We start from the raw sequence: 72,089 nt of genomic DNA, 5'->3' as shown, positions 1-72,089 counted from the left end.
AATCTCGTTCCCTCACTTACTGCTCAATTTATGCCTTACAGTTGATTTATAACTTATCGGGTTAGTTGGATCGGGTCCGAAAGGATTTCATAGTGAAATGAGACACTTAGTCTCATAATTAAAAACTTAAGTTGGAAAAGTTGACAGGATATTCACTTATGTGTAAACGACCTAGGAATTGAATTCTGATGATTCCAATAGTCCCGTATGATTATTTTGGACTTAGGAGCATGTCCAAAAAATTATTTGGAGGTCCGTAGTAGAATTAGGCTTGAAATGGCAAAAGTTAAATTTTTAGAAAGTTTGACAGGGGGTTGACTTTTTGATATCGGTGTCGGAATCCAATTCCAAAAATTTGAATAGGTCCGTTATATTATTTATGACTTGTGTGCAAAATGTAAGGTCAATCGGACTTGATTCGATAGGTTTCGGCATCGAATGTAGAAGTTGGAAATTTCATAATAGACTAAAGTTTCAAGTGAGTTCGCACAAGACATAACTTCAAATGAGCATAACTCTCATGATACGAAGTTTTATATGATGTATTAACAATCACATGAAATATCTTTGAGTCTAGTTTCTAAATATTCAAACCGTTCGTCATTTGGACATTCCTACAAGAAGTTATGACCAAATTACCAAAGACTGGAAAAAATGGGATTCTGCGGCAATTCTGCGACTATTATGCGATCGCAGAAGTGGTTATGCGACCGCAAACTGGTCGCAGAATGGACCAGAATAGTCCAGTTCTGGGCACCGATTTTAGCGACCATTTTTCGACCCGCATACCCATTCTACGGTTCGTTATGCGACCGCAGACCTGCTTTCAGAGGGTTAAATTTTCTATTTTCATAACCCGACCCCATTTTAATAAATAGTCTTTGGGACTCATTTTGGAGCAAAAATCTGATATTTTTAGAGAGAAGGGAGAGTGTTATAGGCAGAGGAAGAAGCTCAAGTTATTTGTTCTTCAAGATCTTGTTCAAGCTTTGAAATCCAACAAGGAAATATCACTAGATCTTCACCCAAGAGGTAAGGTTCTAACCCCTAGTCTTCAATTTCGAGTTTGGGTAAAGATGGGTGATTAAGAGTATGATTCTTGGGTATAATAGTATTATTTATACATATCAATAAGGTTTATGGAAAGATTGTTGAGTTCAAATGGGTAAAGATTGGGTTGAAAATGGTAAAAATCTTCAATGATTTTAATTGAAGATTTGAGGGTCGAGTTTATGTCGGAATTTGGTGAAATTTATATGGTTGGACTTGTGGTTGGATGTACGTTCAGATTTTATAACTTTTGTCGGGTTCCGAGACATGAGCCCCATGGGTGATTTTTAAGTGTAATTTCGGATTTTGTGGAAAATTAGTATTTTGATATGGAATAAATTTCTATAATTTGGGTTGACTGAACAAAATTAATTGTGACTAGATTCGAGCGGTTCGAAAGTTGTTACGTGCATAATGGAATTTTTGAAGCATTGTTTAGCTTGCTCGACATTGGATTCGGCTTGTTCGAGGTAAGTAACCCTTCTAATCTTGGAGCTGAGGGTATGAACCCTGAATATACGTATTATGTAAATTGTTTGGAGGTGACGCACATGCTAGGTGACGGGCGTGTGCGCGTGCACCATAAAAATTATGACGTAATTGTTTCGTGAAATTTTGTAGTCAAATAATCTTGGTATTTTCCATGCAGTTTTATGTGTTAAAGAAATTGAGCTGAGAATCATATTTAAAATCATGGTGAGGCTATGTGCCAGTATTATTGGGACCCACAAAGGTCATATTGTTGTGAATTATTTGTTTTAAATTGAAAATTCATAGTCAGTCATATTCATTTCATTGCATATCATATCTCAGTCTCTGTTGTTATTTATTGATACATCATATCATCATTTTCGGGCTATTTTTATGACATTGTGAGCCCCAGAGACCGGAGAGATTGATGACTGAGTGAGACCGAGGGCCTGATTGTAAGGATAATTATGGGATCAGACTACACACCGCAGCAGGCCATATTGGATTTACTATAGCACGTGAGTTATCCATGCGGATACATATATTGATACTATAGCACGTGAGTTGTCGGTGCAGCACGTGAGTTGTCCATGCAGATTATAGCCCTTGGGCTGAAGGAGCCCCTCCGGAGTCTGTACACACCCCTAGTGAGCGCAGGTACCTACTGAGTGTGAGTGCCGAGTGCCGAGCGATTGGGAGGACTGAGTGACTGTGAGGACTGAGTGACTGGGAGGACTGAATGAAATGATACTCTGAGAGTATGCATATAGTTTTATCACTGAGTTGCATCGCATTGACATGCACATTTGACATACAGGCATAGAGATGCATTTTCCTCATGCTGTACGGTATCAAGTCATCCATGACTTATCACACATATTGGCATAGTGATGCATTTTTCGCTGGCTATCTGGAAAGGAAATAAAACATCTTACTTATTGTTGAAAGGATTTTTGGAAAAAATCACAGTTTTCAGACTTACTCATATTTTGGTGATTTAGTGAAAAGAATTGAGTTTTACTATTATACTTGAAAAGAAAATATTTATTTTTTCGGAACTCTGAACAAACTGAGCATTTTATTATTGAGTTATTCTTTGTGTTGCCTCAATTTTATTGTTATGAGATTTTTTTTTGGATATTGGTGTGGACCCGACCTTTGTGTTAGCTCGTCACTACTTTCAACCTAAGGTTAGATTTGTTACTTATTGAGTACATGGAGTCGGTTGTACGCATACTACACTTCTGCACCTTATGTGCAGATGTTTTTTTGATGTTAATGCTGCTGTATATGGCTGGAGGTGGATCTAAAGATGTACATGTATTCCAGTCATTGCTGCCTCTTATTCATGGTAGCTTTAGAATTTTAATCTGTTTATGTATATTTCAAACAGATGATGTATTTTTATTTCATACGAGCTTTGTAAATTCTAATCTTAGAAGCTCATGATTTGTACTACCAGTCCTTGGGGAGTGTATTAGAGTCAGTTATATATTAATGAAATTGGATACTTTTTAATTAGCTTACCTGACGGGTTGGGTTAGGTACCATCACGACTAGGTGGATTTTGGGTCGTGACAATTAGTTATAGAGTAAATATTCAATTTTTTTCCAGAACTATACGAAATGATCTAATCTTATCCTCCTTTAATAGATCAGGTCAAATAAGCCCTTGCAAGTAGCAATAGTTCGGGTCATATGAGCCCTTACCATTAGGAAAAAGGCTCACACATGCCCTTATTCACCGATGAAGCATTAGTTATAGAGTAAATATTCAAAATTTTCCTAGAACTATACGAAATGATCTAATCTTATCCTCCTTTAATAGATCGGGTCAGATAAGCCCTTGCGAGTAGCAATAGTTCGGGTCATATGAGCCCTTACCATTAGGAAAATGGCTCACACATGCCCTTATTCACCGATGAAGTATTAGTTATAGGAAAAATATTCAAATTCACCCTTGAACTATGCGAAATAATCAAATTTTATCCTCCATTAATAATTCGGGTCATATGAGGCTTGCCATTGTTCAGGTCATATGAGCCCTTTCCAATGAAAGGGGGCTCACACATGCCCTTATTCATCAATGAAGCATTAGTTATGGGGAAAATATTTATCAAAAGAGTTCACCCTTACTTTTATTCATGACGAAATAGTAGTTTCAACGGATATATATTTGAAGTTAGACCTTGAATCATTTTGGATTATTTTTTTCGTTATCATTTCTAACTTAAGCTTAAACTACCTATCCTTAATTTAAATCATCTATATTACTTTCTAAATATGAGATTAGTGGATATAATACTTTGCAAGAATTTTTCAGGGTGCTGCAACGTGTATTTTATAACATTTATATTTTTGGAAACTTAGAACAAAAGTCCACATTCATCACATCTGGGTAAATTAGAGGGACCAAATTTGCAAAATTAAAAAAAATGCAACTAAAAAAAGACAATAAAAGTTTTGTACTTTTTGTGATATTTTCACGTTCAGATATCTTAACTCATGAAAAACACAACCCTCGAATGCCTCTTATACGCTATAAAGTAATTGAGTTCTTCTTTCAGATAGAAATTCTTTCCTTACGGGTTATTATATATACTATTTTTTTTTACTTATAAGACACATGATGTGGATATAATTTCACAGTTTTGTACATTATGTGTCTTGCATTTTACATACTTTAATGATAAATTATACTTTATTTGCACATAATGGAGTCTATTTTATGTGTAGGTGAATTGGAGATGAAAGTAAAGCAAAAGGGATATTTAAACGTTGAAAGTGTGCTCGAGAACAGTGAAAAAGAGCAACCTGGCGAGGCCAGCCAAAGGCCAGCTTAACCAGGCTTTAGCCTAGCGAGGCCATCCAAAAGTCAGGCTGAACCAGGCGTTAGGCTGGCAACGCCAGGCCTGGGGGCAGGTCCAATCCGAGTTTTGAAGGCTTATTTCGTCTCCTGGTTTGACTAGCACTTGACTTACACGTTTAGGTCTTTTTCTACACATATAAATAGACCTAAAAATGCCACTTTGGGGGAAGAGACAAAGATTGGATAGGGAAACCGAGATTGGACAGAGAGACCGACATTAGACCGGGGATTCGACCTAAGGAGGAAAGAACACATTAGGAGCAAGGTGGAGAATTCTTCTACGAGTTTTTCACTTCCTTTTTCTTATTTTCATTATTGGTTATGAATTATAGTATTGTAGTTATGCATACTATTATGAATAGCTAATTTGTTATCTAGGGTTTTGATGGAACCTATTGGAGGATGATTTTCTTGTTATGTCAATATAGATTTGCCATGGTATTTTCTCTATTTGTTCAACTATATTATTCTTGTGGTTGATTGAAGGACTCTCAATTAGCTGTGCCTATTTAGTATATATTACTCGGGAGAGAGTGCACATTTAGGTAGTTGTTGAACAACATCACTCCTAAACGTATATGAGGGATCAATACGGAAGGTTTAAAAGTGGGATTAGGGATAACAAAACCTTGGTGCGATCTGAGTGAGCTATACTTAATGCCAGCTAGCGTAATTCAGGAGAATATGTCTAGTAAATTGTGGTAATTACTCAGGAGAGAGTTACGACAGTTAGAGTGCTCATGATCGGTAGAGAAGACTTAGGCAAATTTATAGGAAACGTAGCGGAAAGGATTTCGACAATTGGGAAAATCATAACTCTAGACCTCCTTAGTCTTGTCTAGAATTTCATCCATGTTAGTTGATAATTTTACTGCTTTATAATATTTGCTAGTTAATTAGTAGAAATAAAAATTAAATCTTTATAACTAGAAAATTATTTGAACTTGTGTTTCTTTGTAATATTGAACAGTTGTAGCTAAGCCTTAGTTCTCTGTGGGATTCGACTCCGGACTTGTAAATCGGATTATATTTGCAACGACCGCTTAGTCCTTTTTATAAAATATAGTTGGGCGTGATCAACACACAATGAAATAAGTATATACTATCAAACCTCTCTATAACATCCTAGTTTATTCTAATATTTTTTGGTTAGTATAGTGAAGTGTTGTTATAGAGAATATATATTATAATATAATATTAAAAATGATTCTAAAGAAAACTTGACGGTTATAATGAATTGTTGATATAGATCGAGGATAATTGTTATAAAAAGATCTAACTGTATATATCTTTTGTGTAGTACAATATTGGAGAAAGAAAGATATATAGAAAGGAAATTGTTTTTTAAAAGACAGTAATAGTAGCAATTTTCAAGGGAGGAACAGAATTTTGTGATGACTGAATGAAAATGATATAGTATTATTTTCTCTCTTTTAATTTTCTTATAGTTTATTTTAACAAACCAAACAAGAACACAAAATTTTCCTTTCTTACCTTCCTGCCTTTTGCTAGTCATAAACAAATTAAAAGATAAATATTTGAATGCTTATTTGATGGAGAAAGAAACTTACTTTTCTGGATAATTACCTTCTAAGTTTTTTTTCCTTTTTGATTACTTCTGAATTTAGCTCAAAATTAAGTTCCATGCACGTGGCATTATTTTACAGAATACAGTAATCTTAAAGGATTTTTGATTAAGTTTTAGTTTCTTGCAAATACCTACTACTATCAAATGTGAGAACTACAATTTCTTCCCTTACTTTGTAAGGAAAGGTTTTCTGGAGGTAACCCCAGTTACCTACTAATAACAGCTTGTTTCTTTGGTCAAACAACAAACAAACAAATAACATACCCAGTATAGTTTCACAAGTGACGTCTGAGGAGGGTAGTGTATACGCACACCTTACCCCTACCTGGAGAGATAGAGAGGTTGTTTCCGATAGACCCTCGGCAACTTGTTTCTTTGGTCATGATGTCCAAAAGATACTGTAAAAATTAGGTCGCTTCCGGTGTTTACATCAAATCAAATAATTTAGTCTTAACAGTTTAAAGGTAACTTGAAAATATTTATTACTTAACTATGCCTAAGTGATAAATGATCATATGAAAGAACATGGTTGGAGCTGTACTCAAAAATTACGGATTCGGATGAACCTGTAACTTTTGCTTAACCCCTACATTTGTATTAGAAAGTTTACTAAATATGTATAAATATCTAACTGCGAACCCAGTAACTATGCCGAGCTATGGGGTTTGGCCACAAGTTCAGAACCCATAAACTTCAAATCTTATATCTTATTTTACAAATCAAGAAACTTAAACTATTCAAAGATCAAAAGGAAAGAAACCAAATAAAAAAGAAAGAAAGAAAAATTACCATGGGGCATAGAACTCAACAACAATCATCTATTACATGTTCTTCTTGTCCTTGATTTGTAGCATTAAAAATATAAAGGAATTTTTAGAAATCACTATTGTTTAGTGGCTATTAACTTCCTATAACTACCATATACATAAACCAGATAGGCGCCATTATAAATCCCTATAACTACCATATACATAAACCAGATAGGCGCCATTATAAATCCCTATAACTACCATATACAAAATCCCAATTTTAAAATGATAAATCTCATTTTCTGTCGCGACCCAAAATCCTAACATGTCGTGATGGCGCCTATCTCTATACTAGACAAGCCGACAACCTCAATATACCGCAATTTCTTTTAAGTTTGAAAACAGAATACTTGAATTTCATAGAAAATCTCACAAATTACTGACATAAAAATATATTTCTAAAATTCGGTGTTACTGAGTACATGTGCATCTAAATGATAACAAAGTCTGACTGATAAAAATACTGTCTGAAAATATAGAACAGTACAATAACTGAAAGGAAGAGAGTACTCAAGGTCAGCGGACGCCAAGCTGCTACCTTGATAGTCTCCAACTGATAACACTCTAAAATCTAACAGTCGCCGTATCCGGAAGCACCTGGATCTGCACACGAGGTGCATGGTGTAGTATGAGTACAACCAACTCACCAAGTAACAATACTAAATAAAGAACTGAAAGTAGTGACGAGCTTCACAGTTAAGTTCAATTACAGTAATTTTCAACATAAGAAAGTAGACATGTTTGCAAGTTCAACAATTAACATATCAAGTTCGACTGAAACGGGAGATAATATCTCTCAGAAATTCCCAAAACAGTGACATATGACAATTGAAGTACAACAATAATGAAATCAATGCATCCTCTCAGAGCAACAATCACTCAGTCCTCCCATTCGCTCAACACTAGGCACTCGCACTCAGTAGGTACCTGCGCTCACTAGGGGTGTGTACAGACTCCGAAGGGGCTCCTTCATCCCAAGCGCTATAATCTGCACGGAGAACTCACGTGCTGCACGAACAACTCATGTGCTATAGTATCAATATCTGGATCCGCACGGACAACTCACATGATGCACGAAAAACTCACGTGCTATAGTATAATATCTAGATCCACACAGACAACTCACGTTCTGCACGGATAACTCACGTGTTGTACGGATAACTCACGTGCTATAGTATAATATCTCACAATCAGACCCTCGCTCTCACTCAGTCATAGATCTCTCTAGTCTTTCGAGCTCTCAGTAGTCATGAAATTCATCCCCTACAGAAATGATATAATGTATCAACAAGGGACAATAGAGATTGAGATAAAATAAATAAGTAAAATGTGACTGAGTACAAAATAATAATTTAACAGATAATTCAATATGTACACGACCTCTGTGGGTCCCTACAGTGCCAACACATAATCTAAACATGATTTGTGGTTAAATTTCTCTACTACATGGAGAATATACAGATAGCAATAGATTATTCAACTACACAGTTCCATGGAATTTGACCAAGTCACAATTCCTACGGTGCACGCCCACATGCCCGTTACCTAGCATGTGCGTCACCTCAAAACCGATCACATAACACAAAATCTGGGATTTCATACCCTTAGAGCCAAATTTAGAACTGTTACTTACCTCAAACCGTATATTTCTTTATTCTGCTATGTTTTTGCCTCGCGAATCGGCCTCCAAACGCCTCGAATCTAGTCACAAATAATTTGATTCAGTCAATACAAATTATAGGAATTTAATTCCATATGAAAATACTAATTTTCCAACAAAATTTGAAATTGCACTAAAAATTTGCTCGTGGGGCCCATGTCTCGGAACCCGACAAAAGTTACAAAATATGAACGCCCATTCAACCATGAGTCCAACCATACCAAAATTACTAAATTACGACATCAACTCGACCTCCAAATCGTAAATTCTTATTTTGAAACTCCTAGGCACAATTCCTCTAATTTCATCACAAAAACACGCAATCTAGTCGAAATACTCAATGATAATCCAATATTATTGACTAACAATGATCATAAGTGACTTATCTCAAGTTTTTCTATGAATTCTCTCTGAAAATTCGCCTCAACCCGTGTTTGGAATGTCCAAAAATGAGAAAATCTCGGATCCCTCTGTTTTTGTACACTACCCAGAGGTTCTCCACCTGCGGAATTTTTAACCGCTTCTGCGCAACTGCTTCTGCGGTTTTTCTCCCGCTTCTGCGCAAATTCTCGCTTTTGTGGACAAGAGTCCGCTTCTGCGGTCTTGCCCAACTCTCTCTGCCTCCGCTTCTGCGAACCTTGGTGTCGCTTCTGCGGACTCGCTTCTGCGGACCTCATGCTTCTGCGATGCCTATCCCGCTTCTGCGAGCTCGCACATGCGAGCCAAATTCCGCAGGTGCGATTGCACCAGACGGCAGAAATTTTGAGATTTCTTCTAAGTCTGAATTTGATCCGTTAACCATCCGAAACTTACCCGAGACCCTTGGGACCTCAACCAAATAAATCAACAAGTCCTAAAACATCATACAAACTTATTCGGAACCTCAAATCACATCAAACAACGCTAAAACCACGAATCATACCCCAATTCAAGCTTAATGAAACTAAGAATTTTCAACTTATACATTCAATGCCAAAACCTATCAAATCAAGTCCGATTGACCTCAAATTTAGCACACAAGTCATAAATGACATGACAAACCTATTCCAATTTCCAGAATCAGATTCCAACCCCAATATCAAAAAGTTAACTCCCCCGTCAAACTTCCAAACTTAAATTTCTATTTTAGTCATTTCAAACCTAATGTAACTACGGACTTCCAAATAATTTTTCGGACACACTCCTAAGTCCAAAATCATTATACATAGCTATTGGAATCATCAAAATTCTATTCCGGGGTCGTTTACACATAAGTCAACATCTGATCAACCTTTTTAACTTAAGTTTTTATCTTGGAGACTAAGTGTCTCAATTCATTTCAAAACCTCATCGGACCCGAACCAATTACCCGACAAGTCATATAACAACTGTAAAGCATAAATTGAGCAGTAAATGGGGGAACGAGGCTGTAATACTTAAAACGACCAGCCGGGTCGTTACATTTTCCCCCTCTTAAGCAAACGTTCATCCTCGAATGGGTTTAGAATCATACCTGGAGTCTCAAATAGGTGTGGATACTTGCTCCTCATATCCCTCTTAGTATCCCAAGTAGATTCTCCGACTGGCTGGCCTCTCCACTGTACCTTCACTGAAGCTATATTTTTTGACCTCAACTTTCGAACCTGCTGGTCTAAAATGGCCACCGGCTCCACATCACAAGTCAAATTACCATCCAACTGCACTGTGCTGAAATCCAAGACATGAGACGGATCTCCGACATACTTCCGGAGCATAGATATATGAAACACTAGATGAACACCAGATAGATTAGGTGGCAATGTAAGTTCATAAGCCACCTCTCCAATCTTCTTAAGTATTTCAAAAGGCCCAATATACCTAAGACTCAACTTTTCTTTCTTCCCAAACCTCATAACACCCTTCATAGACGAAACTCGGAGTAGTACCTTCTCCCCTACCATGTAAGCAACATTGCGAACCTTCCGGTTGGCATAACTCTTCTGTCTAGACTGCGCCGTGCGAAGTCGTTCCTGAATCAATTTAACCTTTTTCGAAGCATCCTGAACTAAATCAGTACCCAATAGTCTGGCCTCACCCGGCTCAAACCAACCCACCGGGGACTGACACTGTCTCCCATATAAAGCCTTATACGGAGCCATTTGAATGCCCGACCGTTAGCTGTTATTGTAAGCAAACTCTGTAAGTGGAAGAAACCTATCCCAAGAACCCCCAAAATCTATAACACAAGCGTGTATCATATCTTCCAATATCTGAATAGTGCGCTTGGACTGTCCGTCCGTCTGAGGGTGAAATATTGTACTCAACTGAACCTGTGTACCTAATTCTCGTTGTACTGCTCTCCAAAACTGTGATGTAAGTTGTGTGCCCCGATCCGAAATGATGAATGCTGGCACACCGTGTAGATGAACAATCTCGCGGATATAAATCTCAGCCAATCGCTCCGAAGAATAAGTAGTACCAACTGGAATAAAATGCGCGTACTAGGTCAACCGATATACAATCACCCAAACAGTATCAAACTTCCTCAAAGTCCGTGGGAGCCCAACTACGAAGTCCATGGTAATACGCACCCACTTGCACTCCGGAATTTCAAGTCTCTTAAGCAATCCGCCCGGTCTCTGATACTCGTACTTCACCTGTTGACAATTTAAATACCGAGCTACAAACCCAACTATATCTTTCTTCATTTTTCTCCACCAATAGTGCTGCCTCAAGTTCTGGTACATTTTAGCGGCACCCGAATGAATGGAATACCGCAAATTATGGGCTTTTTCAAGAATCAATTCATGCAGCCCATCTATATTTGGCACACAAATACGACACTACATACTCAATACCCCATCATCCCCAATAGTAACATCTCTGGCATCACCGTGTTGAACTGTGTCCTTAAGGACAAGCAAATGGGAATCATCATATTGGCGCTCTCTGATGCGATCATATAAAGAAGACCGAGAAACCACACAAGCTAGAACCTGACTGGGCTCCAAAATATCTAATCTCACGAACTGATTGGCTAAGGTCTGAACATCAACTGAAAAGGCCTTTCACCAATAGGAATGAATGCAAGACTACCCATACTCACCGCCTTTCTACTCAAGGAATTGGCCACCATATTGGCCTTCCGGGGATGATATAGAATAGTGATATCATAGTCCTTTAGTAGCTCCAACCATCGCTGCTGCCTCAAATTTAGATCCTTCTATTTGAACAAGTGCTGGAGACTCCAATGATATGTAAACACCTCACAAGACACACCGTAGAGATAATGCCTCCAAATCTTCAATGTATGAACAATAGCTGCCAACTCCAAATCATGAACAGGGTAGTTCTTTTCATATAGCTTCAACTGACGTGAAGCATAAATAATCACTCTACCCTCATGCATTAAGAAACACCCAATATCAATCCAAGAAGCATCACAATACACTGTATAAGAGCCTGAAGCTGAAGGCAAAACTAGAACTGGAGCTGTGGTCAAGGCAGTCTTGAGCTTTTGAAAGTTCTCTTCACATTCATCCGACCACCTGAACGGAGCACCCTTCTGTGTCAATTTAGTCAAAGGCGATACAATAGACGAGAAACCTTCCACAAAACGATGATAATAACCGGTCAAGGCGAGAAAACTCCGAATTTCAATAGCTGAAGATGACCTGAGCCAACTCTGAACTGCCTCTATTTTCTTCGGATCCACCTTAATTCCTTCACTGGACACTATGTGCCCCAAGAATGCCACCGAACTAAGCCAGAACTCACACTTAGAGAATTTGGCATAAAGTCTCTCCTCTCTTAGCCTCTGTAATACAATACCCAAGTGTTGTGCATGCTCTTTCTGGCTACGTAAGTACACCAGGATATCATCAATAAATACTACGACAAATGAATTAAGATACGGCTGGAATACGCTATTCATCAAGTGCATAAATGCTGCTGGGCCGTTGGTCAGCCCAAAAGACATCACGAGAAATTCATAGCGACCATAACGAGTCCTGAATGTCGTCTTTATAATATCCGCATCCCGAATTTTCAACTAGTGATACCTAGATCTCAAATCAATTTTGGAGAATACCCTCGCTCCCTGAAGCTTGTCAAATAAATCATCAATACGCGGCAAAGGATACTTGTTCTTGATTGTAACTTTTTTCAACTGCTTGTAGTCGATGCACATCTGCATAGTACCATCTTTATTTTACACAAACAAAACCGGTGCACCCCAAGGTGACACACTAGGCCTAATAAACTCCTTATCAAGAAGTTCCTGAAGTTGCTCTTTTAATTCTTTCAATTCAGTTGGTGCCATACGATACGAAGGAATAGAAGTGGGCTGAGTGCCCGGCACCAAGTCAATACCGAAATCAATATCCCTGTCGGGTGGCATACCTAGCAGGTCTGTAGGAAATATACCCAGAAAGTCTTGCATTACCGGTACTGAATTAATAGTAGGAGTATCTGCATCAACATCTCTCACAAAGGCCAAATATGACAAACACCCCTTCCCAACCATACGTTGGGCCTTCAAATTAGAAATTACCCTACTGGGAACATAATCTAGAGAACCTCTCCATTCGACCTTCGGCAACCCGGCATCGCCAATGTCACGGTTTTTGTGTGATAGTCCAGAATAACATGACATGGAGACAACCAATCCATACCCAAGATTACATCGAAATCAACCATACTGAGCAATAAAAGATCAACTCTAGTCTCTGGTCCCCCAATAGTTACCACACACAACCAATACACACGGTCCACAATAATAGTATCGCCCACCGGCGTAGATACACGAATAGTTAAAATTAAGTACTCACGGGGCATATCCAGATAATGAGTAAAGTACGATGATACATACGAATAAGTGGAACCAGGGTCAAATAATATAGAAGCTTCACTGTGGCACACTGAGACAATACCTGTGATCACTGCATCTGAAGCAACAGTATCTAGCCTGACAGGAAATGCATAGAATCGGGCCTGACCGCCACCTGATCGGCCTCCCACTCTTGGGCGACCCCTAGCTGACTGAGCCCCACCCCGAGCTGGCTGGGCGGGTGGTGTAACTACTGGTACTGGTGTCGTCGGCCGAGAACTCTGCTGTGGAGCCCCACTCAACAACCTAGGACAATCTCTCTTGATATGACCAAATTCTCTGCACTTGAAACAACCCCTCCTCTGACGGAACTGCTGCTCCTGATAACCTGAGGAATTACACGTAGAAGCCTGAGCGAACGAGGAATGGTGAGAACTCTGCGCTGGTAGTGCACTAAATGAATAGTGGCCTGAGTGAGCACTGTAAGAACCGTGGCTAGCTGATGCACCACGATGAGCTGGACGATTCATCTGAGCGGGCCTATAAGGGCGACCCCTGTTGTGGTAGGACTGTTCCCCAGAAGGTACCCCACCAAAACCTATTACACCCCATATTTTCGTACGTGAAAGAGAGCCATAAGTAAATTGATGAAAGTTCGGGAATGATATTACCTTGGGATTATAAGTATTACGGTATTTCAAATAAGTGATAAGTAAATTCGTGAAGGTGAGAGGGTAAGCAAATCGAAAAAATAAGTTTCGTCGAAGTTTGGCAAGTGGGGGATAAAATACGGTCCAAGCTATAATACCTCGTATTTATAGACTAGTGCCATACAAGGTACCATATGACCGTGATTATAAGATGAATAAAGTGTGTTAAAAGTGAGTGGTATTTTAAGTAATTTGAGGTAATTCGTAATTATGTGGGTAATTAATTAATTATTGGTTAGTGAAAAATTAACAAGTTAATTAAAAAATTTGTGGATAAGCTTAATTAAGACATTTGGATAAGTTTCAACGTGGCAGCAAAGCCTTAAGTTATTGTGACTCTTTGAATATGACTTTGTTTTGGACATAACACATAAGAACCCTTCTTTACACGTGCAAGTCTTTGAATATGACTTTGTTTTGTACATAACACATAAGAACCCTTCTTTACACGTGCAAGTCTTTGGACATGACTTTGTTTTGGACATAACACATAAGAACCTTTCTTTACATGTGAAACTCTTTGGACATGACTTTGTTTTGGACATAATACCAATGTGCATAATGAGTCTTTGTTTACCTTTGTTTGGGTTCTTTAGTACTGATATAACTTGGAGAAAATTTGAAGACATGATAGAAGAAGGCCGAAAGAATTGTTTGGTGATGTAGATTATGGAGTGAATATTAGTCGGATAAGAAATAGCGTGCTATGATATCAAGAATATCATACGGATTTTCCCCCACTCTGATCTGCCGTTACGTATTTCGTCGCGATTGACATGTGTTAGAAGGATTGTCAAGAGAATCGGTCCAGGTATGTTAATGCTATCCCTTATTTCTTTTTGGCATGATCCAAATGATACAAACGAAACAAGCAAAATACGCAACTTTCATAAATGACTCTATTCATAGAAATGCTAGAGATGCTTATGTTCTTAATTCCCCATATGTCATATTATTCTATCATCTGTTCATGGGTCTCAGAAAATACGTAAGTTGATAAAGTTTATTTCATGACATTGATCAGAGGCATAATGGTCTTATGACGTTCCGAGAGATCTTATTAACGTAATTCTTATGCATTTCATGCATTTATACATGTACATTGACCCATGACCAGATGGCGTTATATACGCGTATATTATATGTATATGGGATATGGGAAAAGTTTATGGTGTTATATACGCACCACCACCTGATCAGCTGGTATACGTTGACGATTTGCCCACAGTGGTCGAGATGATATGATGGGATGCCCTCAGAGGCTTGATGATATTATGAATGCATATACCTAAGCATGGTATGATATTTCTATGCATATGCATGACATTGTAAATATTAATGATTCACAGAGTTATTCAGACATACATGTCGAGTCTTTTACTCCATATTTTTCTCATGTCTATTGTTTACTGATTTTCATTCCTTACATACTCGGTATATTATTTGTACTGACATCCCTTTGCCTAGGGACGCTGTGTTTCATGCCCGCAGGTCCCAATAGACAGGTTGAGAGCCCTCCAAGTAGGCTATCAGCTCAGCGGAAGATGTTGGTGCGCTTTATTTGCTTCGGAGTTTCTATTTGGTCAGTATCATTAGGACATGTATTGATTGGTATGGTCGGGCTATGTCCCGACCTTTATGACAATTATGTATTCTTAGAGGCTTGTAGACAGATGTCATGTGTACGGATACTTGTATGGCCTTGTCGGCCTATGTTTTGAGTTTATAAATCATCATGTTGGCCTTATAGGCCCGTATGTCACGTGTATGAGCTTTTATATCAGGTTGGGTCATTCTATGTCGGGTAATTCCCTCACGTTTACTCTGTTTATCTCATGACGCCCCTTCTGGCCCACTTACTTATGATGATGTAATAAGAAAAATACGTTATGTTGGTACTCGATTAAGTAAGGTACCGGGTGCCCGTCGCGACCCATCGGTTTGGGTCGTGACAAAATCGCCCAAACCTCGAGGCCTCTTGGCCTCCTTCTCACCACTCTCCTAGCTACGGACCACCTCTATCTGCCGAGTAATGTCAACCACCTTGTCAAAAGTGGTACCAGATACCCTCTCCCTAATCATAAGCAACCGTAGCTGATACGTGAGGCCATTAATGAACCTCTTAATCCTCTCCCTATCAGTGGGAATCAACCAAACTGTGTGACGAGCTAACTCAAGAAACCTCATCTCGTACACAGACATGCCATCCTGCCGAAGCTGCTCAAACTATCTGCGTAACTCCTCCCTACGAGAATGCGGAATGAACTTCTCCAAAAAGAGAACAAAGAACTCCTTCCATGTAAGTGGTACTGCACCTACCGGCATGCGCCTCTCATAAGCCTCCCACAATCTGAAGGCAGCCCCAAAAAACTGAAAAGTAGTGAACGAGACCCCACTGGTCTCCCGAATACCCGATGTCTAAAGCATCCGCTAACACTTATCCAGAAAACCATGAGCATCTTCTAACTCAACACCGCTAAATGATGGAGGTCGAAGCCTCCCAAATCTCTCAAGTCTCCTCTGCTCACCATCTTCCATAATGGGGACTACCGGGGCCTGAGCAGCTGTAGCCGGCTGGGCTAGTAATATCCCCAGTATCTGAAGTCCCTGCACTACCTGCTCTGGAGTACAGGCAAAAGGGGAATGAGCACCCCCCCTGCCTGAGAAGTGGATGGTATGGTCTGAGCTGAAACCACCTGAGCAAGGCCAGTGCAAACTGTCAATATCTGGGCCAAAGCCTCCTGAAGGCCTGGAATCACAATGGGCACAACTGGTGCCATAGCTGGTCCCGCCTGCTAAACTATATCTGGAATCTACTCCTGAGCTGGAGCAACTGGTGGTGCTACAGGTGCTGCTCCAACGATATACGAGCTATACCTCGACCTCTATCTCGGACCCGGCCTCTACCACAGCCTTGAACTTTCGCGACCCTAACTGGTGGCACTGGTGGCTGACCGTCTGATCCAGTAGTACGTGTCCTCACAATCTGTGAGAGAATAAAATAACAAAAAATTAGTTTCCGGAATCAACAAATTCGCACGACAGAATACAAGAAACTAAAATTTTCCTAAGGGTTCGGCACCATCTCGAAGATAAGTAGAGACGTCTCTGTACCGATCCGCAGGACTCAACTAAACCTGCTCATGACTCGTGAGACCTATGTAATCTAGGATTTTATACTAATTTGTCACGACCCAAAATCCTAACTTGTCGTGATGCTGCATATCTCAATATTAGGCAAGCTGACAACCTCAATAAACCACAATTTCTTTTAAGTTTGAAAACATAATATTTGAATTTCATAGAAAATCTCACAAATTACTGACATAAAAATACATTCCCAAAATTCGGTGTCACTGAGTACACGAGCATCTAAATGATAACAAAGTTTGACTGATAAAAACACTGTCTGAAAATATAGAACAGTACAATAACTGAAAGGAAGAGAGTCAAGGTCAACGGACGGCAAGCAGCTACCTTGATAGCCTCCAACTGATAACACTCTGAGATCTAACAGTCGCCGTATCCGGAAGCACCTGGATCTGCACACGAGGTGCATGGTGTAGTATGAGTACAACCAACTCATCAAGTAACAATATTAAATAAAGAACTGAAAGTAGTGACGAACTTCACAGCTAAGTCAAAAATTACAGTAATTTCCAACATAAGAAAGTAGACATGCTTGCAAGTACAAAAATTAAGGCCCAAATAGTAATTTCATATCAAGTTCGACTGAAACAGGAGATAATATCTCTTAGAAATTCCAAAAATAGTGATATATGATAACTGAAGTACAATAATAATGAAATCAGTACATCCTCTCAGAGCAATAGTCACTCAGTCCTCCCATTCTCTCAACACTCGGCACTCGCACTCAGTATGTACCTGCGCTCACTGGAGGGTGTACAAACTCCGGAGGGGCTCCTTCAGCCCAAGCTCTATAATCCGCACGGACAACTCACATATTGCACAGATAACTCATGTGCTATAGTATCAATATCTGGATCTGCACGGACAACTCACGTGTTGCACAGACAACTCACATGCTATAGTATAATATTTGGATCCTCACGGACAACTCACGTGCTATAGTATAATATCTCACAATCAGGCCCTCGGCCTCACTCGGTCATAGATCTCTCCAGTCTCTCGGGCTATCAGTAGTCATGAAATTCAGCCCCAACAGAAATGATATAATGTATCAACAAGGGACAATAGAGGCTGAGATAAAATAAATAAGTAAACTGTGACTGAGTACAAAATAATAATTTAGCAGACAATTCAATATGTACACGACCTTTGTGGGTCCCTACAGTGCCAACACATAATCTAAACATGATTTGTGGTTAAATTTCTCTACTACATGGAGAATATACAGATAGAAACAGATTATTCAACTACACAGTTCCATGAAATTTGACCAAGTCACAATTCTTACAGTGCACGCACACACGCCTGTCACCTAGTATGTGCGTCACCTCAAAACTGATCACATAACACAAAATCTGGGGTTTCATACCCTCAGAGCCAAATTTAGAACTGTTACTTACCTCAAACCGTATAATTCTTTATTTTGCTATGCTTTTGCCTCGCAAATCGGCCTCCAAACGCCTCGAATCTAGTCACAGATAATTTGATTCAGTCAATACAAATTATAGGAATTTAATTCTATATGAAAATACTAATTTTTCAACAAAACTCGAAATTGCACTAAAAATTTGCTCGTGGGGCCCACGTCTCGCAACCCGACAAAAGTGACAAAATATGAACGCACATTCAACCACGAGTCCAACCATACCAAAATTACTAAATTATGATATCAACTCGACCTCCAAATCGTAAATTCTTATTTTGAAATCCCTAGGCCCAATTCCTTTAATTTCATCACAAAAACACGTAATCTAGTCGAAATACTCAATGATAATCCAATACTATTGACTAACAATGATCATAAGTGACTTACCTCAAGTTTTTTCGTGAATTCTCTCTGAAAATTTGCCTCAACCCGTGTTTGGAATGTCCAATAATGAGAATATCTCGGATCCCTATGTTTTTGTACACTGCCTAGAGGTTCTGCACCTGCGGAATTTTTAACCGTTTCTGCACAAATTCTCGCTTCTGCGGACAAGAGTCCGCTTATATGGACTCGCTTCTGCGGTCTTGCCCAGCTCCCCCTGCCTCTGCTTCTGCGACCTTGGTGTCGCTTCTGCGAGAATCCGTGTGTTTCTGCGGACCTCATGCTTCTGCGATGCCCATCCCGCTTCTGCGAGCTCGCACCAGCGAGTCAAATTCCGCAGGTGTGATTGAACCAGAATGCAGAAATTTTGAGATTTCTTCTAAGTCCGAATTTGATCCGTTAACCATCCGAAACTCACCCGAGACCCTCGGGACCTCAACCAAATACACCAACAAGTCCTAAAACATCATACGAACTTAGTCGAAACCTCAAATCACATCAAACAACGGTAAAATCACGAATCATACCCCAATTCAAGCTTAATGAAACTACGAATTTTTAACTTATACATTCAATGCCGAAACCTATCAAATAAAGTCCGATTGACCTCAAATTTTGCACACAAGTCATAAATGACATAACGGACCTATTCCAATTTCTTGAATCAAATGCCGATCCTGATATCAAAAAGTCAACTCCCCGGTCAAACTTCCAAACTTAATATCACGACCTAAAATCTGACTAGTCGTGATAGCAGCCAACCCAACCCGCTAGGTAAGCCAATTAACTACTAACCAATTCTAATAACAATTAATAAAGTAATTAAGTAAAGAAATATTTGAATCTGATACATTTTCCAAGGACTGGTAGTACAAATCATGAGCTTCTAAGATTAGAATTTACAAAGATGGTATGAAATAAATACATTATCTGTTCGAAATATACATGACCAGATTTTTTTTATAAATCTAAGGCTACCATGAACAAGAGGCAGCTACAACTAGAACGCAGGTACGTCTTCAATTCTAGCTCCCGTCGAGCACGGCAACATCATCATCCAATATCTGCATGCAAGATGCAAAAGTGTAGTATGAGTACAACCGACCCCATGTACTCAATAAGTAACAAACCTAACCTTAGGTTGAAAGTAGTGACGAGCTTGTACCAAGGTCAGAGTCCAACTCCAATAACCAATAATAGTTCATAACGACATAAAGCAAGTAATAAAAGAAGTGACTTATAGATAAAATGCTCAGCTTAATTATGATTTCTGAAAAACAGTTCTGCCTTTCAAGCATATCAGTGAAAACGCAAGTCGTTTACCGAAATTGCCAAAAATATGAGTAAGTTTGAAAACAGTAATTTTCCCAAAAATCCTTTCAATAATAAATAAGATGTTTCATTTGCTTTCTAGATAGCCAGTGTGAAATGCATCACTATGCCCATATGCCAATATATGTGAGAAATCATGAATGACGCGATACCGTACAGCATGAGGAAAATATATCTCTATGCATGTATGTCATGTGTGCATGTCAATGCAATGTATTTCAGAGATGAACTCATGTACTCACACTCTCAGAGTACTCAATCTCACTGTGTCACACATTCTATTCATCATGCTCAATCACTCGGTATTGTATATGGCCAATCCGGCCCAGGGAAGATCCATCACGGAATATACACATCAACTGATCATCAGTCACTCAGTACCAAGTAGGGCCAATCCAGCCCGTGGGGAAGATCTATCCCTTAATATAAATCAACCGCGCTCACTGGGGGTGTGTGCAGACTCCGGAGGGGCTCCTTCAGCCCAAGCGCTATCACAAATCAGTATAACCATTGCATTGTGCAGCCCGATCCCATAAATGTCACTCATAATTAGGCACTCGGCCTCACTTAGTCATCAACCTCTCCACTCTCTCGGGCTCACAATGACATGAACTAACCCAAAAATGATGATGTGATCTATCAATAAATAACAATAGAGACTGAGATATGATATGCAATGAAATGAATATGACTGAGTATGACATTGCAATGTAAACAAATAACTCAACAGCAGTAATAACCCCAATGGGTCCCAACAGAATAGGCATGTAGCCTAAACATGGTTTCTAACATGAATCATAGCTCGATAACTCTAGTACGTAGAGATTTCATGATTACAGACAAGTTCAGGTAACTACACAGTACCACAGAAATAACGGAATCACAGTTCACACGGTGCACGCCCACACACCCATCACCTAGTATGTGCGTCATCTCAACACCAAACACATAACATGTATATTCAGGGTTCATACCCTCGGCTCCAAGATTAGAAGAGTTACTTACTTCGAACAAGACGAATCCAATATCGAGTAAGCTAAACAATGCTCCAGAAATTCCATTTTGCACGTATCAACTTCTGAATGCTTCATATTTCCTCAATTCAAGCCAAACGATCTGTTTCTATTCAAACAACATGCAAATAAATCACAATTTACTCCAATACTTACAAATTAACAATTTATGAAAATTCCCAGCTCCGCTCGAAAAATCGACAATGGGGCCCACGTCTCGAAATCCGACGAAACTTACAAAATCCGATAACCCATCCAATTACAAGTTTAAGCATACTAATTTCACTAAAATACGACTCCGAATAGGTGTTCAAATCTCGAAAATTTATTTTATGAAATTGTAGAAAATTCCTCCGATTTCTCTTAAAAAATCAATAATCTAACGCCGAAAACGAAGATTAACTCATGAAATATAATCACAAGGGAGTCAAGAACATTTACCCCAAGTTGTGTAGAAAAATTCCTCTCCAAAATCGCCCAAATCGAGCTCCAAAATCCGAAAATGGCTAAAAATAATGAAACCCCAAACTTAAAGGGGTTCTGCCCAGCGTTTCCGCATTTGCGGACAAAAGGTCGCATCTGCGACCTTCACTTTTGCGGGAAAGAGGCTCGCATTTGCGAGACAGGCCGCTTCTGCGATGGCCAAGGTCGCATCTGCGATCGCGCTTTTGCGCCTAAAGATTCGCTTCTGCGATGCCTCCCCAGCCAGCACTCCCTCGCTTCTGCGACTGCTTTGTCGCTTCTGCGACCATCGCACATGCGCAAACCAGCCGCATGTGCGGTCATACGAGAACCAGCAGCAACCATCAATAACAACATGAAGAAAAGTGATCCAAAATCAATCCGAAATACGCCCGACCCCCTCAGGACTCCGTCCGAACATACCAACAAGTCCCATAACATAATACAGACCTACTCGAGGCCTCAAATCATGCCTAACAACATCAAAATGACGAATCACGCCTCAAATCAAAATCTATGAACTTTGAACTTTCAAATTCTATATCTTGTGCCAAAACACATCAAATCAATCCGGAATGACTTCAAATTTTGCACACCCGTCATAAATGACATAACGAAACTATTCCAATTTTCAGAATCGGATTCTGGCCCTGATATCAAAAAGTCAACCCCGGTCAAACTTACCAAAAATTTGGCTTTCGCTATTTCAAGCCTAATTCCACTACGGACCTCCAAATAATTTTTCGGATACGCTCCTAAGTCCAAAATCATCATACAGAGCTACTGGAAATATCATAATTCAAATTCAAGGTCGTTTACACATAAATCAACATCCGATCGACTTCTCCAACTTAAGCTTTCCATTATGAGACTAAGTGCCTCAATTCATTCCGAAATCTCTCCGGACCCGAACTAACTAATCTGATATGTTATAATACAGCTATAAAGCAGAAATAGAGCAGTAAATGGGAGAATGGGGCTGTAATACACAAAACGACTGGTCGGGTCGTTACACTTAAATTTCTATTTTAGCCATTTCAAGCCTAATTTAACTACGAACTTCCAAATAATTTTCCGGACACGCTACTAAGTCCAAAATCACTATACAGAGCTATTAAAATCATCAAAATTCTATTTCGGGGTCGTTTATACATAAGTCAACATCCGATCAACCTTTTCTACTTAAGTTTTCATCTTGGAGACTAAGTGTCTCAATTCATTTCAAACCCTCACCGGACCCGAACCAATTACACCGGCAAGTCATATAACAATTGTAAAGTATAAATTGAGTAGTAAATGGGGGAACGAGGCTGTAATACTCAAAATAACCGGCGGGTTGTTACAATACCTTTGCTATAGGAGGTAAAATTTCCAAAAATATATGGGCCATTCAAAACCTAAAGTTGACCTTAAACTCAAAAATTAAAAATATAATCAAGTTTGGCTATTCAAAAACAGATCATGAAATTGTGTTTCTTTACCAAAGTCGAATCAAATAACAAAAGCATATTTGTTAAAGGTTTTCACTTCTACTTCACATATATGGTTTTGATGACTCGTTAGTCTGATTTGTGTATTTAGTTCTTATTTAAATACACTTTAATTAGGTTTTGTGCATTGACGGTGCACCATTTTTTACACTATTAAATTAATTTGACCTATAATAACATGTATACTTAGGTAACAATGTAAGTTACTTAAAGGGGAAATGTTCAAATTTGCTCGTGAACTATGCAAAATTATCTGATTTATCCTCGATTAATAGTTCAGTCAAATGAGCCATTGCCATTAGCTAAAGAGTTCACCAACGAAGCACTAGTTAAAGAAAAAATGTTCAAATTTTCCCCTGAACTAATCGAAATGATCTAATTTTATCCTTCGTTAAAAATTTTGGTCACATGAGCCTCTGCCACTAGCAATATTTCGGGTCATATGAGCCCATGCCATTAGCAAAAGAGCTCACACATGCTCTTATTCACCGATGAAGCATTAGTTAACATAGGACAAATATTAAAATTTGCCCATGAATTATGCGAAATGATCTAATTTTGTCTTCTATTACTATTTCAGGTCAAATAAGCTCTTGCAAGTAGAAATAGTTCGGGTCATATGAGCCTTTACCATTAGCAAAAGAGCTCACACTTGCCCTTATTCGTCGACAAAGCATAAGTTATAGGGAGAATATTTAAATTTACCTCTGAACTATGCAAAATGATCTAATTTTATCCTCCGTTAATAGCTCAGGTCAGATAAACCCCTGTCATTAGCAAGAGTTTGGGTCATATGAGCCCCTGCCATTAACAAAAGAGTTTACCAACGCTCTTATTCATGACGGAACATTATTTTCAAGGGATACATATAATTTGAAATTAGACCTTAAATCACTTTGGACATATTTTTTCCGTTATCATTTCTAACATGCTCCAAACTACTTATCCCTAATGGGAATCATCTATATAACTTTCCAAATATGGGATTAGATGACATAATACTTTGCAATAATTTTTAGGGGTGCTACAATGTCTATTTTATAAGTAACATTTATTTATATGGAAACTTAGAACAAAAAGTCCACATTATCAAGTTTTGCAATTAGAGGGACCAAATTTGCAAAATTAAAGAAAATGCAACTAAAAAAGACAACAAAAGTTTTGTACTTTTTGTGATATTTCTATTTTCTCCTTCATATATCTTGAACTCATGAAAAACACAACCCTCGAATGCCTCTTATACGGTATAAAGTCTTAGAGTTCTTCTTTCAGGTAGAAATTATAAATACCAAGGTATGATCTTTTTCTTCTTCTGGGTATGCTTTAATTTTGATTAGAAATCCTTAAATCTTTCCGCCCATTCTTGATTAAAAAAGGATATTTTTTTCTTCTAGTCTGTTCTTGTTGAATTGAATATTTTATTAGTTTAAGGAAGAGATTATGTTATGTTAAAATGTTTTGATCTTTCTTATGTCATTGATAAAGTATAAATGTATAGCCCTTGTTACCTATTGAGTACATTCTAGCTGTGGGCTTGTTTTGTTTATTTGTTTATATGGCCTCTTTGATTTTGTTTATCTTTTGCTATGTTCACTCTGTTTTGCATTGACCCTCTTGGGATTTTACCCTGAAAAGGTTTGTATCATGTGTTTGTGGGTTGGTAGGTTATTTGGGGGGGGGGGGGGGTTGTTGGTGGGGGGGGGGGGTTCATGTAAGTAAAATTATTTTTTATGTTGATTCAGCTTGCCCACACCTCGACTATTCCATTGGGCACTTGCTATCTCCCATCAGCACGGTTACGGGTAACTCTGTCCACTGAGACGTAGACAGATGGGAAGAAGTCACCTAGTGTCTTTTGACTCCACTTTTGAACGTGAAACCTCATGATCCTGAACGAGGTGTGGGGGTGTAGTGGGGGCTGTTTTCTTTTGGAAAGTCATAATTTTTTTAATTGACAGTGGTGTTCGTTCGCACCTCTAATATTCCACCGGATATCTGTTACCTCCCACCAGTATAAGTACAGACTAAGTGGGTAACTCTGCCCAGCAAGACTTAGGCTGATAGAAGTAGTCGCCTAATGTCTTTTGATTTGAACTTGAAACCTCATGGTGCTGGAAAGTCATTGTAGAGGCAGTGGTATTAAGTTTAATAATTTCTGATGCACATTTATTTGTTTGTTCTTTAGATAAGAAATTAGTGCAAGTGTTTTCATTATCCTGATTGGTTGAAGATAGTTTTCTTTTTTTTCTATCGCTCTCTTCGTGGGGAAGAAAATGCAATATGTTTTTATTCTTTGGTTGGAATATTACTTTGTGCAGTTGTAAAGCTTGGAAGGATTGAATTGTATGAGATTAACAACTTTATAAAAGGATTACTTTGAGGGAAAGACCATAACGTTCTCCCGAAATTGATATATGAGAATCTTTCTGTATTTTTGTGCAGAGCGGGCAAGCTTTTTCTTGAATTGCTAGAGATAGTATAGTGGAAATTATGGTGGGAGCATTTCTTATTAAAACCCAAATGAATGTTGAGAGATAAAGGCTAGTACTTGGGAAGAAAACTTGCTTTTCTTTTCCCCTCGTCAGGCATCATTTTGCCTCTGTTAGGAAAGCAACTGGAGTATCATAGCTATTTGAAATTGAAATTAGTGTCATGAACTAATATAGAGGAACGTGTTTGAAGAGTAATCGAAGGGGACCATAACATTTGCTGAACATTAGTATCTTCAAACTTTAAGACCCCCCTAAACACCCCCCCCCCCCCCCACGCGCGCGCACACACACACTCATCCAAATTAGAAAAGATATTGAACCTAAAAAACCCAGTTAACTTAAAAGGCAAAAGATCTGTCACTTCTCCCCTCTTCTTTGTCATAGGATAAATAGCTAAAAGGCTCAGTAAAGAATTGCCTAGGTACCTTTTCGCAGCCAAATTATACTATTGGGACAAGGTAGTAAATGTCAATAGCAGATGTAAGCTAAGCCTATGTTGCGCGGACTCTCCAAAACAGCTGCCGCACCCGTGTCAGATCCTCCAAAAATGCACTACTTTTGGAGGATCCGGCACGCACCCATCGACATTTTCGGAGAGTCCAAGCAACATAGAGCTAAGCCCATTTGCTAAAAGGCTAAACAGATATTTGTGTTTATGGAAAGATTGGTTTACTGTGGGCCGTTTGATTGTGCATGAGAATCTTTGCGATCGCCTTAACCACCCCCCCAACCAACCAAAAGAAAAAACACTCATTCAAATGAGAAAAGAAACCAGTTAACTTAGAAGGCAAAAAGATCTGTCACTGACCCTCTTCTTTGTCATAGGATAAATAGCTAAAAGGCTCAAACAGATATGTGTGTTTATGGGAGGATTTGGTTTAATGTGGGCCGTTTGATGGAGCAGCACTTAGTGAATGTTGCTTCGTCTTTTTGGCATGAATTTGGTTGATTTTTCCTGAAGTGGCGGTGCTAAAATGTTTAAAAGGTGACGACTGGTTCTTTAAATATACAAGTATGAAAAATATCCTTGTCTACTTACCTGTTTCCCCTCTTCCGTTTAAAACTTAGCCGATATCTTCTAAGTTGAATTAAGATTCTCCAATTTTTCTTGAGGAATAATTCAACTGAAGATTGTAGTTTTCTCTATGATTGGAATAAATAGAATAATAAACCAGATGCTCCTGCTTCCTTTCCGTATCAAATGAATAAGTACTGGAAAATTATGTTAGCTATCTATATTTGCTACGAATATGACTAAAACTTGGTCTAGATTTTCTGCATCATTTTACTTTTTTGGTAAATCTTTATGATCCGAGATGCAATTGTTGCTCCAAATGGAAATAGAAAAAGACGGGATCTTCCTGTTTCCTTTGCTTATCTGGTGAATAAATAACAACAACAACAACAACAACAACAACAACAAACCCAGTGTATTCCCATAAATGGGGTCTGGGAAGTGTAGTGTGTACACAGACCTTACCCCTATCTTGTAGAGTTAGAGAGGTTGTTTCCGATAGACTCTCGGCTCAAGGAACAACGGAGATAACTATCAGGTGAATAAATGTATTTGTGATGAAAATATGAGGTGAATAAATAGTGTCTTACTAACAGTTAGAGGCATTAGGCACAGATGCCTATTAGACTTTGATTATTTAGAGGAAAGGCATGAGCACTAAGAGCAGTGTAGCGAGGTAAACATGGTGCAATCTCTCAACTTTTGTCTCAGTGTATCTTGTCGAGTGTAACTATGTAAGTATGCTTGAGTTTCCCAAGGATGCCTGGTGCCGTTGCTATTATTTATTTAATTTTAGTGAAGCGATTCCAGCTGTAAAAGGTCAAAAAGGAGGACGCTGGTTCTGAAATAAAAGATGTATGGAGCAACACATTTTTCTTTGATCAACATTTTTCATGTGCTTAAGTTGCTGGTGTTCATCTGAGAAATTGTTCTTACACAGAGTACACATTTCTATTAACGAGTTTGGAAGTTTGCTTCAGAAAAGGTGAAGCTAGAGCTAATAGTCTAGTGAATACTAATGCTACTTAAACCAAAGCTCAACAAGAATTTAACACAAGTTAGAAAAATCTAAAGAACAACATTTTAAATTATGTGCCTTACAGTAGATGCCCATTTCATCTCCCAAAACTATGTATCTTTTAATGCTCCTTCCGCTGGCTTCCTTATGTAGAGAAAGGCTCTCTCAGGTATTAGTACATTAAACCTGTTATTCTTCTCATGATGCATATGTGCTAACAAGCTGCTGAAGTTCCTTTGTCACCCTTGGCTCCCTGTTACTTGTAATCCTGAAAGAGCCGCCAAGTGACTGTACATCTGTCTTTTTCTCTTCCTCAGCAAAATATTTCAAGGTTGTGAAGAAACCACATTGTTTATGGAATAACTAACCTTTTGATGTAATTCTCCATCGCTTAGCTGCAGCTTCTGCATCCCTGCCAAGCCGTGCTCGTTTTCTATTCTTAATTGGTTAAATTGGAATGTGACACATAACTGGTGTGTGGTTAATAGTACACCTAGAGTTCTAAAAGGTGCATGCAATCATTGGACGTGCTTATATGCTTATATGCTTAATTTTTCTACAAGCCAAGAAATGCACTGTTTTAGTTCTATTACCATGTTTTATGATATTGGTCTTTCCCAGATTAGCATTATGTACCTTTTATGATTTATAGCCCTGTTAGTTTACGAAACTTAAGCTCCTAGCCTAAAATTGGTAAGTTGCAGTTATTTAAAATAAAAGTCTCATAGTTTATTCTCTCTCTAAAGCAGGTAAATATTTCCTAATTATTGAAATCGTAAAACAAGTATTGACCCTTCTTAGTTCTGGGGCCAAGTGAATAGATGGCCTCCAGAAGACAAGTACCAGCATCATATGGACGGTCAATACAAGCTCCAGGAATGGTGCTTCATGAAGAATTGTCTGCTGGCCGCCGTCGCATTGATCCACTTCCTCCTCCCGAGCTTCGGGACAATAGATTGGCTGCTCGGGCAGCAGAGTTGGAACAACTTGCTGGAGACAATCATCGGTTGGCAGCTACGTATGTTGCCTTGAAGCAGGATCTTGCTGCTGCTCAGCGAGAAGTAGAGAAACTCAAAGAACATATAAGAAGTAGCCAAACAGAAAGTGACATCCAGATTCGATTGTTGCTTGACAAGATTGCCAAGATGGAGGTTGAACTTAGAGCCGGTGAGAGTGCGAGGAAGGATGTGCAAGAGGCACATTTGGAGGCACGAAGCTTGGTAACGGCCAATATGGAGCTGAGCGGAAAAATACATCAAGCTATGCAGGAATTGGAAAGAGCTCGTGCAGATATCAAGAAGCTACCTGAGATGCATGCTGAACTTGATACCTTAAGGAAAGAACACCAGAAGCTGCGGTAAGTCGAAGCATGTCTTTTTTACCAATCCTTCCTCCAGGAAAAAAGATAAAACCACAGGTCGTTACTATTTAATTGTCTTGACTTGTTGTTTAGGTGGAAGCATGAAAGAATTCTCCTACCCGTTACCCTTGAAAAATCTTGGTTAATTTGTTGGCAAGGTGTCTGGCTAAATATCAATCAATTATGCCACATTTCCAAACTAGTTGGGGTCGGTTTTACGAATTCTTTGTATTCATGATGCTCTGTATAGACACATTTATTCCAGTACTAATATTTTGTCTTTTAAGACTAATTAGGGGTTCTATAAAACTAGAGGTTCTCTAAATCTCACACTTATTCATATAGAATGTACAAGTTTCTAACTAGAATAAAGGGATTTGTGAAAAACACCGGATCTAATGTGAGTGCAACAACAATAACTAAACCTTTTGTTTAGTTGTTATTGCCTTTATGGATCCTTTGTTTCTTTCTGTTTGCTCTTAACCAAGTCTGGAACGATTTTGAGAGATTTTAGGTCTTTTGAGATAAATTCTCTTTATGTGATTTTAGGTTTATCTCTTCATGTTTGCTCTTACTCAGTCATTTTGGTGTCCCACCTATGCACTGATGAACTGATGCATATGGAGGTCTATGCAAAATAGTTGAACCATCTTAGACGACCTTATCTCATTTTATGTTCCATATGCACTACTTGTACACTTTGTTCTTTAATCTTTTCGAATCTTGTATGGTCATATAACCATCTTAAACATTCATGTTTTTACAATTATGGATATGTCGAACTTCCTTTTTCTTTTTTTAATCAGTAAATATGTCGAACTTCTAAAGTTCACTTAAATATAATATTGCTATGGATTGTTAGAGTATAGGATTTGGACCCTGTCAGTGTTGACAAGATGTCCATGTGACTGCATTCCTTGGGGGCGAAGGGAGGACTATGTTGCTTGTAAAATTCCTGCATTCTGCAATCATGATTGTTCGAGACGCGAATTACAGAGTATTTTCTTAATGTTTTATCTTCATGGAACATGCAGTAAGACCTTCGAGTATGAAAAAGGTTCAAACATAGAGAAAGTTGAGCAGATGAAACTTATGGAGAAAGACTTGATTGCCATGGCTAAAGAAGTGGAGAGATTGCGCGCTGAGGTGTTAAATGCCGAGAAAAGAGCTCAAGGTAATCAGTATGCTAGTTTTTGGCACATCAATGTATGCTAGTTTTGGGCTCCTTATTATATTTCTATTGTTCATAACACACTGAGTATTTTCATGTTCTGTAGGTTTTGATCCTTATGCTCGGCCCTACATGAATTCAGATCCCATGTATCCCGCTCCTCCTATGCACGGTACACCCCATGTAGACGGTTATCAGATACCTCATATCCCAGTGGCCGCTGGCGCAATGGGAGAGGGAATGTATCCATATGGAAGTAGCATAGCTGTAAGTGCGGTAACTCCACCTCCTCCTGGTACTGGCGGCAACGCTACATGGGGAGGAGGTTATGATGCTCCACAAGCGAGGAGCTGAATTTTCTGCTATGTGTAGCTTGTTAAGCTTGGCCGAGTTGAATCTTCTGAGATGTCACCTAGTTTTGCATCCATAGAATTTTAATCCAAATTTTACCAACGCGATTTCTTTCGTGTTTAATTAAGAGGCTTTTAGTAGCTCCAATGTAGGATTTGCAGGCTTGAAGCAATGCTTATGTAGTTTCAAAAGATTATAGCTTCCAATAGAATTGTACATTTTATTCAGTATGTCAACTATTTTTACCTGCACTTGCTTTGGGGCCTTTAGGGGAGTTGTAGGGAATGAAAGTTCTTTGTCTTATGGCTCAAGAGTAAAGGACTTTTACTTTCTTTAGGGTAGACTGGCTATATCGCACTACTTGGGGTGCGGCCCTCCCCGGACCTTGCGTGAACGCGAGATGCCTTATGTATCGGACTGCCTCTTTAGCTCTTCTAGACAAACTGATAGAAATGCACTATGTAGTTGGATTTTGATAGGCATGGCCTTTAAAACTAATTTGCAAGTAACTTTTTTTCTTCATAACGGTGGTATCCGGGTTAGTTGTACGTACCTTAATAATACATATATATATATTTGGTTTTTTTTACACGTTTGATCCTTTTTTAACTATTATTTTAAAAAAATAGCATCATTTATTGTTTATTCTATAAAGAGCACTTTGTTTTTCATTATTAGCATATTATAAAAATTAAGCTCAACATTTAATAAGTTAACTGACTCACTAATCAGAGTAAGTACTTTTTTGTCTATTTCCATTCTCCCTTTCCAACATTCATCTTGTTCACTCCATTTTTGAAAATCTGATGCATATGTGAATGCTACCTAAATTCAAGATGTATTGATTTATACGTCTTTTATACTTTGTATATCAAGTATCACTTTAATTCAAAATGTATTTTATGTATATAATTGTATGTTTATTTGTGAAGTGCCATCTTATTTTAAGATGTATTTTTAACGTATATTTCAAGTATATTTTATATGTCAAGTGCCATTTTAATTCAGGATGTATTTTTTTATGTATATATATTTTTTTGTATATTTATATGCCATCTTAATTAAATTTAAGATATATTTTTTTTATGTATATTTCACATTTCCAAGTGTAATCTTAATTGAAGATATATGTTTTATGTATATTTTTTTTATATATTTTATATGTTTTAATTTAATGTATATTTTTTATATATGCGTTTTGTATATATTAACATATATTATTATCGAAGTAAGATTTTTATGTTAAGAAAGGAAGAAAGAAGGAAGAGAAAAACTTAAGAAAGATAATTAAAAAGAAAACAAATGGAACAAATTTAGAAAATATATTGACTTCGGCAGAAAACAAAATTACGAAGATGAAGAAAAAGAAGGAAAGCTAATAGATAAAGAGAAAAAAAGGCATGATTTTTGTACAAAGAATTATTGACTTTCCATTCAAATTGCTTATGTTTAGGGATTAATAATTAATATTCATATTTTAATGGAACTGTGTGTTACAAATATAAATATTTTCCTGCCACAACTGTAATATTGGTTTCATGCTAAAAATTTATTATATTTCGTTTAAACTGTGACAGTTATGTAAAGTTCTCTTACTTGCCTATTGTTGATCAGCACAAGTATTGCGTAACTTTGCCAACAAATACTTAAACAGGTGGAAAGAAATTACGTTACCCAATAACCACCACTATTCTCTCATACCGCAATCTTAGCCGTATACAGAGGTGAATTCAAGATTTAAGCTAGTACAATAATAATATATCCAGTGTATTTTTACATGTGTGATCTGGGGAGGTTAGTGTATATGCAGACCTTACCCCTAGAGAGGTTAGTTTCCGATAAACTCTCGGCTCAAGATTTAAGTCAGTGTTTGCACTAATTATTGTTGTAAATAAGTATATAAGTATGGTTATGGATTTTTTAATTAGATGAAATAAAAATCCTTATAACTTCATTAAAGGTAAATTGGACGATTAAAACAAATATGAATATAAAAAGACAAATCTGTCCTCTAGTTGTCCACCAAAACGTTGGTCGATCTTGACCATCGAAGATAATGTCCGTTTCCCAAATTCAGGAGAAATTTGTACATAGACGCTCCGGTTAGGAGGTGTGAGAGTTTGACCATGACGGGTCCGAGGAAGAGTAGAGATAGGCCAAATAAGTATTAAAAAGAGATAATACATTATTAATAAATTTATAACTAAACGTATAAAGATTTAAATTCTAAGGCAGACATTTTAAAGTTACCTAGAAAAATAAATTTTTTCAAGATCGATGGAAGAACTTATTATAACTTGTATAGTAGATTTCATTCTCTCACTAACGATATAATGCATGAATTGACGAAGGTTCGTGTCCAAATTTTCAGCAAAAATGTATCCAATAGTTTTCCCTTGAAGATAAGCTAAGAGTTTAACAGTTAAATTGTTTATCTAAATATATTTTGAAATTTGTCCAAAGTAAAAACATATCATGAGCAAATCTTCTAATCTTATATCTTATGCAAGATATGAACTTTGTTTAATAGAAAAGATTATGTGCATATTTTTAGAATTATTATTAGTAATCTTAAAAATTCTATATGGTTGTTATATAGGGGTAATTTTACAAAGAGCGTTATGTTATAAATATTATTGTTGTTGTTATAGGTAAAAATTGTTATAGAGAGGAAAAATATAATTTAAAAAATCAATTCTGAGAAAAACTTAGCTTTTATAGTGAATAGTTGTTATATAGGGATGTTGTTATAGAGAGATATGATTGTATTAAGATTAAGACATCTGAATCTGAATATACGTCTGAATATTAAGATGTGTTTTAAGATATGAATACTAAATGATTAAGACGGTTTGTTTTTAAACATATGAGTATATAGAATTTATCTTTATTTAAAATTAATAAACATAAATTCAAATAAAATACTAATTAATCTAATATTCTATATATATATATATATATATATGGTAGTCGGTGGTGGTGATGGCTAACGGAGGTGCTTGTGAGTGCTGACTAGAGGCGGTGGTTGATGGTATTTTTGGTTGATGGTGGTGGTTCTGGGTAGTAGCTAGTGGTGATTGGTAGCGATTGCGATTATGGTTCATAATTGTGGGTGGTGGTGGTGCTCGTGGTTGTGATTGGGGAAGGTGACGGTGGGTGGTGGTAGTTTATAATGGTGGGCTATGCCGGCTATGATTATTGATGATGATGGGGTGGTTGGTTGCGGTAGTTGAGGTGGGTAAGTGTGTAGTTATGGTTGAGGATGATGGTGGTGGAGGCGACTATGGTTGCGGGTGGTGGTAGAGGATGGCGGTGGTGCTGCTGGTGATAGTTGATAATGGCATGCGGTGGCAACAGTTAATAATGAGTGTGGATGATAGCATCTTAATGAAATTAAGTTTTTGTTATAAATACATATTTATTCAGACTTATTAAATGAATGTGAAGTAAAAAAAATTACTTAATGATTAAAATCTAAATAATTAAAATTCTGACTTTAAAAATAAATGTACTTAATATTTAATATTTAAGATCTGAATAATTAAGATTCAGACCTCCATTAATTAAGTACGGACAAAATGAGGCTTAAGAGAATTTAATATTTATCATATGATCTAATGTTCTCGAATAAGTGCTTACCATTCTTTAATATAGTCGGCGCATTAAATGAGTTCTAATATTAGTATATAAATAAATCTGACTAGCAACGACACATAACCTTATTCTTTTATTATAATAAGGTGAGTTCGGGTAAATTTGTGGTACCTTAATTATTCTATCGCAAACTCTATCAATCAAAACTTGGACTAATCGAAAGAAATCACCCAATATTGATACATAAGCTATTAAATTGAAAAATATTATAAAATAAAAACTGTAAAGTAAAGACAAGTATAGAGAGAAACTGAAATATTAATCGAATTATTTGGGCTAATAACTTTGCAAATGCCAGGTTGCGAGATGATAGTAGGCAAACATGAGACCATCTTGAAGATGCATCTATTAGGACCATAAAATATCTAAACAGCCCACTTGGTGGGTGAATAGGTCCACATATATCCCCATGTATACGTTCTAAAAAGGTAGGGGACTCAATGCCAACCTTCATTGGTGATGGTCTAGTGATCATTTTGCCTTGATAACAAGCATCACAAGAAAATTCATCATTTGTAAGAATCTTCAGGTTCTTTAATGGATGCCCACTCGAATTTTCAGTAATTCGTCTCATCATTATTGATTCAGGATGGCCCAAACGGCCATGCCAAAGCACAAAAGTATTTGAATCAATAAACTTCTGGTTTACGATAGAGTATGCTTCAATTGTACTAATCTTTGAATAGTATAAGCCAGAAGATAAAGTTGGTAACTTTTCTACAATGCATTTCTGGCCAGAAATATTCTTTGTAATACAAAGATATTCCACGTTCATTTCATCTATTGTCTCAACATGATACCTATTTCGGCGGATATCTATAAAACTCAACAAGTTTTTTCGGGACTTGGAGGAGAATAATACATTGTTTATAATAAGTTTTGTTCCCTTAGACAGAAATATAATAGCTCTTCCGGAGCCTTCAATCAAACTTATATTACCAGAAATTGTAGAAACATTTGCTTTTTCCTTATGCAAATAAGAAAAGTATTTCTGATCTTTGAATATGGCATGAGTTGTTCCACTATCAATTATACAAATATCTTCGTGATTGGTCTTTGATCCAAACATAATTTGAGGATTATCCATATTCTTCAAAATGACATCAACAAAATAAATATGATAGTAAATATTATTATCAAAGCATAACTTTTATTTATGTACAATAATTACATAATCATACTATCTACTACAAACAACAAAAATTAAAATATTTACATTTCTACAGATTCACTACCGATCACATGACTTGTTTCTCCTTCTGGGAGTGCAAAATAATCAGCTACATCTAAATGCATGAAGTCTAAATTATCTTCAGAAATAAAATTTGCTTCAGCATTTTTCTCTGTCTTCTTCAGGGAGACTTGATATAGCTCAACCAGGTGCTTTGGCTTACGACATGTACGTGACCAGTGCCTTTTTCCTCCACATCTATAGCATGCATTTTCTGGCTTTGCTTCTTGCACCGCTTCATACTTTTGTTCCTTCCTTTTCCACTGCTGGTGGTGAGGAGGGTTCTTTGGTGCATTGTTATTACCACGATTAGAGTTTCCTCCCCGACCACGGCCATGACTACGATTAGGGCCACGTCCTCTTCCACGCTTAGCTTGGTGGAAGTTCGTCTCATTCACTTCAGGGAATGGACAAGAACCAATAGGTCGGCTTTCATGGTTTTTCATTAATAGCCCATTATGTTGCTCGGCTACAAGAAGATGTGAGATAAGTTCAGAATACTTTTTTAAATCCCATCTCTCGATATTGCTGCTGCAGGAGCATATTCGAGGCATGAAAAGTGGTGAAAGTTTTCTCCAACATATCATGATCAGTAATATTATCACCACATAGTTTCAATTGGGAAATAATTCTGAACATAGCAAAATTATACTCACTGATAGATTTAAAATCTTGTAGCCTTAGATGAGTCCAATCATAACGTGCCCGTGGAAGAACGACCATCTTCAGGTGGTCATATCTATCTTTCAAATTATTCCACAGTATGACTGGATCTTTAACAGTAAGATATTTCATTTTCAGGCCCTCATCAAGGTGATGGCGTAGGAATATCATTGCTTTGGCACGGTCTTGGTTTGATGCCTGATTTTTATCTTTGATGGTGTCTGCCAGACCCATCACATCAAGATGAATTTCGGCATCAAGCACCCAAGACATGTAGCTTTTGCCCGATATATCCAGGGCTACAAACTCAAGTTTAGAAAGATTTGACATTATTTAGAAAAAGAAAGTTCGTACCTCTGATACTTTTAAAGTATTTTCTCGAGATGGCAGAGTCTCGTGCTGATAACGTGTTATAAAATAAAAACTGTAAAGTAAAGACAAGTATAGAGAGAAACTGATATACTATTCAAATTCAAACTTATGTACATAATGAATCGAAAACTCCTCTATTTATAGAAGAAAGGAAGTAGCTGCGAGGCTTTTCAGGAAGCAGCTGCAAAGCTTTTCTTTAGCTACTTGTAAGCTGTCTGCATGAGCTGCTTGCAACTTGCCTGTTTAATAAGAAGTTTCTACAAATCATTTAATTGAGCTGCTTGCAACCTGCCTGCATCAGCTGCTTGTAGATAAACTTCAACAAAGTACTAAATGGATAATGTTCTTCAGGAAGATTATCTATAGCGGAGTAATAAATGAACATACACAATATAATTATTTTCATAACAAAAAATACCTTTTTGGTAGAAGAAAAAAGGAAAAAAACAAAAAAGGAAAAAACGAAATAAAAGGGTAAAATGAGGAGGAACATAAAATAATAAAATATAAAATAATAAATATAACATAACAGAATTGGTAAACCAAAAGAATCGGATCCGAGATTATATCAACTTATAATCAAACCCTTATTAATAATATAGCCCCTTTTTTCATTTTCAGTCGTCTTTGCAGTTTCTTCATTGCTCTTTTCGCTTGATTTGCATCAGCCATGGCCGACGAGGTAACCCAAAAAAATTCCAGATTTCCTAACTTCCTTCTATTCGTATTTAATAATTCCATTCTTGTTTTACAGATTCAAAAGATTCAATTTGTATATGGTAAATTAAATGTAAAAGTTCGATTTTTAGAAAATTTCTGTATTTTATTGGCGATCTGTACAGTTCTTTGAAGAACCCATGTTGCTGGTTACTTTAGTTGTATGTGTGCTCAGATATGTCTGTGTGTGGGGTGTATTAGGTGAGTATTAGTTTTTGGTTTAAGAATTTCCTTGTAGAGGTTATTGGTTTTATAGGTGTAGACACTGAAATTTTAGCATATCAAAATTCCTATACATCTCGACCCAATTTATTGTCAACAAATTGTGGCACGCCCAGTGGGACCAGTTCTGCCCTTCATCTCTTTCTCGTGTAAATCGAACACTCCAAGTTTCAAAATTATTTGTTGCGATGGTCGAGTAGTTCAAAGTCTCGTCTTCAAGTTTCGGCAAGCCTACACCCCGACAAACCTTGAAGCGGGGCATTTGTAGACACTGAAATTTTAGGAGATCAAGATTCCTATACATCTCGACGCAATTTATTGTCTACAATAGGTTGTGGATGAATATGCAAATTGGTGTATGGAAAGGTGTGAAGTCTGTAATAGTTTTTGGCCCAAGCCTTTTTAAACAACAACAACAACAAACCCAGTGTAGTCCCACGAGTCGGGTCTGGGGAGGGTAGAGTGTACGCAGACCTTACCCTGCCTTTAAAAAAGCATAGAGGCTGTTTCCGGTAGCCCCTCGGCTCAGGAAGGAAAGAGGGAAGGTCTAAGCATTTTTAATGTGACAAAATAAATGATGAACTAAAACAAGGGGAAAAAAAAGTTGAAGAATTTGAATGACTAGATTGCATAGTTAAAGGATTGGGGTATTGTATTCAGCTTGAGTGTTGAATGGTGATCAAATGATCTACCGAAGCCTTGGTGGGCAGAGTTACTCGGTACCTGTTATGGTCATAGGAGGTAGCAGGTACCATGTGAAACAGTAGACGTACGCGCAAGCTGACCGGACACTACTGTAATAAAGAAGTGGTGATCGAATGAAGAATATTTAGCACTTTTGTGAAACAGTACTTAGCTTTAGCAGCAATTTAGATTGAGGTTTGAGGTTCCGTCTCCATCTTAAATGAGTTATAGAAATTGTCAGTTTGTAGCCAATAAGCTTCAAGTATTTTGCTTTTTAGTGAGATGGTTATAAGATAATTGAAGTTATGTTCAGGTTAACGATTCAGTTAAGGCCAATAACACGTTCAAAGTTTTCACTATAGAGATTATGTGAGGTTTGTCAGTGGAAATGACTGCTTAAGCTTCTCTCTGTTGCTAAGTGTCACTGCGTTTAAAGAGTTGGATCATGTGATGTTACCACAAATTACTGTTGATTTTCACTTTCGAGGACAAGGAATCACTTATAATTGAGTATTTATAGGCTCATTTAGTCATCAGTTAGAATTTTGGAGTTGGGTAAAAAAGTATTAATGCTCTTAATATTTAGGGATTTGATTCTCCGAGGGGTAGCTTTATTTGGGGAAAAGAAGGCTAACAAAGTGATGATTGGTTGTGATTTTTTCAGCATCATGGTAAAGATGTTTTTTGGTTTTGGACTGGTTTTTGTTTTATCTGATTCCTTTCCATATAATGTGACTATGTTTACCTGTTATATAAAGTTTCTCGATTATATTTTCAGTTTGGTCTGAATATTTTGGTTTTCGGTGTGAGCTATATTTCGGCTTCTGAAATTCACTGAGTGCAGCATCCTAGATCTGCTTCTGATTGAAGTTCTAAATTGTATACATCTGTTTCTGCATATTTGGTGTTCAGAAAACTTCCATTTCAGAATATAGAAAACTTTATCATTATTGATGTTTTCAGTAATATGTTGATAAAAAGGTAAAAACAAATTGATAACAAAAAATGCAAGATGGCCGGCAGTTATGACCTCTCTTTTTAAGTTGTTTTTCTGTTACTTCGTGAATCTTTTACCTCACTTGGATTACTTGTAGAGCTGTGGTACTTGTTACTGACATTCTGTTTCTTCCTTCTCCTTTGTGTGCCTTTCAGATTGAACTTAAAACTGCTCCAGCTGATTTCAGGTTCCCAACAACCAATCAAACAAGGCACTGTTTCACACGCTACGTAGAGTTTCATAGGTAAGCTCCCATGCTTTTACACAATTTTATACTTCAGAGACTTGTTGCATTGTTGCTTGTATAAACATGACATTTAATGGATTTAGAATCCCTTTAATAGACTAGGGAATTTATCTTATTTCTTATCTGAAAGAGTACAATGAAGGCTTGGTCTAGGATAGCTCCACCGGATTAAAATCATCTGCAAAACTAGGGGCTGAACTCTCAAGTTTCAATAGTGAAAAGCTGCTACAGACGGTTTGAAGTTCTGCTTAATGCATGCCTTTTCTCCCGTGAAACAATATAGTTAAATTTTATGATGTAATAAATTGTGTAGACGCTCTTTACTGATTCAAAAATGAAAAAATAAAAAGTTGTGTAGACACACTTATCATCCCCTCATCCACCAACCAAAAAAAGTTGTTTAAAGAGACGATATGGTGGATTTAGTGTCCAGCACAGCGTGGAATTGGTCTGAGACCTGGTAAAGTCTATTAATTTATGCGTTTAATCTTATGAAAAAAGAAAAAAATATTGCGGGTCTAATATAATCAGCTTTTAGAAGATCGTTAAAGTTGATACTGTTTTTGTTTTAGTTTAAAAAAAGGTTACATTTTAGTCGGGAAAAAAGTACCAAGGAGGTATTGTAAAGTACAAGCAAAGAGATTATGAGATAGCTGTTACATAATCAGCTCAGCCTATTCAAGACTTCCAAATACTTAAATTGGGTTTCAACTACACTTTCTTTACGCCAAAATTATAAATTCTGCGAACATCTATTCTCTACAATGAAAATACGACTGCTTTTGCCTTCAAAACATCTCCTATTTCTTTCCAAACAAATGGTCACATGATTCAGAGAAGGGATGGTTTTCCAGTTCTTCTTCATTCTTTTGCCCGCTTTCTGACTTGTCTACCTTCCAAAAGACCTCTTATGCTGTAAGGCATAACCAATTACACTCTGCAAATGTTTAAAAAGAGATCCTAAATCTGTCTATCATATTTACAATGGAGTAAGAGATGGTTTGGAGATGCTTAATCTTTTTTCTCACAAAATAAACACCTGCTGCATAGAGCAAATCCACTCCTTCTACAGTATTCTTTTATTATGGAGTTTCAGTTTTCTCACTCCTAAACCTCTAGCTTCTTTATTCCTCATAACCACTTGCCATTTAACCAGATGCATTTTCGTCTTTTCTGATTTACCTTCCCAAAACTGACTTAGTGTGTTAATTTTCCTCTCAATTGCTGATGGCATAGGGAATAGAAACATTAGGCAGGTTGGGATCCCATTCATTTCATCTCACAATTGATTAAAGTCAATATTCCTCCAAAAGATAATACTGTTTATTCCAGATGGAACGCTTTCTAACCTTGTGAGCTGGTCAACGTTGAATCGTTCTTGCAATGTGTCGATTATCTGAAGCTGTTGTTTTGAGGCTTAACCATTTTCGTGGTGTTTTACTAACTCTTGTTCACAAATTTCAGGTGTGTTGCTGCAAAGGGTGACGAGGCTGCTGAATGTGGTAAATTTGCGAAATACTACCGTGCTCTTTGCCCCGGTGAATGGGTGAGTTATGCTTATTAACTTGTATTTTGGTGTGTTTCAAGTTGTAAGTTATCTTGAACTTTGCGGTGGGTCATAGTTCACCGCTTTGCGTTTTCTCATTATTTCTTCTCCCCTTCCTCTCCTTGAATTATTTTTGTTTTCAATTGATCAAGCTTGTTTATTGGAGCTTTACTTGCCTTTGAATACCTTACAGAAGTTTAAGCCATAGTTTGATACGATAGGGGATTTCAATATTGACCATGTACTTTGCAGTTCTCAAAATATAGACACTGATACTCCTTAACTCTTCAAATAGAGCACATCAGGATATATTTTTATCATAGGGCTTATAGATATCAGCATGTCCTCCATAATAACTACGCCGAATGAAGCATTATTGGTTTCGAGTGTTGAATTTGACAAGATTAATGTGAACTAGTGTGAACATTTGAAAGCCTCCTTTTAGGAGAAAATTGGTAGATGCATTTACATTGCATGATGACGCTTAATGTGATGTCATGCATGACATTATTAAGGCCATTTCCCTTCTATAAATAGCAAGAGATTTGTTCATTTGTAAACATCTCTCACTTGCCTTCTTATCTCCTAAGGCATTCGAATCTTCTTTCTATCTTGTAGTATTTCACTTGTATTTTTGGAGTGAAATAAAGTTTGAGTCGAGGACTAGGCAAAAATCAAATTTTGCCGAACTTCGTAAACTTCTGGTGTTCTTTTTATTATTGTCTCACTTAGTATTTATTAGCTATCTTTAGATATAGTAGTTGTGATATAATCACTCTAAATATTCGGCTTCCGCAACATCGAGTTGGTATATGGATGGGCCAATGGTTAAATATTTTGTTCATTCAACACATATATGTGAGTCGGAGCTAACCTTATTCCTAAAGACATATCTGAATGGTGTTTGGTCCATAAGAATTCTCAGGCATTTTAAGCTCCCACTTCCTTTTCTTTTTGCTTCGTAAAACACACAGTTGGATTCATATACCTTTGCCTCCTAATTTGGAGTCAAGTCAGCAATTGTTAGCTACATGATAATCAACCATCTGGAGGTGTGATTGTTTCCTTAGTCACTCTATGACTATAAAATAATAGAAATACCAAAACAAACATGCCCTAATATCTCATTTCAAGTGTCATTTTTAAAGTCTGGTATCTGGATCGGCATCTTTCCACTAGTATAGGTATCAGGTAAGTTGCTCACCAAGGGGTTAAGCAGACCACAAGAAATCACATAGTTATTTGTTTTTTTAGCCTCAATTGAGATTCGACCGCTAGTCTCCCGTAATTTTCTTTCCAACTTCATTAGCATTTAGGCCATACTCTTGGGTGCCATTTCAAGTGTATATTTTGATTGACTGTGCATTCATAAAAGCGAAGAGTTGGCTTTTCTTCTCTTTAAAGAAATTTAAAAGGATGAACTTTCTTTTATTTGAATGTGTTAACGTAGAGTCTTGATGAGCTTTGAAGTGGAGATTAGTTTGTAGCTCTTATCTTTTTATATTTGAATTTTTGCAACAATAACAATAACCCAGTGAATTTTTACAAGTGGGGTCTGGAGAGGGTAGTGTGTACGCAGATCTTACCCATAATCTTCATCAATTTTTTTTTTAATTTTTGCTAGTATGGGTCCTATATTTTCCTTGGTAGTAAGGTACCAGAAAAGACTAGAAGAATTGGGCACCTAAAAGCATCTGCTGTGTAAACTTTGAGACATTTCGGTGCACCAGGAAGGAGTAGAGCTATAAACTTGGGCTAAGGGAACTAAGGGGTCATTGGGTACGCGACTAAATATCCCGAGATTATTGTCCGGGACTAATTTATCCCACCTGGGAGGTGGGATAAAATAATCCTAAGTTTGTTGGGATAAGGTGGGATATCCATGCTTAAGTCTTGGATTAAATTTATACTATGTTTAGTTGACGGTATAAATTTATCATGTGCTAAATTTATACCGTCAACCAAACATGAAAGTAAATTTAATCCCACATCTTATCCCCGTACCAAACGATCCCTAAAAGTTCAGTGATCTCCAAACTTGATTTTTCTTTTCTTCAACACTTCTTCTAGGATGGATAATTACGTTATCTCAACCATATATTTTTTTAGCAAACAAGTTCATGGTCTCTTGACTCTGACATGACAATAATAACATCTATCTAACCCGGATATATATGATTTCCACAAGTTCTTATGTATTTTGGGTGACAATACATCTGACATGGTTATGACAGGCACATGTCATGACTTAATGAAGGGTTTAAGGAGTTGGTTCAAAGGCTCTAAATCAATTAACTGCCATTTAATCTCAAAAAAAGTTTGGGTTGGTTATAAGAATCACTAGTAACCAAACCCTACCTATGCAATTTGTAAAAGCTTTTCTTCCTTTGCATAACACTCTTCTTCCAAATTTTGAACCCAACGCCACCTAAATAATCTGTACTATGCAAATTAAGATACTCTAAAGCTAGAGATTCCCTCTTTTTTTTTTTTTTTTTTTTTTTTGATGAAGAGATTCTCTAAGTCTGACAATTATCCCTATGTGGAGTCGTGGATGTAACTAAATTAAAAAGAACAGTGACTAATCCCAAGTAGTTGGTATCACCAATCTGGATCCCTTGTTTCTGTTCTGTTTCTAGCGAAGTCAAAGGCTTTAAGATGCGATGATTTAATTTGTCTTTTAGTTTGTCGCAATTAGACATCTCATAGCGTATGCTTTTATTAGTCCTTGATACTTGCACTTGATCAATGCAGTCCGGTTGTGTAATATTATTCCATCTTTCCTATGTCGAAACGATGAATTCCTTTATCTTTCGCCATAACTAGTAATAACTTTATCTTAATTCGCCTGTTTCTGCAGGTTGAGAGGTGGAACGAACAGAGGGAGAACGGGACTTTCCCGGGTCCTCTTTAATTTGAAACATCAGATTGCAGCATCCTTGTTATGATACATTGGTTTCCATTTAATGTTTTTGTTTGAAAGGGTAAAACCTTGTTTTCTTTTGAATTGTTAAGGGATCATCAATAAGGAATTTCTTTCTACTTGTTATCACTTGAAAAGCCCTGCAGCTTTATACAGTTTCTCTGTTTTTATTCCTTGGATTTCATAATTGTTTATTCAAAGGTTAAAGACATGTTTTTTTATGTGTTCTTTCTGCTTTGGTTTTCTTCTCATGTTGGGAATCAGTCTTATTTCTTTTATTGACAAAGAAGATACCTGCTGATTTATAACAAAATTGTGACTAGGGATGTCAAATAGGAGGGTTGGGCCGATTTTGGGCAGGTCAAAATATGTTGAGTCAATAAATGGGCGTGTCAAATGACTCTTCCAATGTAAAAATAGCACGGGCTAGCCAGTTTTCGGATTGGTAATTCAAAAATGGCCAGCATTTGCAAAGTCATTGAAAAATAGTCATTATTTTGCTGCTGCAACACGGACCGGTCCAGCATAATATACTGGAGATTGCAGCATTTGTGTATGAGCTGGAATATTTTTCGGATTTTGAACAGTGTTTTCGTTCAGATTTATCTTTACATGAAAAGTGGCTAAATTTCGATTACTTTTGAACTTGTGACTATTTTTCAATTAACACTTGTAAATCTGGCTATTTTTTAATTTCTCCCTCGTCCAATAGTTACTTGGGCTGATATGAGTTGGGTCAAGATGAGCTAAAATTTGGGTCATAATCTAACCCGCTCAACTCTTATTAAGCTTTTTTACTTTAATGTGTTATTTTTTCATGAATTGTATAATTATTAAATAAGATTTTTTTTTTCTTTTGTTATCGTCATATATAACATATAAAAAAAATAAAAATATTTTTGAGATATTTTGATAAAGTTATTTATGGATCAATTTGGACTAAAAATTAGCCCAACGTTAGAGAGGTGGGTCAATAACCAGCCCAACGTGTTGGACTGATTGGGTGTGTCATTTGGGCTTGGGGCAAATTTGACAGTCCTAGTTGTGACAAACAAGTCTCTCTTTAGTAATCTTAGAGGAGAAGTTTACATCAAACTGCATGAGTTTACTAGGTCTGCAATAAATATGTCAAAGAGAGAAAAACTTGGAAAACAACAATATAATTTTTCTTTTCTAGTTTCCTTTGTTGAAAGAAATTGATATATATGAGTTCAAACTTCAAAGATTTACTAGACTAACTATATATAAATTTATTCTTTTGCAATGTTCGGTTTTTAATTAATCAAAGTTAAAAAGAATCGATATGTAATTCTAGGATTAATTTATTGGCCTAATCTTTTAAATAAGGTATTTCTTTATACATTCCTTACTTTTATTCACTTATTTAATTAAGTAGGTCTTAACTTAGGTCTAATTAAGTATTATATATACACTAGCATACATCTTTCTTCTCCTTGCTGTCTTGGTCAAATCCAAGACAATAAATTAATTATAAATGAATACTTAAAGAATCATATACAAGTGTACTTTTGTCCTTTAATCCAAGCCAAGTCCAGGTCAAAGGCTATGAGAAAAAAGAACAGGTAATTAGGTTTATCTAGGCCGTGTTGTCCATGTGATATGCCTCGGCTAATGTACTTGGTCCGTTTCAATTTATATAGCGGTGTTCGAATTTCGAAAGTTAATAAAGAGATTCTTTCATGTCTTTCAAAAATTTTGAATTTTGAATTATTGTGGCTTATAATATTTTTTAAGTAGTTTTCACATATGTAAATTTTATTTTAAGAAGTTTAAAGATTTTATATCCGAGTTTATGATAAAAAATTAAAAAAATTTGACTCTCGAAATCCGACCTATGACACATAAATAGAGGCAGTCGGAGTAATTACTAATCTTTCATAATTTCAGAAAAAATTAGGCATGACGCGAGAACAATAACACATGATAATAATAAATATTAATAGTTTTATATTTTTTAAAAGTTTAATAATTAAATAGGAATATAACTCGAATTTACCTAAATTTCAAAAAAATAAAAATAAAAATAAGAAAACAAATCAATATTATTTTTTTCCTTAATCAAATCAAAGATAGGAGAAGGAGTAAAAATCAAATGAGAAAAGAAAGATATCCATAAATAAAAGGCTGATTTTTAAGAACATTCCAAGCAAGTTCATCAGATTCATTATTCATATCCTATACCAAATAAACACGAAAATGTCACATTTTACACGTTACACGGACTATACCAAATCAGATCAACTTTAATAGAAATAGAAACTTGCTTTAGTTTGTCCACAAATAAATATTTTTTTTTCAAAAAACGTGTTTTGTCTATGAAATTTTGCTAAGTTTTTGAAAATATTTTCGAAAATTGAAAACCACTTTTTCAAAAATTTCAGAAATTTTTGTTTTCCCAATCACAAAATTGCAATATTTTTTTCAAGTAAAATGTATGTCCAAATATAATTTCAAATTCCAAATATCATTTTTCAACTTAACTCCAAATAGTACTCTTTTTCAAAACTTACAATTATTGTCTCCAAACGCCTACTAATTTTGTAGGACCATTTAGAATGGTTGATGTTTAATCCAAAAATATTTTAGGATAAATAATAAAATTTATTTTTAACGAGGTCACTAGCAATCGGTTCGAATCGAAGTTCAATCGAATGAATTGAAGAATCAAATTATTAATGTTGTGAATAAATAAATAAAATTAAGCAATTAAAAAATAAGAAAGATCTTATTGATTGTCGTTGTGAGCCACAATGCTAGCAAAACAGAGAGAAAGATTGCCTAGTAATAGTACAATAGTTTTAAGCAAAGAGTGAATTCGAACGTACAAGTAAATAGAATGGGGATATCGTGTCATCATGCGATTCATTCACGTGTCAGAGTAGAATTTTTACCAATAAAGTTGATACGATTAAATATTAGAAAAAAGGGTAACACTTGTCTATGAACTACAAATATTGGTGCTTCTAAAGTTTATACAAATTGTTATAGTCCAAAAATTATAAAGGCTACAGTATCTAATTCCCTTTTGCCTTTTCCTTTGGGGCGATTTGCACAAATAGGATCATATATAGTCACGGCGGATCTAGGATTTTAATTCTATAAGTTCAATATTTAAAATTTTTAGAATTGAACCTATTATATTTTTAAAGTTATGGATTCATATCTACTATTTATTATAATTTTTATAATTTTTACACATAAATTTATGTTTCACGTCGAAAATTTTATACATAACCTATTATATTTTACACATTAGCCATGGATTGGACCTCGTTCATTTAAGCTCGGAGTTGGTCGATCCGGTCAATCTTCTGTTGAACCTGCGAGGTTTGGTCGTTAGTCGCCACGGCTAAATCCTCATTGCTAACTTCGAAAACCTTTACCTTTTCGACCAAGTCAGCATGCTCCTTCTGAGCCGCATCCATCTCGGCTTGGAGATTCTTTACGACCCCTTCGTGTTGCTCGCTGAGAAGCTTATACGTGTCTCTTTTCTCAGCAAGCTCCTTGATCTCGGCCTCGAGCTGGTTAACCTCGACCCGGTACCGAAGAAATCTTTCGTGATGGAGCACCGAGGCCTGCTAAAGGGTAAAATAAATAAGAAATGAGAAATATTAAGAATTAAGTCAAAGGTCGAAAGATCGTAATGATATCTTACCCGATTCAGTGCCTGCTGCGCCTCGTTGAACATGCATGGCACGTCCGCCTCGTTCATTTTAGCCTGGTTTTCTTCGGTCACCAGACATCGAAGGTGGCTCGCTACTCCCACGAGAGCGGAAAGAACCCGGGCATCCTCCAGGATGGTGATGACTATCGACCTCTTGTGGTCGGGATCTACGCTCGGGGTAGGGAATTGGTTGACTAACTTCGGGCTCAAATTTAGCCCGCCGACTTTTGAAGACGACCCCTTTCTCGGCACCTCCAGGTCGCCCTTCGTTAGACCTCTCCTTTCCTGCTCGGGCCTCCTCGAGCATGGACTCGCTATAGGAATGCGATCCTGAAATCTCTATTACACCGGGTGCCTCATTTCGGGGCGTGGTCGGCATTCCGGGAAGTCTTGGCCCCAGTCTCCTCATCAAACCCCCTAGGCCTGAGGGGGATCAGCCTCATGGATCTCCTCTTCAAAGGCTGCTCGCTCTTCGAGGAATGTTGGCCTGTGGGCCATGAAAAAATCATCTTCTCTGATCCCATCCCTGAGCCGATAAAGCAAATCCGAGTCGGGCGCTCGAGAGCTAGAACTTTCCTTTGGCTTACGGGCCAACCTTTTTATTTGGCTTCGTCCTCTCTGAGCTCAGGGAGCCCGGAGCCTTCCTTTTCTTCCTTTTTCTTACTGCAGCCCCGAGCTGCCCTAAAGTGGAGGGGTCAACGGACGTATCCTCCTCCCCTACTAAAGGCCTAATCTCAATGGTCTTAGGCAAACCTGCAAAAGGAAAAGTGAAGAAAATAGGGTAAGTATGATGCGAATAAAAGAGCCAGATGTTACCTATTCGAAGAAGGGCCTTACCGTGAGAACGGGCCTCCCAACGGCCCTTCGAGGGTTTGCGCCATGAGCGCTCGGAATAAGGCATATGTGAACAAATGCCCTCGATCCACTCCTTGAGCCGAGAGATCGCGTTTGGGACTCGAGTGACAGCTGCACCACCACAAATACCAGTAAGAAAAGAGGAGATGAAGGTAAAATGGCATTCAAGTGGAAACTATACTTACGAGATGCGTTCCACTTCTCGGGAAACGACATGAGTTCGGGGGAACCAAGTCTTCGATTTTCATTCGAACAAAACATTCGTGCCAGCCGCGGTCCCGGTCCTCATCGATGCTCGAGAATGAGGCTTTGCTGGCCTAACGTGTGAGCTTTATTAGTCCCTCTCAAAAGATTCGGGGATTGTATAGGCGGTGACGATGATCGATGATGAACTGACGGGACTCGGTCTTGTTCATGAAATAACAAAGGAGGATCACGATCCTCCACAGTGACGGGTGGATTTGACCAAGGCATACTTCGTACCTCTTGTAGAAATCCAAGATAACTAGGTCCACCAGCCCCAACGTAAAGGGATAAGTGTAAACACTTAGATAACCCTCCACGTGGGTAGTTATGGCGTCCGCACGCCCGGGGACTACTACGTCCTTACTCGCCAAATTGCAGTCCTCTTGGACCGCGGGAATGACGTCTTCGGTAATGAAGCATATATATCTTGATACTCCCTCACACTGGCTCTACACCGACGAGTGCTTCTCAACCTTAAAGTCACCGGCAATCGAACAACCCCCGGGAATGAACATTTTCAAGGGAGGCCCGACAGCCGGTTCATCGGAACCCGTATCAGCAGCGGGAGTAGTCTCATCGATTTCAAAAGTCGGTTGTGAAGAAGAAGAAGCGACTTTTTTGGGAACGGATTTGAAAGTTTTAGCCAGTGTTATCTGGAAAAAGCTTGAAAACTATGAAGAGAGGTAGAAAGATGAAAGGTTAAATGCGCTGATTTGGGTAGAAAATAAGTAAAAACTTGCAACTTACTGAGAAGTTTTGAAGAATGGAGGTGAAAATATTAGAGTGTGAAGAAGGGTAGTGATATCTTGAAAACGTGAAGGTAGAAGCTTGGCCAAAAGGTGAAAAATAAACGAAGGAGGAAAGTATTTATAGAGGTTTCGCGCCGTTTGCATTCAGGGACGACCTGCTGATGGTTGACGCGTCTTTGAAGTCATAATGACACGACTAACAGGAAGTTTCAAATTCTTTGTCGTTTTTGTCACGACGTATTGAAGAAGGAATCGAGGTGCATTTGTCGTTTCCGTAAACTTACTCTCCGAGAAACAAGGGGACTATCTGTATATGGGTGAAACCGAGCCTTTTGGACGCCTAGGTTCCCGATGAAGTAAACAGAGCAAAGATGTGACTGTAAGGAACCAGATTCGGGGCAAGGAGCCCCTCGAGTCGGGGTACGGGCAATACACCTGCCCTCGGAAGAATAGGGGCCACGTCCCCTAGGTCCGATTCGAACCCCAAAACTTCGGAGAGCATTACCAGATAATCGAGCACGACAAACAAAGGGTCATGATATTCATGCCCAACCAGATATTACAGCGTGAATCTCGGCACGTTTCAACAGAAAATCAGTGATTAGTAAAACATAAGATTTTTACCTCTTTTGAAATTATACTTAAGGTAAAACTCCCCTAGTATATAAAGTGGAGTCTAACTATTCATTAGGAATCATTGTAACACGCGTGTCAATGCAATATACTCTTATTTTTTCTGTTATTCAAAGTTCTTACTTTTGTTCATCAGTTCTTCATTATCGTGAGCCCGAGATCGAAGGCACGCATTTCATTAAAGTTGTTATTGAGTCCGGGATCACTCCCATTAATTGGTTTGACAATTTATTACGTCCTTTATCTGTTTAATCTAACACAATTTATTATTTGTATTGAATTAATTCACGTATCCTTAAAATCACAGATAAATTTAATTGTTATCCGTTTTTTAAGAATAAACATAAATATAAACAATAGTTCTAAAAAAGTTCCTCCAGCGTAATTTTTTATTTTTGTTGTTGTAATCCAAAAACCAATCACTGCCAAAACCAAAATTAGTATTGATCGTTACATCTTTACAAATACTAATTCCCAAATTTTATCCCACTCCCACATTACTAAGACGTTTACTCCACGCTCCACACGTCTTCGTAAAACTTCCAACTCCCTTCCTCTCTATAATCCAACGCGTTCAGTTTTTGTATCTATATCTATATATATATATACTCCTTCAACCGCTCCATAACTTTACCACATTCACACCCATTTCCTACTTCCATTGATTTTTTCTGCTTTTCTCATCTGGGTCTTGTCTTTAATTTTGTTAAAAAATGGTGCGTTGTAGCAACAATTTAGTCGGAATTCTAAACATAGTAACATTTCTAATATCAATCCCAATTATAGCAGGAGGAATATGGCTCTCACGTCAAGCAAACACAGAGTGCGAAAGATTTCTCGAAAAACCCATAATAGCACTCGGAGTTTTTATACTCTTAGTTTCATTAGCCGGTATAATCGGTTCTTGTTGTAGGGTTTCGTGGTTACTTTGGGTTTATCTACTCGTTATGTTTTTGTTGATTTTGTTGCTTTTCTGCTTTACGATATTTGCGTTTGTTGTTACTAATAAAGGTGCTGGTGAAGTGGTTTCGGGTAAAGGGTATAAGGAGTATAGATTTGGGGATTATTCTAATTGGTTGCAGAAAAGAGTTGATAATCATTGGAGTAGGATTCATAGTTGTTTGCAAGATAGTAAGATTTGTCAAAGTTTGATTGAGGGATCGAATACTAAAGCTGATGATTTTTTCAAGAAACATCTTTCTGCTCTTCAGGTATATTTACTTTAAGTTTTTAATTTTTAATTTAATCTGGTTCTTAGTGTTTACACTTGATTGTTTTAGTCGAAATTGTCAGTTTTTATGTGTGTGTGTATATACTTGATTTTTATTGTATGGTTTTTGTTCTAGATCCGGATGGAAGAGTATTTTTGGAGGATCTGGGGTGCGGTGACATTTTTAGATAGTTCGAGCAACATATGTCTTTTTTGGTTTTGCTTGTCTGATATCTGGTATTGTTTGTGAGGAGGGGTTTTTTTGTCAGTCCGTTCGAAAATCGCACTATATATCTGGATGGAAGAGGCTATGTCGTCCGAACTCTCCACAAATGCTTTCGGGTGCTTGTTAGATCGTCCAAAATTAGTGCATTTTTTTGAGGATTCAACACGAGTGTGACAACATTTTTAGATAGTTCTAGCAACGTTGATTTTTTGTTTTGCTTGTCAGAAATCTGGTTTTATTTGTGCATTTGGGGTTTTCGTCTATTCGGACCCCTTCGCTAGAAAATTGCACTGTATATATAATTTTAAATTTTTTTTTTTTTTATGTGTATATATAGTAGATGTTGAACCACCTTAGTGAAAATCCTTCTTTCGCCACGGTACAAAAGGATTTGTTCAAGGTTTTTCCAAAGGTTCACAATTGTTTGTTTTTTTGATTGGCTATTGAAGGACTTACTTTTTGGTAGTTGACCTATACTTGACTGAGTTTGGGTTTTGCTTAAGAAATTGAGGGTTTGTGTTAGGTCATGCAAACTGCTACTTTTGTTCATACTTCTTGCTGTGTTGATTAATGATCTATAGGAAAACATATAATTATTTGGTAACTTTATATCTCTAGTTAGTTATGAATTTTTTTGTTTAACTTTATGTAAAGTTAAAAGGTGTTAGGACTTTGACTCTGTTGGTAATGGCTATAATTGCACTTTTTGTCTAAAGGGTTACACCTTTAAAATCATCTAAGTTGGTTTGGTGAAAATGTTGATAAGCCTTTTATTTCTAGACAGTGCTTTATTTTGACTCTGTTGGTAGTGTCAAAAAAGTTGGGGCTTTATGTATTATGTATAAAAAGGTATACATACCTTTAAATATTCATTTCTAGATGTGGTTGTTGAGATAAAGAGTTATTCCTTTTTGTTTCCTCAAAATAAACCTTGAAGATATTTTGTCTAAAAGTTTTGGGGCTTTTTGTTTAAAAGCAAACATCTTAAAGCATTCATCTTATTTAGGCTGCCACATTTTGGAAAGTTCTACTATGCAAATAGATAAAAAAGGAGTACTTTTGCCGTACATGTATATAAATCTTTGAATATCGTTGATGTTATGTTGCTCGAACTCTTCAAAAATGCGTGTGGGTGCGTGTCAGATCGTCCAAAATTAGTGTATTTTTGGAGGATCCGATACGAGTGCGACAACATGTTGAATGTTTGACTATGCAAATAGAGAAAAAAAGAGTACTTTTGTTGTACATGTATATAAGTTTTTGAATACTCCTGACATTAGAGAAGTACATGTTCAAATCTGAGGTGTGGCATCTGTGTCGTTTTGAATCTGTTTGTTAGAGTTTCTGTCTCCGCCACGGATAGGCTGTTGGTTGTAATATTATCGTCAATCCTTTTGCCTTTTCTTGTGGATGGGCTCTTATAGCAGTAATTTCTTTTGCTAGTGTCTACTAGTAGTAGTTGCTCTTATTCTATCAAAATAATTCTGTAATTGTATCTAGTGTTCAACTTGCACATGTTAGTTGCTTCCTTTGACATTGTGATTGAGTCTGGTGTCCAACTTGCACATATTAGTAATCGTTGTTGTAGTCTTATTATATGTCTCTGACACTGATTAAATTTCTTGTAGTCTGGTTGCTGCAAGCCATCAAATGACTGCAACTTCGAGTACGTGAGCCCAACAAACTGGACTAGGACACCAAGCTCATCCCTTAATAATCCTGACTGTACTACATGGAGCAACGATCCGAAAATCTTGTGCTATGGCTGCCAATCCTGCAAAGCCGGGCTACTAGACAACCTCAAGAGTGACTGGAAAAGGGTGGCTGTACTCAACATCATTTTCCTCGTCTTCCTCATCGTCGTCTACTCTATCGGATGTTGTGCTTTCAGGAACAACAGAGAGGACAACGCTTGGAAGCGTTACCCTTGATCCGTCCTGAGGAATGCACTTTCGCTAAGTTCTATTGATTTCTGTCGTGTATTATATAGAACTATAGGTCGTTTAGTATGAATCTATGATCTTTCTTGTGCAGAGTATTTCTTTTGCTAGGCAATTACTCTGGATTTGGATATATGTGAATTCCTATTATTCCATAGAATTCTTATGTTTAGAAGTGATATGCTGACTGTTGGTTTTGGATGTAGAGTTTGATCTCTTCTTGATTATGAGTATGTGAATTCTTGATTTGTCTTGCTCTTGGATATTTGTATGGTGGAGATTTTAGCATTTCTTGATTTGAACTTGTGAATGGATGGTTGAGCGACAATTAGAAGATAATTCATCTTTTTTAATTTTTTGAGCAGAAAGTAAAGATAATAAAGGGACATATGGCCATTTGATGTGTTGGGGACAGATGGAGACATGTCTTATTCTACATATTTATATTATATTCTACTTAGTATTTAAATCTCCGACGTGACTAAAAGATCAATAGAAAACATACTATCTAAAGTAAATGTAATAACATGACTAATACATAGGTATTACCATTGTTGGTCCCGTGGACTATATAGCACACGAAAATATGAGAATCGTGCTGAATTCATGTTTTATGGCTCTAAAATGCCAAATAACGAAGAACGGTCATGACAAAGCGATGACTATTGTTCATTAGGTCGTTTCTGATGGTCCGGCAAAATTTTAGGCGATTCAGAGCCGGTCGCCCGAATTCGTGATAGCACACGAAAATCTGGGAATCGTCCTGAATTTCTCCTTATGTTCCTAAAATGCCCAAAAACGAGGAACGATCATGGCGAAGCGATAACTATTGTTTATTAGTTCGTTTTTAATGGTCCCGCAAAATTTTAGGCGACTCAGAGCCGGTCGTCCGAATTCATGCAGATGACTCTATATCACATGAAAATTTGGGAATCGGGTAGAATTCTAATTTTATGACCCAAAATGCCAAAAAACGAGGAACGATCATGGCGAGGCGATGATTGTTGTTCCTTAAGTCGCTTTTGATGGGCCAGCAAAATTTTAAGCGATCCGGGATGACGTGTGCTATATAACAAACGAAAATCGAGAATCAGGCGAAATTCCAGTTTTATCGACCAAAACACCAAAAAATGAGGTACAATCATGTTGTTCCTTAGGCCGTTTTGATAGAACGGTAAAATTTTAAGCGATCCGGGTCCGGTCGCTTGAACCCATGCAGATGGCGAGGGTTATAACATACGAAAATTTGGGAATCGGGTGGAATTTCAGTTTTTATGGCCCTAAAACGCTAGAAAATGAGGAACGGTCATGGCGAGGTGATGACTATTAATCCTTAGGTCATTTTTGATGGGTTGGTAAAATTTTAGGCGATTTGGGTCCGGTCTCCTAGACCCATGCGGGTGGCGTGGGCAATAAGCACACGAAAATTGAGAAATCAGACGGAATTCCAATTTTTGGTCCTAAAACGCCAAAAAATGAGGAATGATCACGGCGAGGTGATGACCTTAGGTCGTTTTTAATGGGCCGATAAAATTAAAGGCGACTCGGGTCCGGTCGCCCGGACCCATACAAATGGTGTGGGTTATAGCACATGAAAATCTATGAATCAGGCGGAATTTCAGTTTTATGGCTGTAAAACGCCAATAAATGAGGAACGGTCATGGAGATGCGATGACTATTGTTCCTTAGGTCATTTTTGTTGGGCCGGTAAAATTTTAGACGATCCGGGTTTGGTCGCCCGGACCCATGCATATGGCGTAGGCTATAGCACACAAAAATCTGAGAAGCGGGCGGAGTTCCAGTTTTATGGCCCTTAAACGCCAAAAAATAAGGAACGATCATGGCGAGCCAATGACTATTGTTCCTCAGGTCGTTTTTGATGGGCCGACAAAATTTTAGGCGATCCAAGTCCGGTCGCCCGTACCCATACAGTTGGCGTGGGCTATAACACACAAAAATTAGGGAGTCGGGCAAAATTCCAGTTTTATGGGCCTAAAACGCCAAAACATGAGGAATATTTATGGTGAGGTGATGACTATAGTTTCTTAGGTCGTGTTTGATGCTCCAGAAAAATTTAAGGCGATCCGGATACGGGCTATAGCACACGAAAATTTCGGAATCAAGCGGAATTCCAGTTTTATGGCCCTAAAACACAAAAAAGGAACGATCATGGCGAAGTGTGTACTGTTGTTCGTTAAGTCAATTTTGATGGGACGCCAAAATTTTAAGTGATCCGGGTCCGGTCGCCCGAACCCATACAGATGGCGTGTGCTATAGCACATGAAAATCTAGGAATCGGGCGAAAATTCTTGTTTTATGGCCCTAAAGTTGCCAAACTATGAGGAACAGTTCGGGCGAGTAGATGGCTATTGTTCCTTAGGTCGTTTCTTATAGGCCGACAAAATTTAGGCGATTCGGGTTCGGTTGCCCGGACCCATGCAAATGGCGCGGGCTATTCCAGTTTGGGAATCAGGCGAAATTCCAGTTATATGGCCCCAAAACACTAAAAAACGAGGAACAGTGATGGCTAAGCGATAAATATTTTTCCTTAGGTAGTATTTGATTAGCCGACAAAATTTTAGGCGATCAAGGTACGGTCACCCAGAACGATACAGATGACGTGGGCTAGGTCAAACGAAAATCTAGGAATCAGATGGAATTCCAGTTTTATGGTCCTAAAATGCCAAAAAATGAGTAACGTTCATGGCGAGGCGATGACTATTGTTTTTTAGGTCGTTTTTTATAGGCCGATAAAATTTCAGGGTTCAGTCGCCTAGACCCATGCATATGGCGTGGGATATAATACACGAAAATTTGAAAATCGGACAAAATTCTAGTTTTATGGCCCTAAAACGCCAAACAATGAGGAACGGTCATGGCGAAGCGATAACTATTGTTCCTTAGGTCGTTTTAGATAAGTCGGCAAAATTTTAGGCTATCCGGGTTCGGCTATAACACAAATTCTGAGAATCGGGAGGAATTCCTGTTTTATTGTCTTAAAACGCCAAAAAATGAGGAACGGTCTTGGCAAGGCAATATCTATTGTTTCTTAGGTCGATTTTAATGAGCCGACAAAACTTAAGGCGATCAGGGTCCGATTGCCCTAACCTGTGTAGATGGCGTGGGTTATATCACACTAAAATCGGGGAATCGAGTGGAATTCCAGTTTTATGGGCCCTAAAACGCCAAAATATGAGGAGCGATCATGGCGAGGCGATGACTATTTTTTCTTAGGTCATTTTTGATAGGCCAACAAAATTTTATGCGATTCGGGTCCGGTCGCCCAGACCCATGCAAATGGCGTAGGCTATAACACACGAAAATAAGGAATCAAGTGGAATTCCATTTTTATGACCCTAAAACACAAGAAAACGCGGAACAATCATGAAAAGGCGATGACTATTGTTTTTTAGGTCATTTTTGATGGGCCAAAAAAATTGTAGGTGATCAGGGTCAGTCGCCCGGACTTATGTAGATATCATGGGCAATAGCGCACGAAAATCTAGAAATCAGGCGTAATTCCAGTTTTATGGCCCTAAAATGCCAAAAAATGAGGAACAGTCATGGCGAGGCGATGATTAATGTTCCTTAGGTCTTTTTGGATGGGCCGACAAAATTTTAGGCGATTCGGGTCCGGTCGTCCGGACCCATGCAGATTGTGTAGGCTATAGCATACGAAAAACTGAGAATCTGTCGGAATTCCAGTTTTATAGCCCTAAAATGCCAAAACATAAGGAACGGTCATGGTGAGGCGATGACTATAGTTTCTTAGGTAGTTTTTGATACGCTGGCAAAATATTAGGCGATCCGGTTACAGTCGCTCGTAGACATGCAGATGGCGTGGGCTACAACATATGAAAGTCTGGAAATCGGACGCAATTCCAGTTTTACGGACGTAAAATACCAAAAAATGAGTACTGGTTATTGCGAGGCGATGAATATTATTTCTTAGGTCGTTTCAGATGGGTCAACAAAATTTTAGGCGATCAGGGACTAGTTGCTCGGACCCATGCAGATGGCGTAGGCTAGAGCACACAAAAATCTGGAAATCAGACGGAATTCCATCTTTATGAGCGTAAAACACCAAAAAAAGGAATGGTCATGTCGAGGCGATAAATATTGTTCCTTAGATCATTTTTGATCGCCCGGACCTGTATAGATAGCGTGGGCTATAACACACGAAAAATGGGGAATCGAGCGGAATACCAATTTACGATCCTAAAACGCCAAAACATGAGGAGCGGTCATGTCGAGGTGATAACTATTGTTCCTTAGGTAATTTATTATTGGCCGACAAACATTTAGGTGATCAGAGTCCTGTCGCCCAGACCCATGCATATGGCAAGGGCTATAGCACACAAAAATTTAGGAATCAGGCGAAATTCCAGTTTTATGGCCTTGATACGCCAAAACTGAGGAACGGTCATGGCGAGGCAATGACTATTGTTCCTTAGGTCATTTTTGATTGGCCGAATTCTTTTTAGGTGATTCAGGTTCGGTCGCCCGGACCCATGCAGATGGACAACACACAAAAATAAGGAAATCGGGCATAATTCTAGTTTTATGACCCTAAAACGCCATAAAACGTGGAATAGTCATGGCAAGGTGATGACTATTGTTCCTTTGGTCATTTTTTTATGGGCAGACAAAATTTTAGGCGATCGGGATAAGTCACCCGGACCTATGCAGATGGCATGGGCTATAGCACATGAAAATCTGAGAATGAGGCGTAATTCCAGTTTTATGGCCCTAAAACGCTTAAAAATAGGAATTGGTCGTAGCGAGGCAATGATTAATGTTCCTTAGGTCATTTTTGATGGGATGACATAATATTAGGCGATCCGAGTCTGTTCGCCTGGACCCAGGCAGATGGCGTGGGCTATAACACATGAAAATCTAGGAATCACGCGAAATTCTAGTTTTATGGCCCTAAAATGCCAAAATATGAGGAACGGTCATGGAGAGACGATGACTATAGTTTTTAGGTCATTTTAGATGAACCGGCAAAATTTTAGGCGATCCTGTTTTTGTTGCCCGTAGACATGCAGATGGCGGGAGCTACAACACTTGAAATCATGCGGAATTCTAATTTTATGGCAGTAAAATGCGAAAAAAGGAGTAACGGTCATGGCAAGGCGATGACTATTGTTCTTTAGGTCATTTTTGATGGGACGACAAAATTTTATGCGATCGAGGATCGGTCGTTCGGACCCATGCCGATGGAGTGTAGCGGCTAGCACACGAAAATATGGAAATTTGGTAGAATTCCAATTTTATGACCTTGAAACACCAAAAAGGAGGAAAGCTCATGGAGAGGAGATTTTCCTTAGGTTTTTTTGATGGGCTGCAAAAATTTTAGTCGATCGGGGTTTCGGTCTCTCGGACCCATGCAGATGACATGGGATATATCACATGAAAATCTGGGAATCAGGCCGAATTCCTGTTTTATGGCCTTAAAACTCTAAAAATGAGGAACGGTCACGGCGAGGCGATGACTATTTTTCCTTGGGACATTTTAGATAGGCCGATACAATTTTGGTGATTCAGCTTTGATCACCGGACCCGAGTGGAACTCAAGTTTTATGGCATTAAAACGCTAAAAATGAGGAGAGGTCATGGAGAGGTGATGTTATTGTTCCTTAGGTAATTTTTAATTGGCCGGAAAAAGTTTAGGTCATTCGAGTCCGGTCTCCCGGACCCATTCAGATGACGAGACTATAACACACGAAAATCTTGGAATCAGGCGTTTTCCACTTTTATGGCCCTAAAACGCCAAAAATGAGGAACGATCATGGTGAGGTGATGCCTATTGTTCCTTAGGTCATTTTTGATGGGCCAAAAATTTTTTAGGCGATCAGGGTCCGATCGCCTGAACCCGTATAGATGGCGAGGGGTATAGCACACGAAAATCGGGGAATCAAGCGAAATTCCAGTTTTTAGGCCCTAAAACTCCAAATATTGAGTAGCGCTCATGGCGAGGCGATGACTATTGTTCCTTGGGTCATTTTTAATAGGCCGACAAAAGTTTAAGCGATTCGGGTCCGGTCGCCTGGACCCATTCAGATTACGCGGGCTATAACATACGAAAATATGGAAATCGGGTGAAATTTCAGTTTTAATGCCCTAAAACGTCAAAAAATGAGGAACAGTCATGGCGAGGTGATGACTATTGTTCCTTAGCTCATTTCTGATGGTCTAACAAAATTTTAGGCGATCAGGGTCCGATCGCCTGACCCATGTAGTTGGCATGGGCTATATATAGCACACGAAAACCGAGAAATCGAGCGAAATTTCAGTTATATTGCCCTAAAACACCAAAAAAAATAAGGAACGGTCATGGTTAGGCGATGACTATTATTTCATAGGTCATTTTTGATGGGCCAACAAAATATTAGGCGGTTTGGGTACGGTCGCCCGAGCCCACGAAAATCTGGATATCGGGCGGAATTTCAATTTTATGGACCTAAAACGCCATAAAATAAAGAACGGTCATGACCAGGCGATGAATATTGTTCCATAGTTAATTTTTGACGGGCCGACAAAAGTTTAGGCGATCGTGGTCCGGTCACCTGGCCCCGTGCAGATGGCAGGGCTATAGCACACAAAAATCAAAAAGTCGGAGAAATTTCAATTTTATGGCCCTGAAACGCAAAAAAAAAGAGGAACGGTCATGGAGAGACTATGACTATTATTCCTTAGGTCAATTTTGATGGCCGATAAAATTTTAGGTGATCGGGGTCCGGTCACCCCGACCCATGCAGATGACGTGTGCTATAGCATACGAAAATCAGGGAATTACACAGAATTCTAGTTTTATGACCCTAAATTGCCGAAAAAGAGGAACAGTCATGGTGAGATGATGACTATTGTTCCTTAGGTTGTTTTGATGAGTCGGCAAAATTTTAGGCGATCAGGGCCCGGTCGCCCAGACCCTTGTAGATTGCATGGGCTATAGGATACCAAAATCTAAGAATCGGGTGGAATTCTAGTTTTATGGCCCTAAAAATCCAAAAATGCGGAACTGTCATGGCGTTCCTTAGGTCATTTTTTATCGGCCAGCAAAATATTTGCACACGAAAATAAGAAAATCAGACGGAATTTAAATTTTGTGACCCCAAAACGTAATAAAAGAGGAACGGTCATGGCGAGGCAATGACTATTGTTCCTTAAGTCATTTTTGTTGGGCCGATAAAATTTTAGGCGATTGGGGTCAGCCGCAGACCTATACAAATGACGTGGGCTATAACACATGAAAATATGAGAATAAGGTGTAATTCCAGTTTTATGACCCTAAAATCCCAAAAACAATGAGTATTAGTCATAGCGAGGCGATGATTAATGTTCCTTAGGTGTTTCTTGATGATCCGACAAAACTTTAGGCGATCCAAGTCCGTTCGCGCGGACCCATGCAGATGGCATGACCTATAGCACACGAAAATCTGGGAATGAGACGGAATTCCTGTTTTATTGCCCCTAAATGCCAAAAAAAGAGGAATGATCATGGCGAGACGATGACTATAGTTTTTAGGTCATTTTTGATGGGCCGAAAAAAATTTAGGCGATACGTTTTGGTCGCCCGTTGACATGCAGATTGCATGGGCTATAACACTTGAAAGTTTGGAAATCGGGCGAAATTCTAGTTTCGTGGCCGTAAAACACCAAAACATGCGTAGCGGTCATGACGGGGCGATGAATATTTTTCCTTACATTGTTTTTGATGGGTCGAAAAGTTTTTAGGCAATCGAGGACCGGTCCACCGGACCCATGCCGATGGCGTGGGCTATAGCACGCGAAAATTTGGGAACCGGGAAAATTCTAGTTTTATGGCCTTAAAACGCCAAAATAATGAGGAGCGGCCATGGCGAGGTGATGACTATTGTTCCTTGGGTCATTTGTAATATGCCTACAAAAGTTTAGACGATCCGTGTTCGGTCGCCCGGATCCATTCAGATGGCGTGGGCTATAGCACACGAAATCTGGGAATTGGGGCGAAATTCCATTTTTATTGCCCTAAAATGTCATATAATGAGGAACGGTCATGGGGAGGCGATGAATATTGTTCCTTAGGTCGTTTTTAATGGGCTGACAAAATTTTAGGCGATCAGAGTCCGATCCCCTGGACCTGTGTAGATGGCGTGGGCTATAGCACAAGAAAATCGGAAAATCGAGCAGAATTCTAGTTTTATGGCCCTAAAATGCCAAAAAGGAAAAACGGTTATGGCGAGGCGAAGAATATTATTCCTTAGGTCATTTTTGGTGAGTCGACAAAATTTTAGGCGATCGGGGTTCGTTTGCCCAGACCCATGCACATGGCGTGGGATATAGTAAAATCTTTGAATCTGGCATAATTCCTGTTTTATGGTCGTAAAACGTCAAAAAATAAGAAACGATGATGGAAAGTCAATGACTATTGTTCCTTAGGTCATTTTTATGGGTCGGCTAAATTATTTGCGATACGGGTTCGGGCATGCAGATGGCGTGGGCTATATAGCACATGAAATTCTAGGAATGAGATTGAATTCAAATTTTATGGCCCTAAAATGCCAAAAAGAGGAACGGCCATGGTGCGATGATGGCTATTGTTCCTTAGGTCATTTTTTATTGGCCAACAAAATTTTGGACGATCCGGGTTCAGTCGCCTGGACGCATGCAGATGGAGTGGGCTATAGCACACAAAAATTTGGAAATTGGTCAAAATTCCTGTTTAATGGCCCTAAAATGCCAAAAAATGAGGAACGATCATAGCACGACGATGACTATTGTTCCTTAGGTCATTTTTAATAGGCTGGCAATATTTTAGGTGATTCGGGTTTGGTCTCCCGGAGCCATGCAGATGGCGTGGGCTATAACACACGAAAATGAGGGAATCAGGCGGAATTCTAGTTTTATGGCCCTAAAACGCCAAAAAATGAGGAACGGTGATGGACAAACGATAACTATTGTTACTTAGGTCATTTTTATTGACCGACAAAAGTTTAGGCTATCCGGGTCCGGTCGCTCAGACCCATTCAGATGGCGTGGACTATAGCACACGAAAATATAGGAATTAGGCAGAATTCCAGTATTATGACCCTAAAATGCCAACAAACGAGAAACGGTCATGGCGAGATGATGAATATTGCTCCTTATGTTTTTGACGGGGCGGCAATATGTTATGCGATCCGGGTCTTTTATAGGACTCGAAAATCTGGGAATCTAATAAAATTCCAATTTTATGGCTCAAAAATACCAAAAAAAGAAGGAGCGGTCATGGCGAGGCGATGACTATTATTCATTAGGTCGCTTTAGATAGGCCGACAAAATTTTAGGCAATCTAAGTATTGTCGCCCAAACCCATGTAGATGGTGTGGGCTATAGCAGATGAAAATCTAGAAATCGGGCAGAATTCCAGTTTTATGGTCCTAAAACGCCAAAAAATGAGGAACGGTAATGGAAAGGCGGTGACTATGGTTTCTTAGGTCATTTTTGATGGGCCAACATAACTTTAGGCGATGCGGGTTTGGTTTCCCGGTCCCATGCAAATGGCGAGGGCTATACCACACGAAAATTCTGAAATCGGGAAAAATTCTAGATTAATGGCCCTAAAATGCCAAAAAACTAGGAATGGCCATGGCGAGTCGATGAATATTGTTTCATAGGTCGTTTTTGATAGTCCAACAAAATTTTAGGTAATTCGGGTCTGCTCGCTCGAACCCATGCAGATGGTGTGGGCTATAGAATTCTAGTTTTATTGCCCTAAAATGCCAAGACACGAGGAACGATCATGGCGAGGCGGTGACTATTATTTCTTAGGTCATTTCTGTTGGGTCGGCAAAATTTTAGGCAATACCGGTCCGGTCGCCCAAACCCAGGCAGATGGCATAGTAACACATGAAAATTTGAGAATCGGGCAGAATTTCAGTTTTATGAGCCTAAAATGCCAAATAAATGAGAAACGGTCATGGAAAGGCGACGATAATTGTTCCTTAGGTCATTTTTGATAGTCCAACAAAATTTTAGGTAATTCGGGTTCGCTCGCCCGAACCCATGCAGATGGTGTAGGCTATAGAAGTCTTGTTTTATTGCCCTAAAATGCCAAAACACGAGGAACGATCATGGCGAGGCGGTGACTATTATTTCTTAGGTCATTTCTGATGTGTTGGCAAAAATTTAGGCAATAACGGTCCGGTCGCCCAGACCCAGGCAGATGGCGTGGTAACACACGAAAATTTGAGAATTGGACAGAATTTCAGTTTTATGACCTTAAAACGCCAAAGAAATAAGAAACGGTCATGGAAAGGCGATGATAATTGTTCCTTAGGTCGTTTTTGATAGTCCAACAAAATGTTAGGTAATTCGGGTCCGCTTGCCCGAACCCATGCAGATGGGAGGGCTATAGCACACGAAAATATGGGAATCAGGTAAAAATCTAGTTTTATGTCCCTAATATGCCAAATAAATGAGGAATGGTCATGGCGAAGCGATGACAATTTATCCTTAGGACATTTTCGATGGGCCGACAAAATTTTAGGCGATCAGGGTCTGTTTGCCCGGACCCATGAAGATTGCATGGGCTACAGGATACGAAAATCTAAGAATGGGGTGGAATTCTAGTTTTATTGCCCTAAAATGTCAAAAAATGAGGAACGGTCATGGCGAGGCGATGACTATTGTTCCATAGGAAGTTTGTAATTGGACGACAAAATTTTAGGTAATTCGGGTCCGATCGCCCGAACCATGCAGATGGCGTGTGCTATAGCACACGGAAATCAGGGAATCGGGCGGAATTCCAGTTTTATGGCCCTAAAACGCCAAAATACAATGAACGATCATGGCGAGGCAATGAATATTGCTCCTTAAGTTATATTTTATGTGCAGGAAAAATTTTAGGCAACCGAGGTCAGTCGCCCGGACCTATGCAGATGACTATAATACACGAAAATCTAGTAATCGTGTGGAATTACAGTTTTATGGCCCTAAAATGAGGAATGGTCATGGAGAGGCGATGATTATTTTTCCTTAGGTCATTTTTTACGGGCCGGCAAAATTTTAGGCGATCAGGGTCCGTTCACCCGGGCCTATACAGATGGCGTAGGCTATAGCACATAAACAACTAAGAATCTGTGGAATTCCAATTTTACAGCCCTAAAACGCAAACAAATGAGAAACGATCATGGAGAGGCAATGACTATTGTTCCATCCGTCATGTTTGATGGACCGGCAAAATTTTAGATGATTCGGGTTCTATCGTTCGGACCCATGCAGATAGTGTGGGTTATAGCACAGGAAGATCTAGGAATTAGGTGGAATTCATGTTTTCTGGCCCTTAAATGCCAAAAGACGAGGAACGGTAATGGAGAGGCGATGTCTATTATTTCATAGGTCACTGTTCTAGCCCGGCGAAATATTAGGAGATCCGGGTTCGGTCTCCCGGATCCACACAGATGGCGTGGGCTATAGCATGCGAAATTCTCGAAATTGGGTGGAATTCTAGTTATATGGCCCGAAAATGCTAGAAAATGAGGAACGGTCATGGCGAAGCGATGACTATTGTTTCTTAGGTCATTTTTACGGGCGACAAAATTTTAGGCGTTTTGGATCCGGTCACCCCGACCCATGCAGATGGTGTGGGCTATACCACACAAAAATCTAGGAATCAGGCGGAATACCAGCTTTATGGCTCTAAAATGCCAAAACATGAGGAGCGGCCATGGCGAGGCGATGACTATTATTCCTTAGGTAGTTTCCGATGGGTCAGCAAAACTTTAGGTGATCAGGGTCTGGTCGCCCGGACCCATGCATATGGCGTGGGCTATATAGCATACGAAAATATGGGAATCAGGTGGAATTCTAATTTTATGGTTGTAAAATGCATAAAGATAAGGAGCGGTCATGGAGAGACGATGACTATTATTCCTTAGGTCATTTCCAATGGGTCGGCAAAACTTTAGGCGATCGGGTCCGTCACCCGAATTCATGCCGATGACGTGAGCTATAGCACATGAACATCTAAGAATCAGGTGGAATTCCAATTTATAGCCATAAAATGCCAAAATACGTGGAACGGTCATGGCGAGGCGATGACTATTGTTCCTTAGGTCATTTTTTTATGGGCCGAAAAAAGTTTTTAGGCGATCCGTGTCTGGTCGCCCGGACCCATGCAAATGGCATAGGCATAGCACACGAAATCTGGAAATCGGGTGGAATTCCTGTTTTATGGCCCTAAAATGCCAAAAATGAACGGTCATGGTGAGGTGTTGGTTATTGTTCCTTAGGTCATTTTTATGGGCCAAAAACATTTAAGGCGATCCAGGTCCGATTGCTTGGACCCATGCAGATGGCGTGGGCTATAACACACGAAAATCTGAGAATCATGCAGAATTCCAGTTTTATGATCGTAAAGCATTAAAAAAATAGGAATGCTCATGGAGAGGCGATGACTATTGTACCTTAGGTAGTTTTTGATGGGACGGCAAAATTTTAGGCGACCGGGTCGGGACCGCTGGTACCATACAGATGGCATGGGCTATAACACACGAAAATTAGGGAATCAGGTTGTATTCCGGTTTTATGGCGCTAAAATGCCAAAAGGAGAAAGGGTCATGGCGAGGCAAAGACTATTATTCCTTAGGTTATTTTTTATGGGACGACAAAATTTTGAATGATCTGGATCCTGTCGCCCGGACCCATGCAAATGGCGAGGGCTATAGCACACGAAAATTCTGAGATCGGGCGGAATTCTAGTTTGATGGCCCTAAAATGCCAAAAAACTAGGAACGGTCTTGGCGAGGCGATGAATATTGTTTCATAGGTCGTTTTTGATGGTGCGACAAAATTTTAGGTGATCAGGGTCCGGGCTACCGAACCCATGTAGATGGTGTGAGTTATAGCACACAAAAATTTGGGAATCAGATAGAATTCTAGTTTTATGACCCTAAAATGCCAAAAAAAGAGGAACGATCATGGCGAGACGGTGAATATTGTTTCTTAGTTCATTTCTGATGGGCTGGCAAAAGCTAGGAGCCAAATAGAGACATATTGTAATTGCAAAAGCCAACTCCAAGAATGAGAGAAATGAGCTATCAATCAAGCTAAAACGACCTAAAAACTAAAGATATCGTCTCACCGTGACCGTTCCTCGTTATTCGGCATTTTAGGGCTATAAAATAGGAATTTCGTCTGATTCCTAGATTTTTGTATGCTATAGCCCATGCTATTTGCATGGGTCCGAGCAAACAGACTCGAATCGCCTAAAGTTTTGTCGGCTCATCAAAAAATACCTAAAGAACATTAATTATCGCCTCGCTATGACCGATACTCAGTTTTTGCATTTTAGGGTTATAAAACTTGAATTACGCCTCATTCACAGATTTTTGTGTGCTATAGTCCATGCCATCTGCATAGGTTCGTACGACTGACCCCAATCGCCTAAAATTTTATCGGCCCGTAAAAAATGACTTAAGGAACAATATGTATCGCTAGCCATGACCGTTCCTCCTTTTTTTTTTTTTTGAGTTTTGGGGCCATAAAACTGGAATTCCGTTTGATTTCCTAATTTTCGTGTGCTATAACCTACGCCATCTGCACGGGGCCAGGCGACCGGACCACGACTGCCTAAAATTTTGTCGGCCTATCGTAAAATTAACTAAGGAAAAATAGTTATTGCCTGGCCATGACCGTTCTTCATTTTATGGCATTTTAGGGCCATAAAATTGAAATTCCGCCCGATATCTAAATTTTCGTATGTTATAGCCCACGCCATCTGCATGGGCCAGGGAGACCACACCCGAATTGCCTAAAATTTTGTTGGCCAATTAAAAATGACCTAAGGAATAATAGTCATCGCTTCACCATGAAAACTCATTTTTTGGCGTTTTAGGGCAATAAAACTGGAATTCCGCTCGATTCTCAGCTATTCATGTGCGATAGCCCACGCCATATCTGTATGGGTCCGAGCGACTGGACTTGGATATCCTAAAATTTTGTCGGCCCATAAAAAATGACCTAAGGATCAATAGCCATCGCTTCCCCATGACCGTTCCTCATTTTTTGGCATATTAGGGCCATAAAATTAGATTTCTGCGTGATTCCCAAATATTCGTGTGCTGCATGGTTCCGGGCTACCAGACTGTGATCGCCTTAAATTTTGTTGGCCTATAAAAAATAACCTAAGGAACAATAATCATCACTTTCTATGATTGTTTCTCATTTCTTTAGCGTTTTGGGGGTCATAAAACTAAAATTTTGCCCGATTCTCAAATTTGCGTGTGCTACCCCACGCGATTTGCCTGGGTCCGGGCAACCGGACCAGTATTGCCTAAAAAATAGTTTTAAGTCATTTTTGATGGGCCGAAAAGTTTTTAGGAGATCCGGTTTTCGTCATCCATAGACATGTAGATGGCGTGGGCTATAACACTTGAAAATTTGAAAATCGGGCAAAATTCTAGTTTTATGGCTGTAATACGCCAAAAAATGAGTAATGGTCATGGCAAGGCGATCACTATTATTACTTAGGTCATTTTTGCTTGGTAGATAAAATTTTAGGCGATCGATGACCGGTCACTCAGATCCATGCCGTTGGCGTGGGCTATAACACACGAATATCTAGGAATCAAGCGAAATTCCAGTTTTCTAGTCGTAAAACGCCAAAAAAGAGGAACGGTCATGACGAGACAATGATTATTGTTCCTTAGGTAGTTTTTAATAGGCCGAAAATTTTTTAGGCGATCAAGGACTGGTCGCTCGACCCATGCCGTTGGCGTGGGCTATATCACACGAATATCTGGGAATTTGTCGAAATTCCAGTTTTATGACCGTAAAATGCTAAAAAATATGAACGTTCATGGAGAGACGATGACTATTATTCTTATCTCGGTTTTGATGGTCCGGAAAACTTTTATGCGATCATGGTCAGGTCCACCGGACCTATGCCGATGGCATGGGCTATAGCACATGAAAAACGTGGGAATCGGGCCGAATCAAGTTTTATGGCCCTAAAATGCCAAAAAATGAGGAATGTTCATGGCGAGGCAACGCCTATTGTTCCTTAGGTCTTTTTTGATGGGCTGACAAAATTTTAGGTGATCAGGGTCCGATCCCCCGGACCCGTGTAGTTGACGTGGGCTATAGCACACGAAAATCGGGATATCGAGCGATATTCAGGTTTTAAGACCCTAAAATGCCAAAATATGAGGAGAGGTCATGGAGAGGTGATGACTATTGTTAATTAGATCATTTTTGATTGGCCAGCAAAAGTTTTGGTGATCCGGGCCCGGTCGCCCGGACCCATACATATTGGAAGGGCTATAGCACACAAAAATCTGGGAATCGAGCGAAATTCTAGTTTATGGCCCTAAAATGTCCAAAACCAAGGAATATTTATGGCGATGCGATGACTATTGTTCCTTAGATCATTTTTAATGGGCCGATAAAATTTTAAGCTATCCGGATCCGGTCGCCCGAACTCATGCTGATGGCGTGTCCTATAGCACAACAAATTAGGGAATTAGGCAGTATTCTAATTTTATGGCCCTAAAACGCTAAAACATGAGAAAAGGTCATGACGAGGCGATGAATATTATTCCTTAAGTTGTATTTCATGGGCCGAAATTTTTTTAGGCGATCGGGGTCAGTCGCCCTGACCTATGCAGATGGCTTGGGCTATAGCACACGCAAATCTAGCAAACAGGCAGAATTCCAATTTTATTGGCCCTAAAATTCCAAAAATGAAGAACGGTCATGGCTATCCGATGACTATAGTTTTTAGGCTGTTTTGGATGGGCCGATTAAATTTTAGGCGATCCAGGTTTGGTCGCACGTGGACATGAACATGGCATGGTCATAAAACGCCAAACAATGAGTAACGGTCATGGAGAGGCGATGAATATTGTTCCTTAGGTACTTTTGGATGGGTTGACAAAATTTTAGGTGATCGGAGAATGGTCGCTCGGACCCATGCAAATGGCGTGAGCTATAACACACACAAAATATGGGAATCAGGCGGAATTCCAGTTGTATGACCGTAAAATGCCAAAAAGAGGAATGATCATGGCGAAGGAATAATTATTGTTCCTTGGGTCATTTTTGATGGTATGGAGAAATTTTAGGCGATCGGGGTCCGGTCCCTTGGACCCATGCCGATGGCGTGGGCAATAACACACGAAAAGTTGGGAATCAGGCAGAATTCTATTTCGATGACCTTAAAATACCAAAAAATGAGGATTGGTCATCGCGAAGAGATGACTATTATTCCTTAGGTCGTTCTTGATCGGCCGCAAAAATTTTAGGTAATCGAGGTCCGGTCTTCCCGACCCAAGCTGATGCCGTGGGCTATAGCACACAAAATTCGGGGAATCAGGCCGAATTCCAGTTATGGCTCTAAAATGCTAAAAACGAGGAACAGTCATGGAGAGGCAATAAAAATTATTCCTTAGGTCATTTTTAATGGGTTGGAAATTTTTTAGGCGATCTGTGTATGATCGCCCGCACCCATGCAGATGGCGTGGGCTATAACACACGAAAATCGGAGAATTCCGCCCTAAAATAACAAAAAAGGAGGAGAGGTCACGGTGAGGAGATGACTATTGTTCCATATGTCATTTTAGATTGGCCGGCAAAAGTTTAGATGAACTAGGTCTGGTCGCCCCGATCCATTCAAATGGCGTGGGACATAGCACACGAAAATCTGAAAATCAGGCGGAATTCCAGTTTGATGGCTCAAAAATACCACAAAATGAGGAATGATCATGGTGAGGTGATGAATATTATTCCTTAGGTCAGTTTTGAAAGGTCGGTAAAATTTTAGACGATCCGGGTCCGGTTGCCGGACCTATGCAGATGGCATGGGCTATAGCGCACGAAAATCAGGCGAAATTCCAGTTGTATGGCCCTAAAGTGTCACAAAATAAGGAACGGTCATGGAGAGGCAATGACTATTGTTTCTTAGGTCATTGTTTATTGGCCGGAAAAATTTTAGGCAATCCGGGTCCGTTCGCCCGGTCTCATTCAGATGGCGTGGACTATATCACACGAAAATTTGGGAATAGTGTAGAATTCCAGTATTATGATCCTAAAACACCAAAAAATGAGGAACGGTCATGGCGAGGCGATGAATATTGTTCCTTATGTTTTTTTGGATGGACCGACAACTTTTTATGCGATTCGGGTCTTGTATAGGACACGAAAATTATTGAATCTAACAGAATTCCAATTTTATGGCGCAAAATTGCCAAAAAGGGAGGAGCGGTCATGGCGAGGCGATGACTGTTATTTATTAGGTTGTTATAGATAGGCCGACAAACCTTTAGGCGATCTGAGTCTTGTCGCCCAAACCCATGATGGCGTGGGCTATAGCACACGAAAATCTGGAAATCGGACGGAATTCGAGTTTTATGGCCCTAAAATGCCAAAACATGAGGAACGGTAATGGAAAGGCGGTGACTATGATTTCTTAGGTCATTTTTGATGGCCAATAAAATTTTAGGCAATGTGGGTCCGGTTGCCCGAACCAATGCACTTGGCGAGGGCTATAACACATGAAAATTCTGAAATCGGGCGGAATTCTTGTTGAATGGCCCTAAAACTATGAACGGTCATGGTAAGGCGATGAATATTGTTTCATAGGTCATTTTTGATGGTCCGAAATTGTTTTTGGTGATCAGGGTCCGGTCGCCCGAACCCATGCAGACGGTGTGGCATAACACACGAAAATCTAGGAATCGGGTAAAATTCTAGTTTTATTGCCATAAAATTCTAAAAAATAAGGAATGATCATGGAAAGGCGGTGACTATTATTTCTTAGGTCATTTCTAATGGGCTGGCAATATTTTAGGCAGTACCGGTTCGGTCGGCCGGAACCATGCAGATGGCGAGGGCTATAGCACAAGAAAATCTGGGAATGAGGCGGAAATCTAGTTTTATGGCACTAATATGCCAAAAATGAGGAACGGTCATGGAAAGTGATGATTATTGATCCTTAGGTCATTTTGTAAGTGTCGAAAATTTTTTAGGTTATCCGGGTCCAGACGCCCGGACCCATGCAGATATGACATTGGCTATAGCACATGAATATTTGAGAAAAAGGCAGAATCTAGTTTTATGGCCCTAAAACGCCAAAAAATGAGGAGTTATCACGGTGAGGCGATGACTATTGTTCATTAGGTCATTTTTAATTGGACGACAAAATTTTAGGCGATCCGTGTCCAGTCACCCGGACCCATGCAGATGGCATGGGCTATAGCACATGAAAATATGGATATCGGCGGAATTTCAATTTTATTGCCCTAAAATGCCATAAAATGAAGAGCGGTCATGTCCAGGCGATGACTATTGTTCCTTGGTTAATTTTTGATGGGCCGACAAAATTTTAGGCAATCGTGGTCCGATCGCCTGGCCTCGAGCAGATGGCATGGTTATAGCATACAAAAATTAGGAAATCGGGCAGAATTCCAATTTTATTGCCGTGAAACGCCGATAAAGAGGAACGGTCATGGCGAGACGATGACTATTATTCCATAGGTCAATTTTGATGGCCGACAAAATATTGGTGATCGGGGTTCGGTGACCCGGACCCATGCATATATACGTGTGCTATAGCATACAAAAATCAGGGAATTAGATGGAATTCTAGTTTTATGGCCCTAAAATACCAAAAAAGAGGAACGGTCATGGTGAGGCAATGACTATTATTCCTTAGGTCATTTTTGAC

At 38.7% G+C, this 72,089-nt stretch overlaps 3 protein-coding genes across 4 annotated transcripts; all 3 read left to right on the top strand.

The window, feature by feature from the left end:
- The first annotated feature begins 24,366 nt into the window (after positions 1-24,366).
- LOC107794459 (protein FLX-like 4) lies at positions 24,367-30,854 on the top strand. Of its 2 annotated transcripts, none has more exons than XM_016616944.2 (4): positions 24,367-24,490; positions 28,472-29,079; positions 30,117-30,256; positions 30,360-30,854. In XM_016616944.2, the coding sequence occupies exons 2-4, from the start codon at positions 28,544-28,546 to the stop codon at positions 30,605-30,607; spliced, it is 924 nt and encodes a 307-aa protein (XP_016472430.1). In that variant the 5' UTR covers positions 24,367-24,490; positions 28,472-28,543; the 3' UTR covers positions 30,608-30,854. The 2 variants fall into 2 exon arrangements, with proteins under 2 accessions (XP_016472430.1, XP_016472431.1); XM_016616945.2 differs by having other exon boundaries at positions 24,369-24,490; positions 28,469-29,079.
- Positions 30,855-37,061: 6,207 nt separating this feature from the next.
- Positions 37,062-44,081, top strand: LOC107794458 (cytochrome c oxidase subunit 6b-3). The gene is made up of 4 exons (XM_016616943.2): positions 37,062-37,206; positions 39,300-39,388; positions 40,856-40,937; positions 43,798-44,081. The coding sequence occupies exons 1-4, from the start codon at positions 37,195-37,197 to the stop codon at positions 43,849-43,851; spliced, it is 237 nt and encodes a 78-aa protein (XP_016472429.1). The 5' UTR covers positions 37,062-37,194; the 3' UTR covers positions 43,852-44,081.
- A 6,559-nt stretch (positions 44,082-50,640) lies between these two features.
- Positions 50,641-53,652, top strand: LOC107794457 (tetraspanin-8). Its single transcript, XM_016616942.2, has 2 exons — positions 50,641-51,239; positions 53,093-53,652. The coding sequence occupies exons 1-2, from the start codon at positions 50,742-50,744 to the stop codon at positions 53,393-53,395; spliced, it is 801 nt and encodes a 266-aa protein (XP_016472428.1). The 5' UTR covers positions 50,641-50,741; the 3' UTR covers positions 53,396-53,652.
- The last annotated feature ends 18,437 nt before the right edge of the window (positions 53,653-72,089 follow it).

The sequence above is a fragment of the Nicotiana tabacum genome, chromosome 18 (genome assembly GCF_000715075.1).
Source record: "Nicotiana tabacum cultivar K326 chromosome 18, ASM71507v2, whole genome shotgun sequence".
Taxonomy (NCBI): domain Eukaryota; kingdom Viridiplantae; phylum Streptophyta; class Magnoliopsida; order Solanales; family Solanaceae; genus Nicotiana; species Nicotiana tabacum.
This window is presented reverse-complemented; position numbering and strand designations above follow the sequence as displayed.

Bases quoted from the DNA above. Each gene is read 5' to 3' on its own strand.
- LOC107794458 (XM_016616943.2), top strand. The intron at 39,389-40,855 runs GTAAGCTCCCAT...CACAAATTTCAG, and splicing joins CGCTACGTAGAGTTTCATAG to GTGTGTTGCTGCAAAGGGTG. The intron at 40,938-43,797 runs GTGAGTTATGCT...CTGTTTCTGCAG, and splicing joins CTCTTTGCCCCGGTGAATGG to GTTGAGAGGTGGAACGAACA.
- LOC107794457 (XM_016616942.2), top strand. From the start codon at position 50,742: ATGGTGCGTTGTAGCAACAATTTAGTCGGAATTCTAAACATAGTAACA. The intron at 51,240-53,092 runs GTATATTTACTT...AATTTCTTGTAG, and splicing joins AACATCTTTCTGCTCTTCAG to TCTGGTTGCTGCAAGCCATC.
- LOC107794459 (XM_016616944.2), top strand. From the start codon at position 28,544: ATGGCCTCCAGAAGACAAGTACCAGCATCATATGGACGGTCAATACAA. The intron at 29,080-30,116 runs GTAAGTCGAAGC...TGGAACATGCAG, and splicing joins AAAGAACACCAGAAGCTGCG to TAAGACCTTCGAGTATGAAA. The intron at 30,257-30,359 runs GTAATCAGTATG...CATGTTCTGTAG, and splicing joins TGCCGAGAAAAGAGCTCAAG to GTTTTGATCCTTATGCTCGG.